Genomic DNA, 69115 nt, shown 5'->3' on the forward strand with positions numbered 1-69115 from the left:
GGGAGGCCCCGGCGAGGACGCCGGGCCAAGGCCAGCCCCACTGCGAGGGCAGCTAGTCACTGGGCTTTCTTCAGCAGGTGGGAAGGGGTGGGGCCGGGTGAGGCGTTGCCATAGTGACCGGGCACCACTTCCCAACAGCTTCAGGACAAACACCTGGTTTCATTTTCAGTCCCAGGAAGGGGTGGACCCTGACCAGTCTGGCACTCTCCCCACCAGGCTCCCCAGGCCTCGTACCCCCACATTCACCCTGGGAGGGCTGGCTGACACCCCGGTTTCACAGATGAGGGCAGTGAGGGCTCACAGGGCAGATCTGCTTAGGTCCTGGGTCAGGACCTTCCTCCTGTCTCCTTAGAGCAACCGAGGACTGACCCATTTAGGCCCAGCCAGGCTGAGGTGGGGTTATTTCAGGTGTCGAAGGGGAGAGTGTGGCTCGAGGCCTCCCCAGGGCCTGCTGTCCCCTCCCTCCCTCCCTGAACAAAGGTCCTGCTAGGACCGCTCTGGAAGGACTGTCCAGTTCCCTTACCCCAGAGCCCACTCACCGGTCCAGACCCCAGTGCCTGGCCCAGCTTGGCCCCCAGGGGACCAATAAGGCCTATGCCTGGGAGTCAGGAAGAGTTCTTCACAAAAGGTAGATTGCCAAGTGGGTCTTGAAGGATGAATAGGAGTTTTCAGCCGAGGACTCCGCCTATCAACCTACAGTTGGAGCTGCTGGGCTCTGGTCTCTCTTTGGGTATGAGTAGTGAGCACACGGTGCTGGTTCTCTGCCTATGCCCTCCTGGCCTGTGGGGTATGGTGGGGCTGAGTGGGGAACAAGGGGCCGGCCTACACATAGTGGGCCTGGGTGGTCACTTGTCTGGCAAGTGGTCTGGTCCTGCTATTCCCAATGGGGAGAGGAGGTGTTGTGGGGAGGTCACACAGCCACAGGCAGAGAGGATCTGGGTGAGCATGGGACTTAAGCTGCAGGGCCCAGGGTCCCTGTGACCGTATGAGGGCTGACCTCCATCTAGCTGCACACCCAGCCTGCTGCCCCTGACCTCAGCCTCCCTGGAGGCCTCCCGAGGATGCGGAGTTGGAGCTGGGGTACCGTGGAGGGGCAGCTGTGTCCCAAAGTTTCCTCAGACCCTCTCCTCTTTGGTCAGCATTACAGCCCGCATCCCAGGAACCCACGCGCCAGACTTGCAGCCCCGAGAGCCTCTGGGATGGCAAAGCATGTGACCACAGGAGCCAAGGGGCCGCCTGGTCAGAGGCCAGTGGGAGGGGCGTCCCCCAACCCTAAATTCCCGAGTTCTTCAGTCCTGCTCTCATAAGGCCAGGGCAGCCTCGCCTGACCTCTCATCCCCAGCCCTGGCTGCCCCCGGCTCTCATACCAGCCCAGCGGTGCCTCGGGCACCTCCTTCTCCTCCTAGAGCCTGCGTCCACATCTGTGAAATGGGCCTGAAGCCGAGGCTCAGGGTGGCCATGAGCGGAGTCTGACAGGAAGTGCTCAGTAAATGACCTGCTCTGTGAACAGAGACACGCAGTGAGCCGCCCAAGGACACACAGCCATGAGAAGCAGGGCCAGGCTTCCATGGGCCCTGGGCCTGCCGCCTGGCCACCCCCACCAGCCCTTGCACGCTCTGTTTACCAGGGGCTAGGCAGGCCAGGCCTCATTACAAGGGGCTCCTATAAACGGCGTGAGGAGGATTAATAATGTATTTATAACACATCGTCGCGGTAGCCGAAAATGATCTATAAATGTGCGGTAAATGTTTTATAATGTTTTTGTAACCCGTTATAAATGATAAATGGCAGACTATGGATGCTGGATCAAATATTTATAACGCATTGTGTGCGACGTTGGGCTGCTACAGTTCAGGAAAGCCATTAATAATAAAGTGGATGGGAATGGAGAAGTTACCGACATGCCCAGCAAAGCCATTTATAATGAAATGTAAAATTTGGCTGTCGGAAGCAACCCACGAGCCCTCGCCGAAGCACTGGCCAGGCTCTCCTGGAGCCCAGGAAAGGAGCGGGGTCATGAATTATTTGTGAGGTGTTCCGACGCGAATGTGTACCACCCATAGTACGCCATATAAATATGCTATTAATATACCCCAGGCGGCATGCATTATTCATTGGGCCTAATTAATTAATGGGTGGCCCCTGAAAATGGGGTGTCACAGCTTCCAGCTCCCTCCCCTGCCCGGGCCGCAGGCACGACATTGGTGTCCCCTGCAATCTGGGTGAAGCTCTGGCCGACCTGACTGTGGCCTTGGGAACCGGGGGACGAAGGACATCCCTGAGGTTCTGCAGCGAGGCCAGCGTGATCCCCCTCAAATGTCCTTCCTGTGCAGGCCATGTGCAAGCGGGCTGTGGTCCACTCCGGGGGCACTCTGCCCAGCTTGTCCCGCCAAGTGTCCATCTCCTACAACCATGACTGCTGTGGCCTGTGGCCCCGGGCAGGAAACCATATCTCCAGCAGTCACCCTTGGTGCCATCGTCCCTAAACGCCCGAGGATGAGAGACCGTGTCTTACCAGGAAGATGAGGAAGCCCCAGAAGTGGGGAGCCTTTCACAAGGTCCCAGGGCAAACTGGTGTTTGAGCAAGGGCGCCAACTTGGCCCACACATCTGACACCAAGCCATATCTTTGGAGAGAGCCAGGGCCCCCACTTCTGTGGAGTTCTGTGGGCACCCTTGTGCAGTGTGGCTGCTTCCATGGGCATCCTGGTGTACCGCGGGACATAAAGGCTCTGAGAAGCCCTGCAGAGAAAGCTGTAGGGCCAGGACACCTCCCTTTGATCTCAGGTCCCCCTAGGTACCCCCAGCCTTTGCTTCTCCCGGTTTCTCCTCTCTTCCTCAGAGGCTTAAAGTGCTGCTGTTCCTGCTTGGCTCATCAGTCCTGGGTCAAATTAGTTACTTGGGGTGGAATCCAGTTGACAAGTCTATGGGTCCCAGCCCACCACTGGGACTCTTGCTTGGGCCCAGTGGCCAATGCCTCCTCCAGAAACCAAACTGACACACCAGCTGCAGTTAGCTTTTGGATGGAGATTAAGAATGTCTCTGTCCCTGTCCCTCCCCTTCCTCCCAGAATAGGCCCCATCATCACTAAGAGGGGCAGAATGTTCTGGAAGCAGGAGGTAGGGGAACTGATGCTGTCTGGCCTCGAAGTCCTGCCCCCACACCAGGGTGACCACGTAGGCAGGACAGGACGCTGGCCTGTGCTGATCCAGGCTCCTCGGGTCCTCGCCCCACACTGGGACTGGGGCTTCTCCGGGCTGGGTCCTTCCTGCTAGTCAGGTAGTCATTTCTCTTCTTGGGACCTCAGTTTCTTGGGCTACAGGAAAGGGATGATCAACCCACTTATTATTATTATTATTATTATTATTATTATTATTATTTGCTTAAAAGCAGGGCTTAAACTCAACCCTGAGATCAAGACCTGAGTTGAGGAGCACTTAAAGATAAAAATCTTGAGGCGCCTGGGTGGCTCAGTGGGTTAAGCCTCTGCCTTCGGCTCGGGTCATGATCCCAGGGTCCTGGGATCGAGCCCTGCATCTGGCTCTCTGCTCAGCTCGGAGACTGCTTTCCCCGCTCTCTCTCTCTCTGCCTGCCTCTCTGCCTACTTGTGATCTCTGTCAAATAAATAAATAAAATCTTAAAAAAAAGAAAACATAAAATCTTAAAAAAAAAAAAAAAAAGTCAGACCCTTAACCACTGGAGCCACCCAGGTGCCCTGATCAACCCACTTCTAAAGGATGGCTGTGTTAAAAGGGGAAATCGGTGTGAAACTGACAGACTGGAGTAGGGGCCTGGTGGCCCTGCCCCCTTCTCCCCAGTTCCTCTGTGGAAGCTGCCCTTGCCTTCTGTTTTCCTCAGACCCATCATTCCTGCCTTAGGGCCCTTGCACACACCCTTCCTTCTGCCTGGGAAAGTGTTTCCTGCCCTCTCTCTCTGGATCCTTCAGGTCTCAGTTCCCGTGCTCCCTCATCAGGGATACCCCCTTGCCACCTTCTGAACCAAGGGTCCTTCTTCTACCATTGAGTGATTGGCACCTTGTGTGCCCTTGGGGTGCCATACCAGGGGCACTTTTTTTTAAATGATTTTATTTATTTGACAGAGAGAACTCACAAGTAGGCAGAGAGGCAGGCAGAGAGAGAGGAAGGGAAGCAGGCTCCCCGCTGATCCCAGGACCCTGGGATCATGACCTGAGCCGAAGGCAGAGGCTCTAACGCACTGAGTCACCCAGGTGTCCTGCTAGGGGCACTTTTACCTTTGCTTGTGAATGTGTCATGGGAAGGGAAAGCCAGCTGGCTGTGCCAGCAAAAGGCCCCCAACTGAGCCCAGTGCGTGTCCATGACTCACTTGCCCAGGGACAGGGGCCCACATAGCCATCTCTGGCCAGTGAGGCCGCAGCCTTCACCTGTGTGTCCTGTGCACCTGGCCGGCAAACCAGGCAAGATGGGGAGTCGAGTTCTGCAGGTGTGCCTGTCCCCTCTGTTAGCCAGAACTCAGCCCCAAGGCCCCACTGTCCTGCAGGAGATGCTAGAAGATTGAGCCCAGCAAAGGAAAGCGTGAATGTGGAGGTCCAGAGGCAGGACAGTGAGCGTGGACGGGCGGGGTGTGGGGTGGGAGAGGAGCGCAGCCATGGGAAGAAAGGCAGAGAGGCCCCTGCGGGAAGGAGGGGAGGATGGCCGCTCTGATGGCTAGAGGGACATGTCCTTCCTGGAGAGCAGAGGAGACTTTGAGCATGCTCTCACTCCCAGTGTTCCAGATTTTGGGTTGAGAATACACTCTAGGTAGCAAAGCTAATGCAGAGGCAGGGTCAGAAGTTTCCAGTGGGAATCCAAGCTCATACCAGGTGGTGGCGGTGGAGGGGGTGGCCATGGTTGGTTTTCTGCTGCACTGCATTTGGGCGTGGAACAGACCAGAAGGAGCCATTAACCACGGTGTGGCCAGCTGTGGGTAGGGCCTGGATGGGGTCCTGGAGGAGGGGCTGAGTTCAGGGAATCAGCAGGGAAGAGGCTCTGAGGCCAGAAGAGGAGGGTGAGGCCAGGGAGGGCCTGAACTTTATTCGGAGTGCTGCCGAGGCCAAGCAGAAAACTGCTTGTCCAGTTGGCTTTCTAGAAATCTCCCTTGGCTGCTGGGGAGGAGTGGGCTATGGTGGCTAGAGGGGGCAGTAGGAGGAAGTGGGCGGACTGGGAGTGTCCTGGCCTGGAGGTCCTGAAAGGGAGCAGGGCCAATGGAAGGACATGACCTGCTTATGGGGACCCCACCACAAATGCTGCTCTCTGAGTCACTGTCCCTAGAGGAAGCTGCGTGTGACCAGCAGGGGCAAGAATGTAGCTTAAACCCCTGGGACCAGAGCTCCAGCCATTCCCCACTCTTCCTTCTGAGGGAGGTGGGCCTCTAGCCCTGTGTGTCTCTTGTGAGTCCCTGTGTTCACCCCCTGCCCTCCCCCGCAGGCCTCTCCCTTCCTCCCTGGCTTTTCCAGTTCTCCTAACTGCTGCCCTGGGGGGCAGGAAAACCCAGTTGGTTCCTCGTTCCAGGACCAGCTACCAGCCTGGCTAAACTGGCATGACACTGTCCTTTGTCCTCCTACTGGGAAACCCCCAGCAGGTCAGGGCTGTGGTCATTGTCAGCCTTGATCCCATGTCTGGGGGCTCCCTGTCTAGCACCCGCTTGCATGTCCCCTGTGATGGGGAGCTCACCACCCATACACAGGCCTCACTCGCATTGCTGGGCAGCTGGATGTCCACCCGTCAGGGCCCAGCTGCTGTAAAGAGCTGGAATGCCATGTCCTGGCTCTGGCCTAGAAGACCATGGTTTTTGCTCTTTCAGGTGGGCACAGAAAAGCTACCCCTTAGCCCTGCCAGGGACCAATCATGGGAAAACACCTTCCTTCCTGTGGGCCGGGAAGGTGAGGTCATCTTCCATTTCTGGTATCAGTGTTTCTGGCTGTCCAGCGGCCTGGCCTTAGCCAGGGCTCCATGAGAATGAGAAAGGAGAATGAGGAAGCCGCCTGGGTAACTGGGAGTCCCACAGGAGGTGCGTCTCCCCCATGACTTCTGTCACAGATGCTCTGGGTGGAAAAGCAGGACACAATGGATCAGCATGACCTGCGAGGGTCGCAGAGCCCCGGGAACAGCCCTGTGGACAGGCCCATGGGGGAGACTCCTGGAGGGCTTGACCTCTCTCCCACACTGGCAGGGCCACACGGGGACCGCCTCCCCTTCCCAGCCTCAGCGCCCTGGGCTGAAACCTGAGAGGCGAGATCACCGCCTAGCCTGGCCCCCCGCCAGCGTGAGCACCGGGGAGGAAAAGCCCCTGAAAGCCCAGGAACGTGAGGGGCGTTCCCGCGCTGGGGTGCTCGGGGAGGCCTCCATGGGGTCAAGAGTGCCCAAGGTCAAAGGCAGGCCGGGGGGCTCCAAGACTTCCTAGCCTGTTTCCTGTCTGTAGATCGGATTTGTCCCCGACTTCTCCACGACTGTTGGTGGGAGAGCGGGTGGCTCAGTGGGTTAAAGCCTCTGCCTTCGGTTCAGGTCATGATCCCAGGATCCTGGGATCGAGCCCCGTATCGGGCTCTCTGCTTAGCAGGGAGCCTGCTTCCCCTCCTTCTCTCTCGGCCTGCCTCTCTGCCTACTTATAATCTCTGTCTGTCAAATTAAAAAACAAACAAACAAAAATCTTAAAAAAAAAAAAAAAAAAAAAAAAAAAAAAAGATAAGAAAGTCCGGAAGCAGCCCAAGAGCAGTGGAGGTCAGAGGGGCTCCGAGGGCAGGTGGGGTGGGCGTGGCTCCGGGCGGGGGCGGGCCCTGGAGGGGCGTGGTCGGTTTAAGCGAGCCTGGAGGGAGAGGACCCTAGGGGCCGTGGCCCTTCCCTGGAGGCGGGACGATTCGGGGGGCGGGCCCTTCAAGGGGGCGGGGACTCGGGGGCGGGGCCTCTCGGGGGCGGGCTCGGGCCGCACTCCCGCCGGCGGCGCGGCTGAGGCTCGCTGTAGTTGCGGGGCTCCGGCAGGGTTCTGGCAGGGTTCCGGCAGGGCTCCGGCTGGGCTCCGGCGGCGGTGCGCGGGCAGTCGGCGGTGGGCGCGGGCAGCGGCCCGCGGCTCCAGGAGGTGCAGTCGGAGCCCCGCCGCCGCCGGGGCGCGCGCCGCTGCCCGCATGGCCGCCACCAAGGCGCTGCAGCAGTGGTGCCGGCAACAGTGCGAGGGCTACCGGGACGTGAACATCACCAACATGACCACGTCGTTCCGCGACGGCCTGGCCTTCTGCGCCATCCTGCACCGCCACCGGCCCGACCTCCTGTGAGTGCACCGCAGGCGGGGAAACTGAGGCGGCGGGGAAACCCCGCAGGCGGGGCCTGTGGCGCCGCCGGGCGGGGTGTGTGTGCGGAACCGCGGGATGGGCGGCGCGGAGCGGGGTCCCTGCGGTCACGACCCGTCCACCGAGTGGAGCTGGGCTGGAGCCAGGCCGGCCGGCCGGCCGCCCCCACTGGCTTAGTCAGTCCGTGAGTCAGGCTGGGCTCCGGACACAGCCACTCGGCCCACCCCGCGGCTTCCCTGGGAGAGCGCCGGCAGGGCTGCCCTTCTGCACACCCCCTCACCCCAGCGCCTTGCTGCCCAGGGACTTCCCCCCAGATGGAAGGAGCTGTGTCTCTGCCCCAGGGGGTCCAGGCACCCTTAAGAATGCAGCCCAGGGACAGTGTGGGAGAGGGACAGGCACAGAGCTGAAAGCCCCAGACTTCCTAGCTCTTGTCCCAGAGGCCTGCCTGGGCGCCCTAGAGTGACAGGTATGAGGTGGAGGCTGAGCCCCTATGCTTGGGAGACAAGGAACGTGGGCAGGGGAAGGGACTAGGGCGACTGCCCCAGGAGGCTCTTGGAGTTGGTGTCTCGCAGGCTGGATCTTGTCCCCACGTCCGTCACGAACAGCAAATGCTGTTCGGCTGAATGACTGGGACCTGGCTTGCTGGGGCAGAGGTCTGTGTGTTGATGGCCTGGCCCCCGACTCATGTGAACTAGAGATGGGTAAAGCTCCAGGGGAGGGTGCCTGGACTGGGGGCACCAGGGATTAGGAAGGGGGTCCTCTGAAGGCCACCTGCCTTCCGGAAGAGGCATGATGTTCAAAAGCATTTTGAGAAGCTGTGGCTGGATTCAGGGGTAGGCTGGGGTGTGTGTTTGCCAGGGTGGTCTTGGAGCTGGGAGAGGCCAGAGACAGTACCTCCGCGAGGCCCCTGTCTGCCCAGACTGGGGAACTGTGAGGCCTAGAGGCCAAACAGCCTGCTGAGGGCACAGAGCACGTCCGTGGAGCCGGGGCTGGCCCTCGGGGCTCCTCCCTTGCACTCAGAGGTACTCTGTACTCCCAGGCACTCTACAGGGAAGCTCGTCTTGACAAAGGCCTGCACGTACTTCCTGCTCCTGCCCCAGGTTGTGAAATGCATTACTGGAGACTCCTGGGGACGCCCCATGTGGCATTTAGGCAACAGCTTCTGCCCCTTGCCCAGGGGTGCACCTCAGTCACGCCTGGAGGCAGAGGTGTTGGGCAGAGTGGGTTTCCACAGTGAAAATCCTAAGCTGAGCTTTGATGGGGAGGAGGGCTAAGGGTAGGACCCGGACAGGCCGAGCCCCCCGGGGAGCATGGAGGGTCTGAGGTGAGGCTGGCTGGGGCCTGAGCCCAGGCAGCTGGGACGGAGCAGCAGGAGAAATCCACGGTTACAGGCAAATGGGGTATGGCCGTTTCCGGGCCGGCAGCCTCAGAACGACACCGTGGGTATCACTGGAGACTTAGGGCTTTTCCAAGCCCTGGGCCTTCTGTCTGCTCCTTGCTCTGCTGGAGTAGAGGCCCCCCTGTGGGTATGTGGGTGTGTATGTGGCGCCTGAGCCTGTCCCAGCAGGCACTGCCCAAGCGTGAGCACAGGTGTGCACATATGGGTGTGTACCGTGCTGGCACAAGCAGGCGTCAAGCAACTGGTCCTTTAACCGTTAATGAGTGCCTGCTGTGTACTCAGCACTGCAAACTGAAGAAGTGAACTTGGCCCCTGCCTCCGGGAGTGACATCGAGGGCATCAGTTATCTCATTTACTGCTGACTTGGTTTTTGTCCGTCTGCCCCCACTGCCCTTTAGCTCCAAAAGGGTGGGGATGTCTTTTTTGGTCACTGCCCGCCCTCAGTGCCTGGAACTGTGTCTGGCACCTGCCAGGTGCCTGGTGGATAGGAGCACATAGCTGGAGAGCTACAGATAAGGGCGTGCACTTGGGGCTCTGTAGGGACTGTAAGGGTTTGGGAAGTGTCATTGCAAGGTTGGGGCTCTGCAGGTGCCTGTGTGCAGGGGGGAGGGGAAAGAGGCCACGTGACCATGGAGGCCAAGACCCAGTGATGGGACCGCACACCAAGCAATGCCTGGAGCCCATGGGGAGGTACAAAGAACAGATGTTCCCTTGCGAGCCTCCGGAAGGAGCACGGCCCTGCCGGTGCCTTGATGTTGGACCTCTGGCCTCCGGAACTGGGAGGGAGTGGGTTTCTGTTTGTGGTCACTGGTAGAACGTTAGTAGTTTTTGATGCTTGGCGGGCGCTGGAGGGCTGGTGGGACGCTGTGCATGTACTTGGTGCTGTGTACATGCTGACTGTGGGTACACAGGTGTCCTTTGTTGTGCCTTACGCGCCCCTCCCCCACCCTGGTCCCTGAGGGCCCCCCCCCGCCCCCGCCCCTGCCGACCCGCCGCCTAGGGGTGCGGGGAGGGGAGGAAGTACTAAGTAAGGAGTAGTCCAGGATGCAGTCTCCAGGAGGATGCCTCCAAGGCCAGACTGGACGAGACCCTCCCCCTTAGGCTCCCTGTCCTTCAGAAGCCTTCTGGCCACAGGAGAGTGGACATCCGGCTCTGTGTCCCCTGACTTGGCCACCAGGAAGTCCTTCCCTACGCCCCATCTCCAGCCTTCCTGCTACACCAGAGCCGTTTCCTCCCGTGGTTTCCCGGGGAACAGCTGTGAAGGAGCCCAGGCGCTGAGCCGGACAGGTGGTGGTCAGCTGCCCGACGCTACAGCTCCGCTCCTGTGGCCTGGCTCCGGGAGGCACGTGTGACATGCTGGTGGCCCACGGGGACCCTGGGAGGCAAGCGTACCCAAGATACCCCACCAGAGCTGGCCGGGCAGCAGCAGCCAGGGCCCCTCTCTGGTCAGCTTGCCCCAGAGTGCTAGGCTTTCTCAGGTGGGCCTCATGTCCCCAGGGATGCCACCTCAGCCAAGCAGCCAGGTACATGCCCGAGCCACCCAGAACAAACAGCCCCTTCCTGCCTCGGGCGGTAGACCTGTCAGGGCTGGAGCGGGCGGCTAGGCTCCTTCCTCTTCTGGGCTGACCAGAGGTGGCTGAGGTTTTCAAGGGAGATGCAGGAGGTAGGGTTGGCGGCTGCCACCAGGAAGAGGGGGCAGGAGACCTTCCCAGCCCCTCAGTCCTGAGGTGGGGGGACCTGATACTTCTCCAGGTCCCTCCAGCTTGGGAGGCCGATGTCAGGGCTGGGGCAGAGCCGGTGGAGGGGACGGTGACGCTGCGGCCACGGCGGGGCTCCCTGAGACGTGCATTGAGACTCACACGTAGTCTGGAGTCCGGAGAGCCCCTCACCCAGATGCTTGGAGACAGTACTGTTTCTCTTCCTGGGCCAGAGCAGAGGGTGGGCTGGGCCCAGGCAGCCGGGCTGGCCTCCCCTCCCACAGCAGCCTCTTGGCCAGCGGGAAGCTGCCTGGGGACAGAGGCCTTCTGTTCCCCGGCCTGAGGGCCTGCTGCCCAGGCCCCCGCGGGCCTCCTTCCGGCCAGACTCTCCAGGATGGACCCAGGAGGAGCTGCCAGCCCACCTCCTTGGGGCCACCTGGGGCCAGTGACCTGTGATACCCACCTCAGGCCACCACGGAAGCCCCAGGGCTGACTCTTGGCTGGGCCCTGCCCCGGGTCAGGGTCGGGGTCAGGGTCTACTCCCGCCTGGGGGAGGCCTACGGCTGGGCAGTGAGGCTGAGGGGTCTCACTTGTCCACCGGGTGCAAAGAGGTGGGGCCCTGGGCCCTGCACCGAGACCCTTCTCCCTGCCTCGGGCCTCCGGCGCCTGTCATGTCCCATTCCTCCCCGTGCCGTCCACGCTGCCGAGGTCTGTGCTAGAGTCTGCCCGGTGCCTCCCTCTCCTGCTGTGTGGCCTCGGTCTTGTCTCTGTCCCCTTCCATCTCTGTGTGTCTGTCTTTGTGTCTCCCCTTCCTCTCCGCTCCCCTTCCCTGTGGGATTAACTCCAGATGTACTGGGGGTGCCTGGAAAAGGCGCCTTCCCCTCGGCCAGCCCCTCCCAGCCCAGCGCCCACCCCCCGCGTGGCTGCGTTTTGTTCCAGGGAAATAAACAGCGTGAGGTCAGCTCTCCAGGAATTCGGAAGGGGGTACGCATTCCTAAGAGCCCCAAAAGCGTGGGGGCAGGAGGCGGGCTGGCGCAACAGTGTGAGGTCAACAGTCATGGTCAGCTGTGGCCAGCGGTGGGGGGCCGTGTCCTGGCTCTCGTGGCCAGGCCAGGGCTGGGCCCACGCCGGCACCAGCTGACGGCAGACCAGTCAGCGGCCACAGGACACACGAAGAGACCCGATGAGTCCGTTCGCTGGACCATGTCAAAAGAATAGATGGACGCCCCAGAAGTCCCCTCGCTCGGGGAGCCTGGGAACTAATTCATCAGCCAGTGTGTGCAGAGCCCCAGGCACCTGGGAGTTGTACCGGAACGGAACTGAATTTAAATGACAGGAATTCGACTAAAACACGATCTACCCGGGGTAGAAGGGGTGGGGGTGCTCTGAGCCTCAGCCGCCTCACCGAGGGGCAGCCAGCACGGCCCCTGAGGGTGCAGCTCATGCATTTTGGTCCAGCAAGGCCTTATATGCCACCTTCCCACTGAGGGTTGGCCGAAGCCGGGCTGTCTGTCTGTCAGGCCTGCTCCACGAGGCACCACACATGGGGTGGCTGGAACAGACGTGTGTCCTCTGAGTCAGGAGCCAGCAGGGGGGGCCCCTTCGGAGGCTCTGGGCCTCCCCCCTGGGCTGGTGGAGGGCTGGCTCCCCTCTGCGTCCGGGGCCTGATTTCCCTTTTTATAAGGACGCCAGTCGTTCTGGATTAGGGCCCACTGTCATGACCTCATTTGAACGGGATTCTGTCAGTAAAGAAGATCCTGTTTCCAAAGGTCACGTTTTGAGGTCCCGGGGCAGGGGTTTCTCTCCAACAGATCGTTGTGGGGGGCCCAGTTCCGCCAGTCCCCGCAAGAGTCCCTGATGGTGGAGAGCTGGTCCTGTTGGACTTCCTGGCAGGGACGGGTGTGGTCTCTCCTTGGCAGTCTCTGAAGGGTTTGCTGGGCAACTCAGTCCAGAGATTTCTGCCAGAGCGCCGGGCCAGGCGGCCCTCGGGGACAAAGGCGACGCCGACCGAGGCCCCTGCTATGGGGGTGTGAGCTCACAAGGCCACCAGCCAGAGGCAGTGAAGAGTCTGCTGGGGCCCTGTGGGGAGGTGCCTCTGGGGAGGGGCCGTGGCGGGTGCATCAGGCAGGGCCAGTGTATGCCCCACGGAGGGGGCAGCGTGGGCTGAGCTTAAGACGCTGGGAGGGCAAGACCCTGGGCAGAGAACTTGCTTCAGGAAGGGTGTGGTGGCCGTTTGAGACTGGCCTGGGGAGTCTGGGCCCACTGTGGAGGCCTTGAGGACCCAGGGTCCTGGGGGCAGGGTGGTCCTTGACCTTGAGTGGAAGGGCCACGGGGCAGGCTCCGACCTGCCCATCTTGGCGCCTGCTCAGCGGGGTCAGCACCACCATGGAGAGGTGCTCCCTTGGGGTCTGGGCGAAGCGAGGCCCCCCCTCCCCGCATTCCGCCAGGCGAGCCGCTGCGCCCCCTCCCCACGGCAGATGCAGGGATCGGGGCCTCCTTCCCCCGCGTGTTTGCAGACAAAACAGATCTTGTTATCCTGCCCTCCCGCCACCGGGGCATCTTGCTGAGGACACGGCTGTGCGGGTCAGTGACCCGGAGCAGGTCTGGAAAAGAGATTGAACTTTCAAAGGGATGGGGTGGCGGGGGGGGGGGGGGACGGTGGACGGAGGCCCCAGCTGCCGAGAGCCCCCTGGGCGACGGGTGGACGGGCCCCTCCGTGTGCTATGGACACTGGTGGGACAGACCCCGGGTGAGCTGCGTGTGGCTGCGCTGAAGAACCAGGAGGTGCCGCGCCCGCCCCTCTGTCTCCTGGAGACAGGGCTGCCTCCATCTTGTCCCATGCACAAAAGCACGGTCTGTGCTCATGGGGTGGTCTTAGCATCTGGAACACGTTACCTGGGGGGTGGTCCGAGCGGATGGCGAGTTCTCCCCGAAGCCGGGCAGGGTGATGGGCCGCGGGGCTGGAGGCTGGCGGGGGCCTCCTTGGAGGAAGCTGGGCACACGGCAGCCCCGTCCCCTCCCTGCCGCACCCGCAGCAGCCAGACCCCCCAGTTCCGGTCAGAAGCTGCCATCCTCCTCCCAGACGGGGACACTAAGGCCTTAAGAGAGAGAGGAGAGGGCTCCCCCTGGGTCCAATAGCGCATCCCGGCTGGGTCAGGACGCAGCTTCCAGCCTGAGCCCCTCCCCAGGCTGCGGGGCTTCCAGAACCGTCCAGCACATACTGAAGGGGCTGAGCTGCGGCAGAGGCCCCGCGGGTGGGTATCTGAGTGGCCTGTGTCAGGATGGGCGGCTGCCGGGCCGGCCATATTTCCTGCTTGGAGCCACCTTGCAGGGGGGCAGTGAGCTGAGGTGTGCCCATGTTGGACGGGGACCCAGAGTCCCGTCCAGGCTGGGCCTGGCACCTCGGACATTCAGCACCCCCGAGGTCAGGTTTTGGCGGTGCCCTGACTAGTGGGCAGCGTGGAGCTCCATCCCCCACTGCCTCTTACGTCCACCCCCTGCTCTCACCCCTGGGACACGGGCCTCTGGTGACCCACGAGGCCCACAGGCTTCTGGGAATTTGGAAGCAGCCCACTGGGACATGTGCTTGGCTGTGCTGCCCAGGCTGGTGCCTTTGTCTTGACCAGAGGTGGCTCTGAGAAGACAGGGCCCTGCGGTGGCTGTGGCCCTTCCCCACCCTGTGGGGACCCTCTGCCTGGAGCATGCTGGTCAGCCTGGCTGCCCAGGTGCTGACCAGCATTGCTGAGCCCGGAGCAGGGCCAGCTCTGCCCGCTTGGGGCTGGGTGACCTCGTGCCTCGGTCTCCCTCCCTGAGCTACTTCGGACACCTGTCTTTCTCTCTTCCAGAGACTTCAATGCTCTCAGGAAGGAAAACATTTATGAGAACAACAAACTGGTGAGTGCTCCCATTTCTCCAGTCTTCCCTGCACCGTCAGCCAGGTCCCAGATCCCCTTGGGCACCCCCAGGGCAGCTGTGGGAGCTCCTGGCCTAGCAGGTGAGCACCTGGTGGCCAGAGACGCACCGCTGAGCTCCGCAGCCTGTCCTGAGCCAGGTCACCCTACCCTAGGAATACAGCCTCTGGTCTAGTACCCCGGACCTCCTGGTCCCTTTCTTCCTGTGGGGGAAGGCAGGGGTTCGGAGGGGCTGGGACTCAGTTCCCACCCACAGCAGACGGGGGCCAGAGGTGGCTCTGGGGAGGACCAGCCCTGGGGTGGGTCCTGGCGGGCCGGTGGCCCTTCCCTGTCCTGTGGGGACCTGCAGTGCAAGCCTGCCAACCACCTGGCTGCTGGGTCCTGAGCACACTGCCTGCCGCACTGCCGCCAGACCCTTCCCTGCCTCAGTTTCCTCGCTGCAGAACACACCCCATTGTCGTTGGAGGCCGTTGCCTACAGACAGACTCGAGCCCTTCCTCCCAGAGCCGGCTCTCCAGTGGGGTGTCGGACTGGGCTCTGGTGGTTTGCCTTTCAATTTGACTTAATTTAGATGAACTAAAGGACAGATTCAGTTCCTTAGCCGCGCTCTCCACGTGTCGCCCTCAGGATGGACAGCTTGGACGGGAGCTCGTCCGTCGCGGCAGGAAGTCCTGTAGTGACACTGTAGCGTGCGCCAGCAGGATGAACATGCAGGGACAGTGCGGCAGAGCTGTGTGCAGCCTCATGAGGGGACAGGGCAGGTCCGGCCCCGGAAAGATGGAGCCCCCTGGCCACTTCTGGGAGGGGCGTGCCTGGTGGGGGGGTGCTCCCCGGGCCAGGGCGCTGGGCAGGCAGGGACCTGGGTAGGAGGAGAAACAGCGAGGGGGGGGTGCGGCTGGAAGAGAGTGGGGGCACGGTGGGAACAGACTTGGGGAGGCGGGGGGAACAGAGTGGGAGCAAGGCTGGAACAGAGTGAGGGAGGCAGTGGGAGCAGAGTGGGGCTGGCGGAGCATGGGAAGCGCTTGGGCTCCTCTCCTGGGCTGCTTTGTGGGAGTGCTCGGGGTGCACAGGAACTGTGTTGATAACGGGCCGGGCGGCAAGGGCATGATGATGGCCGCAGGAGGAGTCAGATTCTGAATGTATTTTGAAGGGGAGTCAAAGGAGATTTGAGGCTTTTGGCCTGAGCATGGCAGGAAGGTCACCCCTGGAGCCCTGTTTCGGATACCTGGAGACTGAGGTGTTGCCCTCAGGTGTGGTGTGGCTGTGTCAGCGGTTAGGGGAAGGGTGCATGTGGGGCTCGAGGACCATCAGGTGAGGGACGGGCATTTGTAGGCAGGAGACGGCAGGCTGGCCCTGGCAGGGACCGGCTCCTGCGTGGCCAGGATATGGTTCCTGATGGACGGACTGGTAAATTGAGGCTCAGGGAGGTCATGCAGCCTGAGCAGAGCGTGAACCTTGAACCCAGAACTATCTGGGCTCAAGTGGGTTTCTGGCCTCCTTCCTGGAGGAGCTGGGGGCTGGCAGGGAAGGAGGGGTTGTCCCCCAGCCCACTCATGCTGACCACCCCCTACCAGGCCTTCCGTGTGGCCGAGGAGGAACTGGGCATCCCAGCCCTGCTGGACGCTGAGGACATGGTGGCCCTGAAGGTGCCTGACCGGCTGAGCATCCTGACCTACGTGTCCCAGTACTACAACTACTTCCACGGACGCTCCCCCAGTGAGTCAGGAGGCCCTCTCCCACCTTGCCTCTGCACAGCCCGCACGGCCAGGCCTGCACGGCCAGGCCCACCCGCCCTCTCGGCCCCCATGACACCCCCCCACCCCAGCTCAGCACTGGCTGCCAGTGCTGCCCGGTAGGGCAGAAAGCGGGCAGGGAGGCCCTTCTGGTGCCCCATTTTGGGGCTCCCTGAGCTGTGGTCTCCTCCCCAGGGGAGCAAGGCTCTCCCATGCTCTGGAAGTAATGAGCACGGGTTCAGACCCTGCAGGCCCCCCCACACCTGTCCACCAAACGGATGCGCCCAGATCCTGCCTCTCCTCACCCCCTCGGTCTCAGCTTGCCCATCTACACGCCTGGAAACTGTGCCCACAACTCTTGCCTCAGGCAGCTTGGCAGACCCTGTGTGGGCTCCCGGGCCTGGCTCCAGAGGCCGCACCCCCTACCACGCCATTTGGTCCTGACATTTGGCCTTATAGACATCAGGCTGGCCCTGGCAAGCCAGGGCCTCTGGCAGGGCGCGTGGGTGAGGGACAGGCCTGAGGGACTTTATTCCAGCTGCTTTGTGCACCCCAAAGCTCAGCCACTTCCCCTCCCCCCACATTCCTCATCCTCAGAAATCCCCGGAATCACTCTGGGCACAGGACCAGCCCCTCCTTGATCTTTCCACTTTGTGGAGAAACAGAAAAGTTCCACTTCCCTGACCCCAGATCGGGGCTCTCAGAGCCAGAGGGGAGGGCCGTGGGAGAAGCCAGGCCCCCGCTGGGAATGTGCGCCCGGTTGCTCTTGGCCACCCCTCCCGCGCCCCTGGACAGCGGGAGCTGCCCTTCCCAGCAGCCCCGGGCTCCCACAGGAGATCTGGACCGAGGGTGGCCCCAGATGCTTTCAGAGCCTAACCCTGCTTATGTCATGGCAGTTGGGGGCATGGCTGGTATCAAGAGACCCTCATCGGAGTCCAGCGAGGAGCCATCCGGGAAGAAGGCCACATCCCAGCTGGCCAGGCCCTCACCCACTGCAGCCCAGGAGCAGCCACTGTCTCCAGCCAACAGAAACCCCACCATCCAGCGGAAGGACGGCAGCTCAGGGGGCCTCCTGCCAAAGACCGTGAGTGCCCCAGCCCCCCTCTCCCTCTGGCTCCTGGCACTGAGTGTGACCTCTACACCAGCTGGGAGTGGGGTCCTATCCTGAGGTCGGGATAGGATACTCCTTGTACCCATAGGTCACTGAGGTCCAGGGAGGTGGTGCAGGCTGAGTACAGCTGGGACCCTGAGTCCTGACCTTTGTGACTTTCTGCCCCTCTGTTGTGGGTGGGCCAGGAAAGAATCCTGGGTGTGTCCTCCTGGCCTGCCCAGGACGTTAGGGTATCCCCACTTTCAGAGGCAGGAAGGAGGCAGGGAATATGCTGTGGTTGGGCGCCCCCTGCTGTTCGAGCCTGCTGTTAGGACTGCTGCCCCTCCCGGGGCTGCAGGAGCTCGTGAACCTGTCCTCTGTGCCCCCAGACCCCCTATGCTGGGGTTGGGCTGCAGACCCTGAAGTTGAAGTCTGGCCGGCTGGGGCATGGTCCCTCCTGGCAGCATCTGGCAGGCTGCTCCCCTCGGGGCCTCAGTTCTCTGGTTTGTAAAGTGGGATCTTCTCGCCCACTGATGGGGCAGTGGTCAGGAGAGAGGCCTGGGGGGTGCTCAGAAATGACAGCTGGCACCCTTCCCACGGGCCAGGCCTCGCCGAGCAGCTCAGTCAGCAGCACCTGTGGGGTCTGCGGCAAGCACGTGCACCTTGTGCAGCGACACCTGGCTGACGGGAAACTCTACCACCGGAGCTGCTTCAGGTGGGGCCGGCGCGTGCGTGTGCTCATGTGTGTGTGCATATGCCGCGCTGATAGGCACAGGCACAAATGACCGGGAGGAGGGGTGCCTGTCGCGTGGGTCCCCGCCACACACGTGGGCATGGGGCTGCACGAACCTGTGCCCGGGCGTGTGCGTGAGTGGGGCGCGCGTGCCCGCCTGGAGTGTCCTCACGGGTCTGCCTCTGCCCCGCCTCAGGTGTAAACAGTGCTCCAACACGCTGCACTCTGGAGCCTACAGGCCCACCGGCGAGCCCGGCGTCTTCGTGTGTTCCAGCCACCACCCGGAAGCCACGTCCGCAAGCCCCACGTTGTGGACCCCGGGCCCCCGACGGCCAGGGGCTGTGCCCTCGGACTCCCAGCCGCGCAATGCCCCGTGGAAGGCCCAGGAGGCAAATGGGCTCCGAGACACAGGACCAAAAGCCAGGCCAGCGGCCCTGGAGCCGGTGGTGGGCAAATCAGCGGCCAAGGGTGTCCCCACTCCAGCTGAGCCTCCGGCCTCCGCCTCCTCCCACGTCCACGCGGGTAGTTCAGCCAAGCCCAGTTTCTCGGCGGGCCTCCAGGGTGGCAAAGCCAGCATGCGTGTGGCCAACAGCTCCCCAGCGGCGTGGTCACCGCTGGTCCAGGACAAGGCAGCTGTCAGTCCCCGTCCTGCCCTGATGCCGAGTGCCGCGGACTCTCACTTGGCCACCCCACAAGGCTCGGTGACCCCCCATGTGGCAGCCCCCCAGACCAAGGTCAGTGTGGGCCCAGCATCTCCAGTCCCAGCAGACGCCCCAGACAGCACCCCATCAGCTTCCAAGATGCAGCAGGCCCGGGAGAAATTCTTCCAGACTCCTGGGCCCACCCCTAGCCCCGGCCTGGCGGGCAGGGTCCCAGCTCCAGCAGATGTGGCTTCTGGGGACAGCAGCAGGGAGCAGGCACTCAGCTGCCTCCGGAAGGCCCTTCCCAGGCTCGGGGACACCGGGGCCCAGCTGCCTGGCAGGTGGGTGAGGGGCTGGGCAGGGTCAGGGGCAGCTGAGGAGGCTTCCAGGCCCTACCTGGGTGTGCTCTCCAGCCTCGGCTTCCTCATCTGGGAAGTGGGAATAAGACGGGACCCAGAGTGCCCAGTGGTCATCAGGAGGGGACACCATTGTCACTTAGAGCTGTGGTGGTTCGGCTTTCAGGGGCATGGATGCTGTCCCCTGGGGCCTCTACGTGGCACACGTGGAGGACACCCAATGGGGAACCAAAAGATGGGAGAGGTCCCAGTGTCCTGTCTGACCTGGGCAGAGCGCGTCCCCCCACAACTCCCCCGGTCCCCTCTGCACACTGGACACGGAACGGGCCCTGATGGATGGAGTGTCCCCGCGGTCATGTGCGGAGGCTACCGGACAGAGCACCGTACTCTGGGGGCTCAAGCGACGGAACTTTGTTCTCTCCCAGTTCTGGAGGCCAGAGGGTGGAACCCAGGGCGGGCAGGGCTGCACTCCCTCCGGGGATGCTGGGGGAGGGGCGTCCTTCCTGCCTCGTCCAGCTCCTGGTGGCCCCGCTTTCCTTGCTTGCGGCCAAACCCTCCCTCTCAGCCTCCAGGGTCACCTGAATTTCTCTGTGTCTGTGTCCTCTACTTTTCTGTCTTTTATAAGGACACCCGTCACTGGACTTAGGGCTTCCCTAATCCAGGATGACCTCATCCATACTTGGTTACGTCTGCTAACACCCTGTTTCCCAATAAGGCCATGCTCTGGGCTTCCAAGTGGATGTGAATGTTGGGGGTTGGGGAGCCGTTCACCATGCAACGGTGGCCTAGTGAGTAAGAAGGTTGTGCACGAGGATGGCTGACGATGCCATCCCTGCTACCTCGTGCGGCCCCTTATTTGGGGGCGGCATTCTGGCTTAGGGCTGCCCCGGTCACCGTGCACCCACATGGCGGGGAGAAGCAGGAGGGAGAGACTTGTTTCCTAGGGAGCATGGGGCACATGGAGGAGCTGCTCTGGTTTGGGGAGGTCCCAGCCCCCTGCCCTGGGCCCTGTTGGGAGTTGGCAGTCCTGCTTCCTGCACGCATGTGCCCCAAGAGGGTGCAGGATGGCCGCTGATGGGCCACCCATGGGGAGGCCTCACACAGGTTGCTCAGATGGGGCTAGGCGGGCCCAGTGCATCCCGGCTCTGGGCGGGGCTGTGGGTGTGGCCCCTCCCCACACCCCGTGCACAGTGTGTTTTGGGGGTGTTTTAATCTCAGCCCGTACCAGAGTAAGATGGGAAGGTAATATCCAGGGCCGTATACACCTGTGCCAGAAGTGGGTGCCCTTGGCTACTCCCTTGGAGGGGCTGTCTGTCCCCGTCAGGAGGGTGGACATTAGGAATCAGCTGCCAGGGGAGGCCAAGGGGCTTCTGCCTGGGGGTCGTGGCAGGAAGGGCTCCTGGGTCCACCTGTGCCTGATGCCTACGCTCTCACCCATAGGCCCTCCCCTGCTCTGCAATCCCATACCAGCACGGAAGGGCCACAAGCAAGTCCATCAGCCAAGCTAGCACAGCTGGCACCTCCCCGGACCCTTAGCCCCCCGGCGAGGCCTGAGCTTCCAGCCCCCCTGAAGGTGGGCACCACGTCAGGGGCAGCCACATCATCCCAGGCGGGCAGGAAGAGCCCGCCTGTGTGCTCCGGGGCCAGTCGGGCGAGTGCCGGCTCCAGGCCGAAGCCAGAGGCCCCACCGCTGAAGGGTAAGGGTTCCCCTGGAGCAGAGGTGGGGTGGGCGCTCCCTGGCCTGTGGTTCTGCAGTGATTTTCGGGTTCCTGCCTGGCACCTGGGCTCGCCAGCCCTGAGTGCCTGTCCTCTATCTCCTGGGTCACAGCCCCCACCCTGGTCCTTGCTCTCTCCCCGCTCTGCCGGACTCAAGTTTCGGGGCGGCCGATGTTCTTGGGGTGGCGTGGCTTTATGGTCACTGTTAGCCGCCCACCTGCCCCCACCGGCCCTTCTTGCTGAGGCCCTGTGGCCTCGGTCATCAGCGTCACTGTCCCTGGTGACCACGCCAGGGTGTCCGTGATTCCTCTCTTGCCTTGCCCTGGTCATGGCCTCACTCCCTCTTCCCTGGAGTTTTCCTGTGTGTGTCTGTCCTTCCTGCTCTGTCCCGACAGCAGGGCCCCGGGGCTCTTTGCGTCCTGGAGCCGCCCCTGGGCCTGGGTCCCTCCCAGAGGCCCCTCCCATCGCTTACTACCATCTTGTGGCCTCGTGTTCCTGGCGCCGTTTCATACACTTTGGGGGGTAACTGTGAAGTTACCTTGTTTCTGGGTGCCTGGGTATCTCTTACGGGTGCCCTGGCGTTATTGAGCTCGGCTCACATGACACCCCATGCTCAGTGTTTTACCAGGATCTTTCCCTCAGCCGAGTCCCCCCCATAAGAAAGCCACTCTGTTCTCAGCCGAGGAAGCCAGCAGATGGGCTGTCCCACGTTAGCCATCCGTCCCACAGACACATGGGCACTCAGCATCCATGGGGCTCACCTGGCCCCCCCCTCACCCGTTTGGCATCAGGGAAAGGCGAGGCCCAGAGAGGGGAGCGACTCCCCTGAGCGCACACAGCACAGTGTAGGCTTGAAGTCCTGAGCCCGACTCCTAGCCCGACTCTGTCCTGTGGGCCCGGCTGGCTGTGCGGGTATTCGAGAGGCACTGGCTGCAGGAAGCTGGGGTGGGGGTGGGTGAGATCCAGTCTTACCCAGCAGAACACCCCCTGTGACCTGTGTCCCTGCCCCCAACCTAGGCATGAGTGCCAGCCCCCAGGAAGACCCGGAGGACGGGCCGGCAGGATGGAGGGCCCGCCTGAAGCCCGTGAAGAAAAACCCTGCTGAGAGGTGAAGCGGCGGGGGGGCGCTCCCCTGCACCTGCGCCTGGGCCTTAGGCTTTGTGCTCATGGGGTCTGAGGGCTAACACAGGGTCAGGCACAGAGTAGGGGCTCACCAGTGCTCGTAGGTGAATAATGGTGCACAAGCGGACCGACTGACATACCCATGGGAGGGATGCGTGCACATCTGCTGGGACCTCTCAGCAGTGGTAGTAGAAGCCAGTTCACACCAGCATGAGTGATGGGGGGCAGTCACACCGGCCTAAGTCACGGCAGGGGCAGTCACACCAGCCGCCCTGAGTGCCCTGTAGCAGTGTGTGGCCCAGGGGCCCGCAGCAGGGGTGGGGGCCTGCACCAGGTGTGCAGCGGGGCTCACACCCACAGGTGAGTGCTCACGGGAATACACATCTGTGTTCTAGGAGGGTCGCAGCTGGTCACGAGCTCATCCCTACCTACCTCAGGCATGTCTGCACCTGGGTGTGGGGGCAGCCTGTCGTTCCCTCAGCTGACCTCCTGCCCTCTGTCTAGGGTCCTCCTGGCAGAGCCCCGGACTGGTGAGGCACTTGGGAAGGCCCATGAAAGCTCCAAGGGGCCTGTCCACGTTTCCCCGACCCCTCTTTTGCCTGACAAGACAGTGGATGCAGCTAGACCTCCGCCCAGCCCCTCAGGTAATGCTGGGTGCAAACCCGGGGGCTCCAGATGCCCGGCCTGGGAACACGACCCAGTGGTGTCAGAGGGGTTTCAGGTGGGGCAGGGGGCTTGGAGGACCCTGTCCCTGAGCCCTTGCCCACCAGTAGGGAGGGGAGTACCAGATAGGCCCTCCTGGCGTTGGTGGAGCATTTGCACTTGGGGTACCCGGGCTGCTGACGGGGGGGGCACAGGGGCCGGGGGGTATGATGCCTGGATCTGTCTGTGAGCTCTGGCTTTTGGGCACCAGCAGGGCACCGCTTAGGGCTGCCAGAGTGAGGGGCGAGCAGGGCTGCTGGGCAGGCAGGGTGGGGTCAACACAGCTTTGGGCCTGGTGCCGCCAGGTCCAGGAGACTTGTTTCGCCCTTAGTAGGGAAGCCCTTGGGTTCAGCTGGTGTCCCCTCTTCACCCGGCAAGGCAGTGACCAACGCCACCAGGGTGAGTAAGCCCCCGTACAGGGGGGCCAGGAATACCGCCCAGCGGGGCATGGCCCGGCGTCTCCCACAGCCCCTCACCAGCCCTCCGTCCACAGCTGCCCCCTAACTACATGCCCCCAGAGGAGATCCAGAGGCAAATGCAGGACATCGAGAGCCAGCTGGACGCCCTGGAGCTCAAGGGTGTGGAATTGGAGAAGAATCTCCGTGCTGCGGAGGGAGGTGAGCCGATACTCTGCCTGGTGCCCCAGCCTGGCCTTAGCCAGCTTTGCCCTGGAGACGCCCTGGCCCCAGCTGAGCCATCCTGGCCCCCCCACTCCCCACAGATGCCTCCGAGGACGCCCTCATGGCGGACTGGTTCCAGCTTATCCACGAGAAGCAGCTGCTGCTGCGGCAGGAGTCGGAGCTGATGTACAAGTGAGGGGTCCAGCCGCTCCTCCCCTGGAAGGGGACTTCTCCTGGACGGCCGCCTCCTCTTCCAGCCACCCCAGCTCAGGCACTGGGCGGGTGGGGGTGGCCAGCCAGGCGGGCTGGGCCTCACGCCTGTGTCCCCTCGGCAGGGCCAGGGACCAGCGGCTGGTGGAGCAGCAGATGGACCTCGAGGGGGAGCTGCGGCAGCTGATGGCCAAGCCCAGTGAGTCCTGCCTACCCCAGGGAGCCACAGCCAGCGGGGTGGGCGGGTGGGGGCGGCCTCTCCCAGGCCCCTCCTGGCTGCCTGGGCAGCCACCTTGGCAGAGGCTGATGGGTTGCCCAGGGTCAAGTCTCAGCACCTCTTCTCCTGGCTGTGTGTCCTTGGCCAGGGCACTCACCCTCTCTGTTCTCCTCACTGCAGTGATTACCACCTCCACGCCCATCAGCTGCAGTGGTTACACGAGCTGATTGTGCGTGCAGGCTGTAAGCCCTGACTAGCACGGCCTCTGGGTACTGCGGATGGTGGGGCTGAAGCCCGGCAGTCCTGCCCTGCCCTTCCTTGCTGTGGGATGGGGGCAGCGGCACTTGGGTCTGATCTGGCCGTTCTTCCACGGATTAATTCATTCGTTCACTCACCCACCTGTCCAGCTGTCCACCCGTCCATCCGTTTATCTGTCCGTCTGGCGTAGCCAAGAGCTCACCGCAGAAGGGCAGACTCTGTCCCCATTGCTCCCAAGACCCTTCCCCCACCTCCGGGGGTGGAGCCTGACCCTCGAGGATGGGGACGCTGTGTCCCTGAGCAGGGTGGGGATAGCAGGGCTGCCACTGAAGGCAGGCTGTCCCTGCAGAGTATCTGAAGTCCCTCCAGGACCAGCAGCGTGAGGAAGAGCTGCTGAGCCAGTACATCAGCACGGTGGATGACCGCAGCAACATTGTGGACTTCCTGGAGGAGGACCGGCTCCGGTGAGGGCGGGGCTTGGGGCCCAGGTGAGGGGCAGCCAGAACCCCAGCTCCTCCCTGCCAGGCCTTGACTGGTCACCTTCTGCACAGAACCTCTCCCTGCCATCAGCAGGGAGGCTGCCCCCCGACACTGTGTCCTGCAGGAGTGGGGACCTGAGACCGAGGGCAGACCCAGGCTGCCTGTCTTAGAGGTTGTCCCCCAACCAAGCCCCATGTTCCCTGACCCTCAGGGGTTAGCACCTGCTACTGGAACATTCCACAATGTGAACGGCTCCCTGGGACCCATTCAACAGGGGAATGGAACTTTAGGTTTTATTTTTATTTAAATACACACAGCCACCCATGTTTCCTGGTGCTGCACTGGTGCTGCTGGCTTCCTGACCAGCCCTGGGGGTGGCCTCTGGCTTCCAACCAGCCCTGGGGGCAGCTGCCGGCTTCCTGACCATTCCTAGGGGCACATCTGTCCCTATGCATAAAGGAGGGACCTGCCAAGGTCACAGAGTCAGTGGCCAAATTTAAATGTGTTCCCATCTGAGCTGAGGGAGCCCTGGTCCAGGTCCTTCCAGGGCCCTCCTGTCCCTGTGCCACCGATGAGGGTCCGGGCCCAGAGGGGGCAGGCGCTGCCTTATTGGCCAATGGGAGACAGCTGACCCAGGTGTCCCATGGGCTGGGGGCTCGGCTATGAGTCTGACTGGGAGCCCTACGCCCCTCGCCCCTGAGGGCAGCCCCTCACTGCTGTGCTTCTCCTGTTTCAGGGAGCTAGAGGAGGACGAGATGCTACAGAACATGATCCAGAGGCTGGGTAACGGGGGGCCAGGGCAGAGGTGGGGGGGTCCGGGCTGGGTCTCCCGTGGGGGTGGGGGCCAGGACCCATGGACAGATATAGCCCGAGGACAGGAAGGCTCACCCCAAGGGAGCTAGCTTCCCATCATTCAGCAGGGCCGAGAGGCAGCTGCTGACCATGTGGTCAGGGTAGGAGGGTGCCCAGGCCAGCGGGAGCTCTAACAGCAGGCACAGAGGCAGTTCCCAAAGGGAGGGCTGAGGCTCAGGGCTCCTGTCGGGGGCTGGCTTCCTCCAGGCTCTGGGAGCCCAGGGAGGGCTCCCAGGGCTGGGCGGGAGGGACAAATGTGGCAGGGGTGGTGGCCAAGAGGTGGTGAGTATCCTCAGTGTCGATCCCCTTCCCCCACTAGACCTCCAGAGAAACAGTGGAGACCAGAAGAAGAAGTCCAAGTTCAGCTTGTCCAGGGTCTTGTCCCTGAGGAGCAAAAGCAGGACCCCTGAGTGAGCTGCCTGGCCGGCTAGAACACCCTTGCCCCTAGTCTGGGCAGGGCGGGCACCGTGGGGGTGGGGAACTGCACCCTCCTCCCCGTGGGTTCTGAGCCGCCACAATAAAGAAAGTGACCACATGGCCTGGGCTCGCTCTCTTACTCGCCACGTGTTCCCAGGCGGCCTGGCACCTGGCCCGAGGTCTTGGCCAGCGTCTACTTATGCATCGGTGGGGATGTGTCCATGGCTTTGAGCAGGCGCTGACCCTCTCTGAACTGGTCTGGATGCTCCTAGATGGGCATTGGGGCTGCTTCCTGACCTGGCTGCATGGATTGAGCCAGGGACAGGACAGGTCTGTGCCAACTGCACTCAGGGACTGGCCCCAAGTGGGGATCTCCAAAGCTTGAGATCTGTGACCTTGCCTGGGGGCAGAGGGGAGAGGGGACAGAAGAATCCAAGCCCGGGCCTGGTGTCCCACAGGGAGGGGGGCTCACTGCCCTTCCCCATGTCTGGTGGAGAGGGCACAGTCGGGTCAGTGAAGGCCAAAGAGGAGCAGACCCCCTGCAGCTCACCCTAAGTCCCTGCCCCATGTTGCCTTCACTCGGGTACCCCAGGAGAGGAACTTCTCCATGGGCCTGTCTCCCTGTTTGTCTGTGCTGTCTCCAGCCACTGTGGGAGCCCATTGTGGTGGTCCTGGTGGACCGTCCCCAGGGGCTCAACACCAGCACTCCCCAGGCTGGTGGCAGACGGGGTCCCCGGCTGAGTATGTTGGGGACCCACAGAGCTCCCACTGCATTCTGTTGCCCTTAAGGGGTGCTGGAGTCTCAGCCGGGCACTCTGGGGACTTGAGGCCAGGGTGTGACATGAGACAGGGAGGGCCGCTGCCTGGTGCAGAGGTGGGTTTGCAGTGCCCGCTCTGCTGCCTGGCTCGGTGGTCTTGGGCCGGGGCCCTGCCCTCTCTGAGCCTTTGGTGACTGACAGAGGGGCTGCGTGTGGGTCATGTGGGTGTATCTGGACCAGCGGCAGTGGCGGGGGTGGTGGGGGGTGGTTCTTGAGGCCTTCTGCTGGCCAGCCCATCATAGCACAGGACCCCCACTGGAGAGGCAGGAGGGCCCACAGTGGAGGGGTCGGCCGCCAGATCGGTCAGCGGACAGTGGGCCACGCAGGCTCGGCATCGTTCCTGGGTTCTGGGCACAATGGGCTCTTCTCAGCAGACGCCCCAGGGTGAGATGCATGGTGGAGGGCAGCCTGGAGGGGTCTGCTCCACCGTCCGGTGGAGACCCGGGCCCACGGCAGTGTGGGCTCTTCACCACCAGGGGGAGGCAGAGGGTCACCCAACAGGGACCGGGCTCCAGAGACCCCGGGAAGCTGGGGTTCTCAGACAAGGAAAGGGGCGCAGAGAGGCCACGGGATCCCTGAAGCTACACAGCAAGCTAGGTGGGGCCTGAGCTTGGTCCTTGGGCCACCCCCGCCGAGGCCCTGGGGGCCCTGTGGCCTGGGACCATTGGTCGGGGGGTCTCTGAGACGGGGCTAGGCATGTTGTCCGCCCTGGTCCAGCCAGGGATACGTGTCCCTCAACACGGCTACTACCTGGGGTGCTGGGTGGGTTCAGGATGGTGCTGGTGGTGGAGGCCTGAGCAGGACGTCATGCTCTCCACCAGGGGCCCCTGTGGACACTATCAGAGCAAGACAAGCACGGGTGTGGACTTGGTGGAGTCCCAGGACAAGCACGGGGCTCCCAGGTCCTTGCATTATCCATTCAGCAGGGGCAGAGCAGGAGCGGATCCACAGGTGTGACCGCTTGTGGGGTGCAGGTGGGGCCTGGCTTCTCCGCTGCCTCCCCAACTTGGAGGATTCGCCCAGTTCCTACCCATAGCAAAGAGGCCAGGGGGGCTCACACCCCAGTGAGAGAGGGCTCGGCAGGTTCCAGAAGGCACAGCGAATGAGCAGGAGGCCCAGCCAGATACATGTCTGTGTGCTTCCCAGGGCTGCACTGTCTGTGCATACAGGAGGCCCTTAGTACGTGTCTGGGCTTTTCTCTTCCCACATGAGGCCCGGAAAGACCTGGGGTGGGGTGTAAAAGGTTGAGCTGTTCCCTGGATGAACCCCCTCCCACTCATGGCACACACATCCTTGAAGCGCCCCGCTGCCCCATGGGTCTAGGGCTCATGGCTGCAACTTCTGGAGGACATTCAGGGCAGAGGGAAACCATGGACTAAGGGCAGACGGGGTAGAAGTTTTGGGGGAATCTCAGGGTGGGTGTAGCCGGAGGTGGGGAGGGAGGGGCTCATCCAGGCCAGGGATGGGGTGCTGGTATGTGTGTGAGGGGCACATGGGCTCCTGCACCCCTCACTCCCAGGAAGGCAGGGTTTGAGTTAGCTTCCTGCCGCCCCCTCCTCTGTTCACTCTGCCACAGCTCACTGGCCTCCAAGCAGATATACCGCAGGGCCTTTGCACATGCTCATGCCTCTGTCTAGAATCCATCCTCCAGCAAGCTGGCTCCTTAGCTGTGCCCTCCTCAGGGAGCTTTCCTGATGCCCCTGGCTCTCCGCTCGCCACCCCAGCAGATTTTCTCATTTGGAAGTCACCTTCTGGATTCAGGTATTGGTTTTGTCCTAAGACAGACATCCCCTGAGTCAGGGAGCTCATTGGTCCATGATATCACTATGTCCCTGGCGCCCAGAACATGGTGGGTGTGTGGAGGGAGTGAATGACATGCATATGTTGAGCTGTGACACTGGACCCGCCAGGGGCCTTCCCAGGCCTCCGTTTCCCCTCCCGTGAGAATGGGCGGCCATGGGCAATGTCTGGACGCCCGCACAGTCACAGATGCGCTCCCAGGGCCTGGGAGAATCAGGACCTCACCCCGGCAGAGCACCCCCCTGCAGGCGCCAGGGACAAGGAGGGATGCAGGCAGGGGTTCAAGGTCTCTGGGGGACATTCTGGGGCATCTTAGCCCCCTGCCCACGTTGGCAGCATGTTCTGGGGGCCCAAGGACGTCATAGAGAGCAGCTCACTCTGGCCACACCTCACCCCTGCAACCTCCACTGACTTGGCCCAACCCCCCTCCCTCAGTCCCTGCCCTGGGTGGAACCCCCAAGATGGGGGTCTCAGGCTCTGACGGGTGAAGCTGGCTTGGATCTCCCATGGATGGTGCCTCAGCCCCTGCAACCCCCTCTCATTCTAGAGAAAGGGATCAAGGCCCAGAGAGGGAAGGGCTTTCCCCCGGGTCATACAGCAGGGACAGGCGGGAGGAAGAGGGGGCAGGGCTGGGCAGTGCTAACAGAGGTGACCCTGGGGGGCACCTAGTTTTTCCACAGAAACTGAGGAGTATTAGGCGGCACTCTGTCCCTTTGACAAGAGGGGAAACCGAGCCATGGAGGAGCACCCAGGGTCACATGTCAGGAGTGATGGGTTCTGGGTTTGGCTGCCCTTGGCCTTGACCTGGGAGGATACAGACTACAAAGCTTGGACTCCCTAATGACTCAGAGACCCGGTGTGGCTGGGCCCACACAGAAGCCCCGGTCACCCTGCACATGAAATCTCTGCGTGGACTTATCTCCACACCCATGTGTCTGGGGTCCGGGAAGAAAGGGCGGGCGGTGTCCTGGGCCTGAGCTGGGTTCTTCCCACGCACCCCATCCCTCCTGCCCCTCGCAAACCTCAGGGCCGTCTGCCCCTTCATCATGGCCACGGACAGGTCCTGGGGCCGGGGCCGGGTCTGCTCACCCAGCAGGCTGCCTCGCTTCCTGCCCAGGACTGTGCACGCTGCTGGCTGGGGGAGCTCTTCAACCCCTCAAAGAGGGTTTCAGGGCATCCTGGAGCCCCGGGTACCCAGAACACTCTCCCGGCCGTGGATGTGCGTTCAGGTCATGTTCCTGGGGCCCAGCAGGCTCCTGACCCACCGGCAGGGCTGCAGCCAGACCACAGGGGCCTCAGCCCCCCTCTTCCCTTGCCCATCGTGTGCTGCCTCGTGCCGGCGGGGACCTCCCTCCCCTGCCCCCTGGGACCCTGCCTGTGCACTGGTCCACCTGGGGGTCTCCTCCTAGCCTCCCGCCCCAAGCCCCGGGGTTTGGATTCCACACTAACGAGGTCTCCCAGGTGGGCCGGAAACGCTGATGAAGACGGATAGAGTGAACGTGGCCCATTACATTGTTAATAAAGAATATCACACACACACCTTAATCTGCAGCCGGCCTGACACTTTACAAAGTACATTAGGATGTAATCCAATTGAAGCCGCAATATCGAGAACATCTTATCTTATCACAAATTGAAATTATATCATATTCCTCTTTTCTTAAATTAAAAAGCTAAAACCTTTTCGTTTGCTTTCACACGGTTGTGTAAAACTTAATCAGTGGTTTTAACAACATTATATTTCCATATGGGCCATTTCTATCCTCATTTATTTACAAGGGAGAACTTTCTGGAAGGGGTGACTGCATCTGTGGGTGGAGGCCTTGGGCGCTGGGGGCTGGTACCTCGCATGGTGGCTGGGGTCAGGGCCTGAGGCTCTGTAAGGACAGGGTGGGCTCTGGTGTCTGCATCGCACGAGGCAAGGAGAGCGGGCTTGGGGGGTCCCAGTGTCTTGGGGCGGCTGGAACAGAGTGCTAGGCCAAGGTCTCCAGACAAGCACACTCAATCATCTCCCCGTCCTGGAGTCCAGAAGCGTGAGCTCAGGGGTCAGGGCTGTGCTCCCTCCAAGGGCTCTAGGGGAGGCTTCCTCCTGCTTTGTCCAGCTCCTGGTCGTGATGCTGGGCTGGTGGCTGCGTCTCTGCCCCCGTGGCCACGTGGTCTCCTCCCTGCGTGCGTGTCTGCACTCCCCTCTTCAGTTGCTCCTGTGTGACCTCCCCTTAACCATCACACCCGCAGAGTCCCTGCTTCCCAGGAAGCTCACGGAGACCAGGGCTAGAACTCGCACAGAACTTTTGGGGGCACAGTGCACCCCATAATGGATGGCACAATCAGCATGCTCGCCAAGGCCAAACACCTGTTCTGTCAGGTGTGGGGTCCACTGGGGCTGAGGCCTGTGATTTGGGGTGGCTGTGGGTGGGGGTGCTGGGAGCCCAGGGGCTGAGCTGTCCCATGGTGAGGGCATCTGGACCCGGAGCATGGATGGCTGAGGATCACCCTGCAGATCTGTTTCTACCTCATGCTCCACTCCCGGCCCCCACTACACTCACTTCTGTCTACTCTTCTTGCAATCTGTCTGCCACTCACTCCCAGGGCCCTGGACACTCTTCCCCACAGACCACTGCTTTTCCCTATTTTGTTCAGACGTGCCCCCCTCCCAGCCCAGAGAATGAATCATCCTTAGTATAAGCCAATCATGGCCATCCACACCCCTGATATAGGAGGCACCAGGAAGGCACATGCTCTTCTTGGCTGACCATGCCTGCCTGGGATGCATGGTGCTGCAGCAGCCACTTTGTGACCATGAGGGGGGATATGACTGATGTGCTAAAGATGGCAAGACAGAAACATGAAGACACCTGGGTCTTTCATGACATCAGTGAGTGACCCACTGAATTAACCAGTCCTAAAACCTCCTTATCTCTGGATTTCTTGTCTTAAGGCATATAAATCTCCTAGGGTTGTCATAACAAAGTAAGACAATCTTGGTAGCTTAACACAACAGAAGTGTACTTGCTCACAGTTTGGAGGCTAGAAGTCTGAAATCAAGGTGTCAGCAAGTCTGCCTGTGGGGACAAGTGTTGCAGCCTCTCTCCTGGCGTCTGGTGGCCACTGGCAATCCTGGGCCATTCTGGGCTTGGGACCACATCACTCCCCTCTCTGCCTCCATGGGCATGTGGCCTTCCCCTTGCATGCATGTCTGTGTCCAAATGACCCTTTTTTATAAGGACACCAGGCACAGTGGGTTAGGACCCACTCTAATGACCTCATCTCAACTTGATCATCCACAAAGACCCTATTTCCAAATACAAGGCTCTGGCAACTCTGAGGTTCTGGGTGGACACAATGTTTTCCGGGGCAGCATTCAATCCACTACATATGGGGTAACAACCCCTTTTGTGCTTAACCTTTTCCTCGGTTTTTCTGGTATGTGTGGATGAAAGAGCCCTAGCCCATAGGGAATTTGATTCCAGGACTGGGGGCGTGATAATTTACCGGAACCATGGCCGGGCACTGGGCAGTGAGATCCTGCTCTTCGGGTTGGGAAGCAGGTCACTGGGAGGCACCCACGTCAAAGGAGACCCAGCTGACCCCAAGGGGCCCGGGGTCCAAGACCACAACTCAGTAAGGCTGGGAAAACAGTAGGGAAACAGTATATCAGGATTAGTGGACTGCTTTTGCAGCTCTTGGTGTCATACAGGAGAGGAGTGGAGGGTCTCATTGAAGGGACTAGTGGGAAAGCTACAGGAGGAGACTTTGGGATCTGCTAAGAGGCCACTTTTGGCTGAAGCCAGACTGATCAAGCATTCCCTGAGTTGGAGACTTACCATATGACAAGCCAACCTTGTGGTTGAAACGGAAGTGCTTGCCAGAGTTGGAAAAGGAAGTAGGAGGCCTAGCAGGAGAAAACCTTGAGGTCCCAGGCCTCCCCACAAACCACCCATGAAGACAGTAACATGATTGCGTGCGACCCCACCACCGCCGTTTTGCTGGGGGCACCATGGCAAGGAGAAAGGGTCGCACCGTTGGATAGTCAACCGTTAGGATGCTCAGCTTGGCTTTCAAAACATTCAAGTCAAAGAAACCCAAACAGTCCTGGCTTATTATCGGCTAGAACAAGAGGTCTACATGAAGGAAGGTTCTAGACTGACTGAATCGGGGCTCATTGACATCAACAGGACGTCAACAGAGACCCAGGCACCTTTCCTGCTTCTGCCCTGCCAGTCTCTGCATGGCGGCTTTATCTTCCCTGATGGTCCCAAGACGGTTGCTGTGGCACCGGGAGTCCCAAGTCCCACCTGGGACTGGGAGCTCCTTGGAGGCAGAGACCTGATGCTGACCATGTCACTCCACCTACCAGCGTGTCCAGGAGGGAGTGGCCCCTGGGCAGTCCTGATGCTTCCCTGCCCTCCCACAGGGTCTGCCGTGGCTCCGTCCTGTGGCTGCCCGCAGGGCCCTGGTGTCCTCGCCAGAAAGGTGGGGACAGAGTGCTGTGCAGTGTGCAGGGCTGGCTTTGTGGGCGGGAGATGCCACTGGTGGTGGCCAAGGCTGGTCGTAGGGGCGGTGGCCGCTTCACCAGACAGGTGCGGGGGGGGCTCAGCAGCTCCTGGTCCTCCAGGCTCAGGTCTGCCTGACACCGGGGGCAGGGTTGGGACAGTGTGTGTGCAGCATGTGGCCTGGGGAGCGCTGGCCAGCGGGGGCACAACACAGAGAACTTCTCCCGGCACAGCTTCTGCTCCTCGGACCTCAGAGGTCTGGGGAAGCAGGGTCCCTACCTCACCCCACCCTCTCCCTGCGCTCCTGGACCTTGTCCGTGATGAGGGATCATCGAGCCGGCCCAGGAAGTCCACCTCCCATCTGACCGCTGCAGAAGCCTGGAGTTTGCCAGAGCCTCTTCACCCTCAGGATGCGGAGGCTGGGAGGAGTGTCTCCTCAGCAGATTGTTCAGGCTGACCTTTGTGTGACCCTGGGCCGAGCTCTCAGGCAGGGGCTCCGTGGGGGGGGGGGGAGAGGGAGGGGGGAGGCTGGGAAGGAGGAAGGGGAGGAGGAGGAGGGGGAGGAGGAAAGGGGAGGAGGGGGAGGGGGGAAGGAAGAAGGGGAGGGGGAGGGGGAGCAGAGGCTGTGGGGCTGGGCCCGCCAGGAGCGCCTGGCTCTTGGCGGGGCTCCAGACAGCAGCCAGGTAGCCGGCTGCACTCCTCCCTCCCTGGAAGTGGGGGACCCCAGGGGACCCCCGTGTCACATGACCCGTCAGCTGACAAAACAGGATGACTCAGCCGGCAGCTGTCGGCCCCCTGAAATAATGACAAAAACAATTAGCAATCCAAGCAGTAGCCTTTCCTTAATTATCTCCTCCGAGTTTAATTAACTAGCTAAATTATCAGCAGTAATGTAGGCATTAATTATGTCAAATTACAGTGTAAAACTCACAAAGTGTGGAAAATGTCAATTCAGCTTGGCTCACCTGCCAAGCGGGGGTGGCGACGGCGGGCGCGTACCTGTGCTGGAAACTCCAGGCGCCGCGGGCGGCGTGGGGCCCGCTGGGGCCAGCGGGCCTGGGGCAGGGGCCACGTGCACCGGGTGGGACGGTGGGAAGGTGAGGGGACAGGGTGGGCCAGGCCCTGGGGACCCTGGCACGGGGTGGTGGGGCTGCTCGGGCTGGGACCAGAGGAGGGAAAGGAGCCTGCTCCCGGACCAGATGGCCAGGATGCTGAATTATTAAATTATGAATATTAATACAAATCAGACACAAAAGAGGTAATAATTTTGCTGCCCTACAGAAATAATTAACATAATTTTGATAAATTACATGATAAGAGAATCTCAAAATTGAGGTAGATTTATCTTAATTAATATCTTGGACCGGCTCGGAAAGGTAAATTGTTCCTCAGGGGTTGGGGCGGGCTCAGTCCAGGGTGGGTTGCAGCCCCCCACCCCTGCCCAGATTTCTTTCTGTCATGTGACTGGGGGGGACAGGGTGGGAAGGTGCGGGGACCCAGTCTAGCCCAGGTGCACTACAGCATCTTAGTGGAGGGGCAGGCCCTCTCTGGGCCCCCGTTTCCCTTTCTGGAAGCCCAGCGGGTCTCACAGGACCTTCAGTTCCAACTGGTGCTTTCCCCAAGTTTTCCCATCAGAATACACTTCTGCACCCTGGGACACCTGCCCACCAGGTGAGGCCCACACCTGTCCATACCTGGTCGAGGAGGCGGGGACCCAACAGGTAGTCCCAATAGCTTATCCCGAGGTTCTGGAGGATCGGAGGCCTCTGGGCCTCAGTTTCCCTTTGGTACACTGGGAGTTGAGCTGCATAGACTTTGAAGACAATTGACTGTCCCTTCTGCCTTACACCTTGCCTGTCCCCCATTTCCCTGCTCATCCTGTGGTGACAGGGAGGGGGAGGACATTCACCAAGCTAGAAGGGCCTCTGAAGCTGGTTCAGGACATCTAGGATCTGCCTGCCCGGTTAGCCCTCAGACTCCAACAGCCTGGCCTTTTGTGGCCTAGGACAGAGGCTGTCCTGTTAGAGGGCTTGTCATCCAGGAGGCCATGGGGTTAGTAGACCCCCTCACCAGTCTCCTGGTTCCCCTCATTCTGCTCCAGCAATGCCAGCTTCTCTACTGTTATCAAACATGGCATTTGTGCCCGTGTCTCAGGGCCTTTGCACCTGCTACTCCTTGCCTGGGACGTTGCTTTCCTGGAGTACTTGCTTGGCTCCCTCAGCTACTTGAGGTCTCCCATACTCCCCACAGGTCTTCCCATCCCCTCTCCCCGTTGCATTCCTATTGCTATTTCTTTTCTTTTTTTTTCTTTTTTTTAAGCTTTTATTTATTTATTTGACAGAGAGAGATCACAAGTAGGCAGAGAGGCAGGCAGAGAGAGGGAGGGAAGCAGGCTCCCCACTGAGCAGAGAGCCCGATGTGGGGCTCGATCCCAGGACCCAGAGATCATGACCTGAGCTGAAGGTAGAGGCTTTAACCCACTGAGCCACCCAGGTGCCCCCCTATTGCTATTTCTATGGCTACCTCCAGTAAGGGCATCATATGTTTGCTTGTCTGTTGTCAGGGCTCCCCCACCCCAAACACACAGAATGAAAGTCACAATGGCAGGACTGGCTCCGTTCACTGCTATATCCCCGGACCAGCACATACTGGGGCTCAACACAATTGTGCTGAATGAATCAACTGACTGATCCATCGACTGATTGATTACCATGGTGTCCTTGATGCTATGTATTGATTGCACTGGAGACATACAGACACAGTGCTTGTCACAAACTGTGCGCAGCAGTCAGCCTACAGTCCACGTGCGGGCACCACCCGCCCTGAGTGTGGTGCGCCCACAACAGCCAGCCTGCCTTTGTACACGTGTGTGCATCCACATGAGGAAAAAACACTTTGCCCATCCACATGCTGCCTGGCAGGGAGTACGTCGCGCACACGCATCACCGTGCGTTAGGCTGTGACTCCTGGCACGTCACACATGTACACTGTGAGGCATGCAGACCGGGGCCAGCAGCCCACCACAGACCTCCAGCCCTGGCGTGTGCTCACTCGTGATTACATGCATGTGCATGTGCACACAGGTGGGCGTTTCTAGGAAACCTGAGCTTTACAAGACAAACTGGGAACAAATGACAATTGAGCTGTCCCTGAACCCCTGTTTGAGAGCCTCCTTCTGTCCTCAGCCTCGGTTTCCTTGCTGGCGTGGAAGCGAGCACTGAGTATGGGTCGCACCCAGCAGCAGCCAGCCAAGTGGGGATGGCGCAGGGACCTCTGGTGAGGTGAACCCACAGGTGCGGAACCCGGGACCCTCCCTTCCAGCATTGGACTCACTAGAGCTGCAGCCTGGGATCTGGTCCAGGGGCCAGAGCAGGGTGATGGGAAGGCACCAGCCCTGAGTGGTGCCTGGGGTGGCATGCCAGCGGGAGGGTCCCCGTTCACCTTGTGGGCTTGGTTAAGGATTTGGGACTTGACGCTCAGGGCTCCAGGGAGAATCTGGAGGGCATCAGGCCAGGGTGATGCGCTAGTTTTTTCTTACGTGTTTAATTATGAAACATTTCCTACGCACAGAGGAGTGCAAAAACCAATATAACAGATCCCCATTAACCCGCCACCACGATGAAACAGATGTCAACGATTCTCTGTATTTCAAGCAGATCTCTTGTACGTGCTCCCTCTCTCTTTTTAAAATACATTTTTTATTTTAGGATAGTGCGGGTTTACGGAAAAGTTGCAGAGACAGCATGGAGGTGACCCACGCGCCCCACCGCGTCCCCCTCCCTCTGGTCCGCGGGTCACCGCTGGGGAAGCAGGGCAGGTGCGTGCCCAGGAAGTACAGCCCGCATGTTACTCAGAGTTCCTGGTTCCCTCAGCCCCTTTCCTGCTCGAGGACCCCACACAGGACCCCCATGACATGGTATCATGGAGCCCTGGGTTCCCGTTTCCTGACTTTCCTTGCTTTGATGACGCTGGCAGTTTGGGGCCATTTTGCAGAATGCCCCTCGATCTGGATTTGTCGGGGGTTGTCCTCATGGCTCTGGGTTTTGGGAGGAAGATTCCCATCATCAGATCTGGGATTTGAGACTAGGAGTCTGGCTGCCCAAACAGGTACAGCCGCAGACCCATAGGTGGGCAGGGGTGGCCACATCTGGGCACTTCGGGGTGGGATGGGCAGGCCTTGGGGACAGGAGGGCAGCAGGAGAGGGGCTGGAGGGGCCAAGAACAATGAGCGCAGGGCCAGGTGGGGGTTCAGGTGTGGAAAGCATGGAGGTCGGGGTGATGAGGAGTGGGCCAGGAAGACCCCCATTTCTGTTCCAAATGTCTGGGTGGGTGGGAGGCTGTGACAGAGTTGGAGGGGGGCCTGCAGAGGGTGAGAGCTGGGTCTGCCCCTGTCATACCCTGCCCCCTACAACATTTCCCCCCCACAGAAGGCTCAGGACCAACACTCCACACTCAGGAGTGAGGATGCAAAGCCGGGGGTCTGGCGTCCTCCTGATGAATTCCTCAGACACCGTGCTGGGAAGTCTGATGTTTAATTACAAACTTCTGGGTAACACTGAACTTGAAGAGCCTTGGGTGGGGGGATTTGGGGGCCCATCCCACCATGCCTTGCTTCTGAGAGCCTTGTGTCCCGCCCCGGGTGGTAAGGGGTCTCGGGAGAGCTGGTGGAACGGGTGGGGGGGGGTCCCCAGGCCCTAGAGTCCTGGCATGCAGGCCCAGAGGAGGATGTGCATGGCCCTGGACCAGACCACGGGACGTGTAGGGGCGGGTGCCCATCTGGGGGTCTCGGAGGGTCTGCGAGGCTGGACTATGCCGACACCACCTGTGCCACCTGTGTCGGGCAGGTGCTTCTGTGAGGATGGGCCCTGAGCGTGGCTGAGAGCCTGTGGGCGGCCCATCATCCCTGCCTCCCACTTGGTGTCCTTACCGTCAAAGGCAGTTCGTGGCAGGTCTTAGAGGAACCCACCTCCAGGACCCAGCCATGGGAGCATTAGCCTTGCACTTCTTCCTTGGTTCCTCTAACCAGCCCCCCACGACCCGTGTCCATCTATCCCTCCCTCTCCGTCCACCCCCTCATGCCTCCAACAACTGCAGTCGACACTGGGAGGTTGTACTGGCTGCCTAGCATCTGACACACCTGTACAAAAGACACACCTGTGGTACGTGGGTGGGCAGGTGTGAGCCTGTGCATACCTGTGTGTGTGTGTGTGCATGTGTGTGCACATGTGAGTTGGGAGGGAACCAGCAAGTGCTAACAGCCTGGAGAGACATCATGGTCGGGTCTGAACCATCTTGGTCTTAGGCCTCTTGCCCAGAGCGGGGCCTGGGATCGAACTGAGGGGGCTCTGGCCCTCCTCCCCACCCACAGCTGGTGGAAAGCAGGACCCTAACCCCCGCTCTTGCTACTTATTAGCCAGGACCCCAGGGGGGCATCTGTGTGCCTCCATGTGGGAGTGTCGCTGTGGACAAAGGGGCTGTAGTGGGACTGGCCTGCTGGTCTTTGGAGACGAACATATTCTTGGCTTCCGGCCGCTATGCCCCGGCCTTGGGCTGTCTGCTGTAAAACAGATCGTGAAGGCCCGGCTGTGCCTCTCAGGGAGGAGGAGCCAATTCCCAGCATCTGTGAAGTATCTGGACTTCCTTCTTCCCAGGGTCCCAGAGTCCAGGCAGGACAGATGGAGCCTGGGGGACCCATGGGCCCGAGGCTATGGTACACTGGCCCATGATGGGCTCTGCTTACAGCTGACTCATGGATCGGAAACCTGTTCCCCTCACCTCCTTGGGAAAACCACACAGCCTCTCTGAGCCTCCATGTTCCCACCTGTAAATGGGGCAGACCACGGCACTCCAGCCTGGCTGGCAGGCTAGTTTCGGAAGCAGTGGGCAGCAGCAACATTGAGTCTGATGTTGGCACACAAGAGGGCCTCCTGAGACTTTCTGTGGTCCAGCCAGGGCGTGCAGACCTGCCCTCTTCTGCTCCAGGCTCCGGTTCTAGCCGCACACTGGGGCTAGAACGAGCCCAGGATGTCAGCCCACTTTCCCCATGAGGACGTTAAGGCCCAGAGAAGTGAAGTGACTTGCCCAAGGCTGCACCACTGGCCAGTGTCCCAGCTGGGGTGTGCCTGGAGCTGCGTGTCACTGGGTCACCAGTGACATGGGGGTGGATGGGAGAGTTGGGACAGCAGAGGCCTGGGGACTGTGGGAGGAGGCTGGGCAGAGGGACTTGCCCAAGGTCATGCTTATCTGGGGCACTGCTAAGCCAGCTGCTGTCCTCCCCTGCCCCCTCAGGTCTCCCTCTGCACAGCCTCCCCCACCCCCACATGCCGCCAAGTGCAGGGCCTGCCTTGCACTTGGCCGATGCTCTCCACGGCAGCAGGCTCTGTGGTACCCAGGCTGGTACCATCTGCCCCTGGCAGCCCCTAATCCCCGGAGATGCCTCCCCTCGGGATGGGCCACTACTACAGATGGGGGTGGGGCAGGCCGGAGCTGTGGTGGACAGAGGCCCTCAGATTCCCCCTCAGGGATAGCCACAGGCGCTGGGAGAGGTCCGTGGGGGGCTGGCAGGAGGAGAGAGCAGGTGGACTCCAAATCTTTGTACCAGCACAGTCCTGCTGGATTCCTGGAGCAGCGCTGTCTGCGGAGGGCAGGGGTCGGGGGCAGGCCCTGCACTTGGCGGATGTCAGTTCCCACCCCACACTGCAGGGATGGGGAGACTGAGGCCACTTGGAGAAGAGCAGCTGCAACCAGGGGACCTGCCTCTCAGTCCTGCCCAGGATGTCACCCTGAGCCCGCCCCACTCCTGACTTCCTACTCTGACATCCTGAGAGTCCTTGACCTCTGCCCCCATCTGCCCCTGTTCCTGCTGGAGTGGGGTCCTGGTGACAGCTCAGCAGAGGTGCAACCTGCCCAACGCTTTCCCATACTGGTACATCTGTGCGCCTTGCTTGTGAAGCCGGTGTCAGCATGCCTATTGCAATGCGGTGAGAGGGTCACAATGGCTCACAGCTGTAAACAACTTAATTACCAGGTAACAAACCCATCTCAGTGTACCGGTCCTTGCTGAGTGCGTGCTGTGCCCCTGGGCTGCGGGACGCAAAGCCCACTCCTCCGTCTCCACCCTGGTCTCCCCATCCTCATCCGTAAGATGATGGGACGCGGTGAGCGCGCGGATTGGACTCCTGGTATGCGTTTGTGCCCACTTCAGACTGAACCCCAAAGCGGAGACCCCGCTGCCTGCTTCTCGTGGGACCCATAGGATCAGGGTTACCGGAGCCTGCCTCCAGGGGTGCTCCCCAACAGAACGGGGTTGGGGCCTGGGTCCCACCCGCAAGCCTGGCGGAGGGCGGAGCATCGGACAGATGGGCGGGCCTGGTGGAGGGTGGGGCGGGGCCTCGGGGAACTGGGCGGTGCCGGCAGGGGGCGTTGCCTCGGGCAGGAGGGCGGGGTTTCGAGGAGGGGCGGGGCAGGGCCTCGGGGCGGGGGCGGGGTGTGCGGGGGGGGAGGCGGCCGGGTATTTGGGGCCGGGCCTGCGACGGATAGGCAGGCCTGGTGGAGAAGCGGGCCCGGGTGGGGCGGGGCCTGAAGCAGGTAGGCGGGCCTGGTGGAGCCTCGGGGCGGGGCCCGGGCGAGGGGCGGGGCCTGACGCTAGCCTCGCGCCCTCCTTGTGTCCCGAGCGCGGTCGGTAGGTGGCGCTGCGGCGTTTCCTAAGCCTCGCGGGGCAGGTACCGAATACAGGTACCCCGTGCACATATTCCCTGTGCTCCGGGTTGCATGTACACGTAAGCCGTGTGCCTGCGCACCCACTACACACATGCGTACACGGGGGTAGACCTTCGCTGCCCGCTGGTCACGCTCTGCGCCTTACGCAAACCCGTGCTCCTCCCTGAATTGCTGGTGCATTCGTCCGCAAGCCTCCTGCCGCCTCCGCAAGCCATTGCACCCTGCAAATCTAGGCTGGAAAGCCTTCCCCTACCTGTGTCTCACCCGACCTGGCCTCCAGCCTTCTCTATTCAGGGCACTCAGAGTCTGGGGGACATCAAGGCCAGGGGCAAGTCCTCTCCCCAACTTGCAGGTGGGCAGTGTGGAGCCTAGAGACATCCCTCCAACAGGGAGTGAGCAGCTCTATTTGGCCGCCCTGGGGGCAGGCAGGCCCTGAGCAGGGGTGGAGGCTGGAGTGGGAACTGTCCCGCAGGCACACTGCAGAGCCCAGCCATCCGCAGGCAGCGGGGTTGCTGACCACAGCAGCAATGATAGTAGCAGCTTGGATGGAGCTGTACCTACTGGGAGCCTGCACAGGGCAGGAGCTGAAGGGCAGAGCTTGCTACCACAAGGTTCTCACCAGCCTGCCTGCTGGGTCCTGTTATCCCCCAGGGGAGTAAGTGAGTGTGCAGAGGGGCAGACCTTGCCAAGGTCACTGGCCGATGGGGCCAGAACTCGAGGTCTGAGGGTCCCAAAGCTGCCCTCGGACTAAAGGACATGTATGCCCGCCCTTGGCCTCCTGGTCCTGTCTGAGCTTAAGTGAACTCCTTAAAAGGGAGCCCAGCGGTGGCCTGCAGGGTCAGGAAGGCCCAGTGCTGCCGCCAGCCCATTGTGTGTCTTGGACAAGGCCCCAACGTCTCTGGACTCCAGTTTTCCCATCTGTCGGGGAGGTGAGAGTTTTCACCTGGGCTGGTCCTGGAGGCCACAATGCAGATCTGTGTGTCATCTGACTGCCTGAGTCCAGGTCCTGCCCTTCCAAACGTGGCTTTCTCTGGTGCCTGGCAGCTCCTTAAAGGCCACTGTGGGGTCCCACCTGAAGGCACACGCCCTCAGGGAGCACCAAGGCCTCAGTTCCCTCAGCTATGCACGGGGCACTCACAGGGGAGACACAACACTGCTGAGACCGGTCTCTGGCCCTGGGAGGCATAGAACACGGGTGTGGTGCACGCGTGTGCACACACATGTTTACACAGAAGCACACAGAGAAAACGACTATGGTCAGCACCCCACAGAGGGTGCCAGGGCGCCTGCACACAGGGGCAAGTGGCGGGCGGCAGGGCCCGGAGCCCCGGCAGAAAAGCACAACCAAGCAGCCCCGCCCGCAGCCCCCCGATCCACACGAGCACAGTTTATCTGTGCAGGTCAACAGCTTGCGTCGTCCGCTCCGCGGAGTTGTTTGAACACCCCAGATACGCCGAGAACACGCCTTAATTAGATTCTGCAGAACCCTGACACACAAACAAAAGATATTAATATCAAGCCGCGCGGTATCCAGCAGCTTACACAGATCAGGGAACGTTTTGGGTGCAAAGAGGTTGTGCGTGTGACAGGTTGTTACTTCACAAGTTGGGGAGGTGGACACGTGACAGGCGTGGCCGGGGGGAGGTGGGGGAAAGGGGATACTGGGGGACCCTAGCCAGGAGCGGGGACCCCTGGGGAGGGTGGGTGCTTGGGGGGCACATGCCAGGGCCATCACTGTTATCATCGCCCTTCTCAGGAGCTCCCGGTGCCTGCTGCCCAGAGCTGATCAGGCTGCCACTCCCTACCATGGCCCTTGTTCCTTCTCTCACTCTTTGTACTTTATAGCTTAAAACTTTCGAGAAAAATAACAGCTTTATTGAGATAAAAGTCACATAAACTGGGTTGAACTGTGCCTCCAAAGAGAGACGCTGAGCTGCTAACCTCTGGTCCCTGTGAATGGGGCCTTCTTGGAAACGGGGTCTGTGCGGAGGTGCAGAGGAGGTCATTGGGATGACCGGTGTCCTTGTAAGAAGAGGAGAAGGTCACATGCAGATGGCGGAGGAAGGAGGGACAGGGCAACAAGCCAAGGATCACCCTGCGTTGCCAGGGCCCCAGGAGCGAATCCAGAAGGCTCCTCCCCTATAGCATTTGGAGGGAGAACACCTGCCGCCACCCAGATCTCAGACTTGGGACCCCCAGGGCTGCAAGACCATACATCCCTGCTGTTCCATGTCCCCTGGCTTGTGGGGTTTTGTCACCGCAGCCCTAGGAAATCCAGACCACACAGCACTCGGTTCTTGTGTCCAAAGCTCACTCACATGTTCTCGGTGTGTTCACAGAATGGCACAGCCACCCCTGCGCCCACCGTCTGATTTGAGAGCACTTTCATCACTCCAGAAGAAACCCCGAGCCCATTAGCAGCTGTTCCTGGCTTGCTCCCAGGCCACCGCCCTGTCTCCAAAGTTCCCCCGTGTGGTACATCTCAAGTAAAGGACTTGTGGGATGAGGTGCGTTCTCTGTGACTGGCTTCCGTTTCTGGGCAGAAGGTCTTCAAGGGTCGCCCATGTTGGGGTGGGCATCAGGGCTTCATTCCCTTTGTGGACAGACCACAGCACATGTATCCATCCGTCCATCAGAGGACATCTGGGTGGGTTCCACTTTTGGGGCTACGGTGAGTCACGCTGCTATGAACACTTGTGTACTAATTTTTGCGCAGATGTACATTTTCCATTTTTTGGAATATATACCCAGAAGTGCTTAAAGCTTCTCTAAAATAATACAGGTAGCTGGTGTAAAAAACAATTATAGGCAGTATGAAGGGATGAGCTACAAATGCTTTGATTCCACCACGGACCCCAGACCGCCAGTTGCTCGGCTGCTGGTCTCGGTGTCCCATGTATCCAGAAGTGCTTCACAGTTGTATAAGGACTCGGGGAAGCTGTGTCCCCTGAGTGTGCTTCCCTGCATGGTCCCTTTTGCCAGCCACTAGGTATGCCGATAGAGGATGTGACCACAGTGTCATCCACCTGCTCTCATGTGATTTGTTGCCAGGTGTTTGCTGCCTTACACGGGGTGTGGGGAACTGCTTGGGCCTCCCACCACCACCCCTGGCTCCTGACTATGAGAGTATAGATGGGGTAGGTTCCCAGAGTGAGGGTGCCAGGGTGGACGGTGTGTGCCATCTTCCAGCCTGAGCCCCGGGTCTGACCACTGCGTTCCTCCAGGGATAGACAGGGAAACAGAGGCGTGGGGAGGGGCTGGATCTTGTCCAAGCTCATCAAGAGAGTGCTTACCAGGCACCTGCTAGGCAACACAGATAGGGCCTCACTGGACCCAGACACAGACCAGAAGCCTGGCGTGCAACTCCACATGCAACCCACCACTGGCGAGCTCCTTCCTTTCTCTGCCAACCCTAAGGACACTGAGGTCACCCTGGCCCAGCCTCATTCCCTGGGTGACCTCAAGCAAGTGGCTTCCATCGCTGGGCCTCAGTATTCTCAGCTACATGCTGGGGTCAGCACTTCTAGGCTCTAACTGTGGTATCCACAAAGTCAGGGGAGAGAGCTGAGCACCCCTCCAGCAGGACGCGAACATTCCGTGCACTGCTGGGATTTCCTTGGTATTAGCTGTGCTTTCTTATTGCCTCCATGTTGGATGTTCTGACACCTAGGCCTTGCTGACCCTGGACGGACTGCCCCCTCAATTAGCAGAGTCCCAGAGATGAGGACACACTTTCTAAATGCAAACCAGCCCACACAGCCCTCATCTGTGGGGCTCTCATCTCCCAGGCCCTATCTGCCTTCTCTAATCACCCCAGACCAGGGATGGCCCCTTTGCCCCAGAGCCCCATGAGATCATTCACACTAGTCAGTCCCAGACCTGCCCACCCTGCCCCATGTTCCCCACCCCTGCCTCCTGCCCTGAGTGTGTGTGGCCTGCTTTTTCCAGAGGACTGTGAGGATGACACAGATCCTTCCTTCGTGACACTCCTGTCTGTGTCCATGTGTCTTTCTGCACCTGATTAAAGCCAACCCCCCACATACTAGGTGCTCGTGCTTCGGGCCCAGAGGACACACCAGTGTGTCTGGACACCGAGCTCTCTGAGCGTGACACTCTGAGTGTGCAGCACTGAGAACCTTCTAGGCCTTGTTCTCTAAACCTCACACCAGCACATTGACAGCAAGAAAACAGAGGCTCAGAGAGGTTAGGACACTTGTAGTGGGTCACACAGCAAGCCAGTGGTGCAGTGGCAGGTGGACCCCACGAAGGGTAGATTCCAAGGCTCCCATCTCCCACAGGTAAGGTGGGCTGGGTAGTGTGGGGACCCCCCTCCTCCTTCTAGGGGCACTGAGGTGAGTTCTGAGGAGTGGGTGGCCCAGTTATTGGGAAAGGGAAAACATGATTGTTTAAGAGAAACTGCCTCTGATGGATTCAATTATATGTAATTTATATAATGGCCGCCGGAGTTTCCAGCCAAAAAAATAATAATAATAATCGCATGACTTTGCTTCCAGGGCCCCAGAGACAAATTAAAATAATGTAAAGTGAGTTGCTAATTGGTGTGGGCTGCGGGGCCTGGGCAGCCTCCAGGTGTACGCCTGACACGGCACCAGCCTGTTCCCCCGGCCGCACCGTGCACATGCACCTGTCTGTGAGCACGCGGGTGTGCACGGAAGCCCCCAGCACACACACTGGCCCCTCCAGGAGTCAGAGGATGGAGACCGAGGGAGGCTGCTGAGGGAGAGCAGGTCCAGGACGCCCTTCCCACACCGCTATCCCCGCCCCCAGCAGGCCTCTGGGACTCACCCCTGCTCAGGGACTGGAAAACTCATTGGAGCACTTGCCTGAGCAAAACAATCCTTTTCTCCTGCTGGGAGAAAAAATCCTGTAACAACATCCAGAGGAGATGGCCTGGCCGGGCACGGAGGAGAGCAAGCAGAGCACCCCTGTGACCCTGACCGATGACCCTCAGCCTCACTCTCGCACCTGTAACAGGAAGCAGGCCCCCCAGCCTGGGAACTGGGATCTGTTTTGAGAGCTGCATGGGGCCACATCCGTGGGCCTGTGGTTTCGGTGGCCTAGAACACCCTGAGCCTTTTCCTTAAAAGCACACTTGCAATTCCCTTTCTGTGGGTTTGAAATCACAGGACTGGGGGGGTTGAGGACTGACCATTTGGGATTCGGGGGTGGAGTTGGGGGCGGGTTTCCTGTAACTACAGGCAGGGGTCTGATCAACGGGCCACCACCTCCCTGCAGGATTACCTGCTTACATACGTTCACAGGCATGGGAGAGAGCCATGCCCTTTAGGGTCCCCCACCCCCAAATGTCTCTTCTCAAGCAGCAGCCCCTAGCTTTCAGGCCACAGAATACACCCCCAACTCCCCTCCCCGGCCTGTCCATTAGTCTACACCCCACTCCCTCCAAAGCTACCGCCCTGGGACTCTCCTGTACCCCAGTGCCCTGTGCTTACACCATCAGTGCACTTGTGGGGAGCTGTGACTGCTTCTTCTGTCCCAGCGCCTAGGAGCTCTGCAAGGTCAGGGATGGCCATGTGCGGGTGCTGGGGACGTGGTGCCCACCACGAGGGGCACAGCTTACAGCCACGGGTTAATGACGCTGTTCTGCCTTGTTTCCAGTGGGGAGCAAGGGCGGAAATGGATATATTTTATATGAATCAATCAGTTGAAAAACAGACCAGCGGACAAATGAAGAGGGAAGGACAAAGAGGGAGAGGAGGCCTGTGCCCCCTGCCCTCAACCCCCATCTGTGGTTCTACGAGGGACCCCCACCCCCTGCCCTGCTCTGGGGAGAGCCATTCTAAACAGGGGCTGGGCGCCCCAGGAGGCTGGCCGCCCCAGGAGGCTGGCCTGGAGGGGCCAGATCGATCAGCTCCTTCCTTCTCTCCCCGAATCAATCATCCTGATCTGAAATGAACAAAAAGCATCCTTGACTTAGGAGACTAAACTCATTGCTCTCAAAGGTGGGAGGGTGAGAGCTGGGCAGGGGTCCAGGTCCACTGCCTACTGGCCCCTTGCGTGCCCGGGGCTGCTGGCCTCGACTGTGTCCAGCTCTGGGACTGTTCCTTACACTGGGCCTCTGGGTCATGGACCTGGCCATCATGCAAGGCCCGGCTAGGCCCTCCGTGCCCCTGTGTTAGAGAGGGGCCAGCAGAAGGGCAGGCCTCCTCTGGGATGACATGGCCTGGGAGTCATGCTGGGGATCCTGCCACTCCTGGATCATGGATCCCAGATGGGCACATGGGGGGCGGGGGGGCTGGTCCTACGAGAGCCCGCTGTGAGAGCCAGCCCCCACCCAGATCACCTCTGTTTCCTGCCTCACCTCTTCTGGTCACTGGTCCCTCCTCCCCTGCACCTGTCTGGGGCCCTCCACGCCTGGGACCCCGCCATCCATCTGGCCCGGGTCTCCCCCTTCCTCTCCACTTCTGTCCTCACCCCTCTCCTGTCTCTAGCTGCAATTACAGCTAATCAGATACCTGAGCCGCTTGCGAAGCTATTAGCAGCTCTCCCTGCCCGGTGGGAAATCAGCCGGCTGGACAATTAGCTTTTTAGTTGCAACTCAGATTCTGATGCAAGCAATAAACAAGTCAGGCTGGGCTCCTCCCTCCCCCTGTTCCTCTTCCTCCCCGCTCCGTCTTCCAGCGGTCCGGGGGCCCTGCAGGAGCACTCCAGCCGCACCTCCTCCCCCCTAGCCCGCTCCAGCCACCTGACCTGGCCGGAAACAGGCAGATCCCACAAGGGAAGGCCCCTCTGAGCCAGGCCCCTGTGCCTGCCCTCTGTGGGTTTCAGATCAGGGGTGGAGGGCAGATGGCCTTGTGCTAGTGATGGGTGCGCTATTGGGGGTATCACGGCCTCACCCCCCACCCCAGGCTGGCCCCTCCCTGCCAGGCTGAATTTCCTGAAGGCGTGTTCGCGTGTGTGTGCGTGCGCGCGTGTGTGTGCGCGCGCGCGCCTGTTTGTAATTAAGCAGTTAATTGCGCCGGGTTCTTGATTAGCTTTGGGGGATGGTGATGTTCTAGCGAGATGAGGTGTTGTGTACAGTTCAGAGTCATTCAGAGAAATCGGAGCTAATTTTGCTGTCTGTGCTTATTGCCGCATTAATTTAATTTGGGTTGCTTTTAGCTCATTAACACATCTAATTAATTCGTTGACATCACTATTAAGATGTCTCTTTGAAATTGGCGTCTCCAGATAATCAGGATGGAGAGGCTGACACATCAGGCGCGGAGCTGCCTGGGAACGCGGGAAGGGGAGGGAGAGACTAATGAATTTTCCATCAGAATCGCAGGGTTTGTTAGAGGAGGTGCGAGGGGCGAGGGGCGGAGGGGAGCGGTGGAGACAAAGGAAGGGGGAGCCCGAGAGCTCCGCGGCGGCTGGCCGCGTCTTAAATATTGAATTGCTTATGAAAACAAACAACCTGCGGTGGGGCCCGACTGTGCGCGGGGCAAGGCTGCGGCCTCCCGCCCTCCAGGACAGCCCGGCCCCGCCCCGCCCCGCCGGGCCCCACCCCACTCCACCCCGCCCTACCCGGTCCCTTAGTTCTTGGCCGGTACCCTGGACAGAGGCGCTGGCCAGGCCAGTGTCAGGGTCAGCCTGACGGAGGGCCGCCACAGTGGGCTTGAACTGGAGGGGAGTCCCCAGGGCATGGTGTGACCCCTTATTGAACAGATGGGGAGCTGAGGCCAGCAGGGTGCATGGTTGTCCAAGGTCGCAGGGGAGTTTGGGGACATCCATAGGAAAAGCAGGGGCAGCCCACATCCTGGGTGACTAGAGTCTACCCACCGCCCACACTCATACCTTCTGTTTCCCAGAGAACCCCCCATTCGATGCACATGCCAGCAGGGGCCCGTTAACCCTCCAGGGCAGCAAGGATGGGAGACTGTGGGAAGCAGGGACTGCAGTGTGGGGTGGGGCCTGCTGGGGACTCTGGGCAGCCCCTCATCGCCCAACCAGTCTTGTACCCCACCACCTCACTTGCTTCCAGAGTCCTTTTCCTTCCTCATCCCCAGGGTAAACCAATTTGTGCTTCAAAGAGTGTTCTCAGATGTCCCCTCCTTCACGAAGACCTCCTAGATTTCCCCTTAGACTCTGGTGTCCAAGTGGCACCCCCGGTAGGGCACCAACAGGCCACACTCTCCTTGTATTTAGCAAAATCAGGTTTTATTCGTCTCCTTAAGGGCAAACCCAGAGACTCAGCTCGATTCCACTGGGCCAAATCCATAAGACCAAACTTTGGTTTGTTGTTCACTTAACACACATTTATTAAGAACCCACTGCACATTGGATCCTGTGTTGCGTGCTAGGCCACAGAGACAAACAGGATTCCCAGGTGCTCACAGTTCTGTCCCTTTTATTTAGGGCCCCACAGTGAAAGTAAGAGGATGCTAAGGACACAGGTCACATAGGGTGTGGATCTTCTCCCTTCTCTTTGGAAGTTGCTAAAGGGACACCTTCAAAAAGAAGGCAACCTCTGAGCTGGGCTTTGGGGGACAAATAGAAGTTTGTGTGTTGTCATAGTTGAAGCATGTGTGAAGCAGACAGCAGGTGCTCAATGTTTGTCTCTAGAAACTGTTGGTTCTCAGTGGTGCAGACATGAATGCTGGCCGATATGCCCACCCAGTGGGTGGGCAGTGAGGATCCTGCTTGGACACACAGCTGTGCCCCTGTCTAAAGCCCTGAGGCAGGGCTCCCCACCCCACCTGCCTCCACTGGGGCAGAACTCGGCCGCCCAGTCCATCTGAGTAGCTTCCGCTAGGCGGCTCCCCCAATGGGCAGCTGGAGACTGAGGCCTAGGTCAGTTACCTGGGGGGCTGTCTTCACAAAGAGCCATAAACCGGGCGACTTCAACAGTGTCCCTGCTCTGGAGGCCAGACATCTGAGATGGAGGTGTGGCAGGGCTAGTTCCTCCCGGGGGCTCTGGCGAGAGCCTGCCACAGGCTATCCCTGAGCTGCAGGTATTTGCCGGGAATCTTGGGGTTCCTTGGTTGGTAGAAGCACCCCTTGACCTCTGCCATCAGCCTCCTGTGGTTTCTCACTGTGTGTTGTGTCCAAATGTCCCCCTTTCATAAGGCCCTATTGCACAAGCTCATCATAACTAACGACATCTACAATGATGCTCTTTACAAATAGGGTCAGACCCTGAGGTTCTGGGGGAGGGGGACACAATTCAGCCTCTAAGAGCTTGGAATGGGCAGGACCTTGCCCACACACATGGCTGGTTTCCCTGCTTGCAACTTGACCACACACTCTAGACCCAGAACCCAACTCGCTGCTCCCCAGGGTTTCCCAAAGTGAATCCCAGACACACCCTTCCCTGCTTGGTCCTTTTCCAGAATGCCGCAGCTCAGCCTGTAGCCCTGCCATCCCCATGACACACAGCCTTCCTGGTCTGTTGCCTGTCCTATCTCATCCATTCTGGCACACAGTTATGGCTGCAGTGCTAGAGGGCACCAGGGTCCAGCCTTCTATGTACTAGTTATCAACTGCTATGTAACAATACCTCCCCCAAACCTACTGGCTTCCAACAACAACGGATACTTATTCTGCCCTCCAGTGTGCGATGTGGACCGAGCTCTGTAGGACGCCCCACGTTCAGGTCAGCTTGGCCACAGTGGCTGGGAGTCCAGCTGGACGTGGCTCTGTTTTGGTTCTTCTCCATGTTAGGCTTCCTCAAAGCATGGTGACTGGGTTCTAAGAGCAAGTGTTCCAAGAGAACAAGCAGGGGGCCTGGCTGGCATTTTTATTACCTACCCTTGGAAGTCGCTTCTGCTCGTGGTCAGACAGTCACTGATGTCCACCCAGGTTCAAAGGGAGAGGGGGACATGGAAACTACTTCTTTATAAGGAAGGTTCTGGAAGATCATGTGGGATGGCAGCCATCCACGGGAAATGTAGCCCACTGTTCCAGTAAGAAGGAAACACACCTGATGTACCAGCTAGGAAATACGAATTATGGAACTTGGTGGTTCTGGTTTGAGCTAAATATCCACATACTGGTATTTAACACTGACATGGCACAATATCGGGGGAACAGAAAGATTAGTACTTATAATTTGAATTTAAAAATTGTTTTTACTGGGGCGCCTGGGTGGCTCAGTGGGTTAAGCTTCTGCCTTCGGCTCAGGTCATGATCCCAGGGTCCTGGCATCGAGTCCCGCATCGGGCTCTCTGCTCAGCAGGGAGCCTGCTTCCCTCTCTCTCTCTACCTACCTCTCCATCTACTTGTGATTTCTCTCTGTCAAATAAATAAATAAAAAAACCTTTAAAAAATTGTTTTTACTGAGAATAACAACTAAATAGCAACTAAATACCACTAGGGTGCCAAGACCAGTCAACAGGGAAAGGACAGTCTTTTCAACAGTGATGCTGGGACAACGGGGCATTCTCATGCGAATGAGTAAAGCTGGACCCTCACCTCACACCATATACAAAAATTAACTCAAAATGGATGGGAGGCGTATACATACAGGGAAGCTATAAAGCTCTTTAGAAGAAAACATCGGGGCAAACTTTTGTGATGTTGGATCTGGCAATGATTTTTTGGCAATGACCCCAAAAGCACACGCGACAAAGGAAAAAATAGATACACTGGTCTTGATCAAAATGAAAAGCTCTGATGCAATAGGATGCAGTCAGCAGAGTAGAAGACGACCCAGAGAGAGGGAAGGAGCATCTGGGAGTCATGTATCCCTTAAGAGGCTAACATCCAGAAGGCATCAAGGGCTGCCATGTAACAGCAAAACACTAGCCAATTCAAACATAAGCCAGGACCAGACCAGACATGTCTCTAGGGGAGAACACGAAGGTCCAGTGAGTGCTTGGAGCGATGCTCAGCATCACCGATCATGAAGGAGATGCAGATCATGACCACAGTGGGTTCCTGCCTCCTCACGCCCACTAGGATGACTCCTATCACAAAGAAGACTGAGGAGAACCGAGGACCCGGGGCGCTTGCTGGTGAGGCTGCAAACTGGGGCGGTCGTGCAGAAAAGACCATGGCGGCTCCTTTAAAAGATGGATGTGGCATCAGCACGTGGTCAGCAGTCCCACTGCTGGTCTATCCTGCCAAAGAACTGGGAGCAAAGACCTGAAGAGAGGCTTGTACCCACGTTCACAGCAGCACGATTCACGACAGCCCACAGGTCTGGAGATGAGTGAATGGATGGACACGGTGTGGTCCGTCCACACGACGGGCATCACTTGGCCTGAGAAAGGAGCCCTGCCTCCACAGGGACAAGCCCCAAGGATGGGAGGCAGAGGGACATGAGTCACACAGAACGATGTGCTTTGGGATCCCACTCACATGAGGTCCCAGAGTCATCAGACTCACAGACACAGAGAACAGACAGTGGGGCCGGGGCTGGAGGAGCAGGTGGGAGTCCGTGCATCACGGGGGCAGGGTCTGGGGGGGGGGGGGGGGCGGAACATTCTGGACCCGGATGGGGAGGAGGGGCATCTGCACAGCAGCGTGGATGTACTCAGTGTCTCTCAATTGGATGTTGAGAAATGGTTAAAATGATCCCTTTAATGTTATATCTGTTTTTCCACAATAAAACATGTAAAATCTCTTCGTATTGTAGTGAGTTTCCAACCAGCCAAGAGGGGAGGCCGTGGAAGGCATGGAAAAAGTTTCTATTTTAGCACCTGCGGTAGCAGCTTTTACTGCCTTCCGAACAAGGGACCCACGGTTTCATTTTGCAGGTGACGCGGCAGCCCTAGGTCCTGGCAGGCGTTTCGGGACATGGCCTGTCAGGCGTGATCCACAGTGGAACTTTCAAGACTTTCTGGAAAATCCATGAGTCATGAAAAATGATGGTTTGTTGGCCAGCTGCGACTGACCGACCTCCTGCTAGCTGCCAGTTGCCGCCAGACAGTGGGAAACGTGCTGCTCCCTTCTGTCCTGCCTTGCTTATAATCTCGTTTGTGCTGCTGTTTTTGACTCAGTTTACCATCTGACTCCCTCTTATGAGCTGTCCTTTCACACGCTCTGGGTTTAGCCATCTGGAGACAGGCAGAGGAGCAGAGAGTTTTGGGGCAGTGGTGGCTGTTCCGGGCTCCCAGCTCGTGTGGCCCCAGACCCCTCTGCAGTGGCATCTGTCCCCCTCACTGTCTCCCACAGGACCTGCCTCCCGGGCTGTTTGTCGCAGGGACTCGAGTAGGCTGTCCCAGCGCTGGTTATCACCAAGGCTCCAATCCTTCCTCCTCTTCTTTGCAGGCTTGTTGGGATGTAATTCACATGCCGTGCCACTCACCCTGGAAAGTGTGCACTTCAGTGCTTTTTAGTAGGTTCACAGAGTTGTGCAAACATCCCACCCACCTCCCCAGTGCCAGGCAACCTCGCATCTGCTCTCTTTCTGTGGACTGGCATCTTCTGGACCTCTCCTATCCACGGAGCCACGCGATGACCACCTTCTGTGTCTGCCTTCTTTCGTGGCGCGTGTTTCCGAGATCCGCCTGTGTCGAACCCCGCGGCGGTGCCATGTTCCTTGTTAGGGCCGAGTAGTGTTCCAGTGTCTGGACAGCTGACATCATGTCCATCCCCTTGCCCGCTGGTGGACATCCGGGTCATTACCGCCTTGTGGCTGTCGTGAATGATGCTGCCGTGAGCACCTACCTATGATTTTTGTGTGGATGTATGGTTTCAATTCAGTTCAAATCCAGCCTTGGAAGTGCTGGGTTGTAGAATAATGGCAAGTCTGCCGTTTTGAGGGATGGCCAGACTGTGTCCCCCAAGAGCTGTGCTGTTTCACACGCCCACCAGCGGCAGGGGAGGGCCCCGGGGGCCTCTGCGTCCTTGTCAATGCCTATTAGGACCTTTTTTATGTTCTCCATCTATGTATTGGGGAAAGTGGCATCTCAGTGTGGTTTTGATTTGTGTTTTCAAGTCCTTTAACTGATGGCTGCTGTCTCCACGTGGGGCCATGCCAGATTAGTGTGGGCTGATTTTGACAACATGCAAGCGTCTGCTCAACGTGACGCTTTTGTTCCAGAAATGAATCATGCTCGTACGTATTTGCGTGTGTTTTCCCAAGAGGCCCCTAATGAAGACAGCCCCTGAGTCACAAACCGTGTAAGCTGAGGGGCCTCGGGTGCATACCAAACCCTTCTCTACTTTACAATTCTTAAACATTGGGGACACGTTAGCTGTGCAACAAATAGATGGACGGAGAAATGTGACCGTGGAGGCTAGGTTCCTCGGCCTGGAGGATGAGATCGCTCAGGTCTGGAAGGTGGACCCTGGGTTGGGTTTCCACGGTGGTCAGTCTGGGAAGCTGGTGCTGGAGGCCCATCCCTGTGCAGATGTGGCCCAGAGGGCAGTGTGAGGATGGAGCCAGAGGCAGCCAAGTGCAAAAGGGCACATTCCTCTCTGGTCCCACCCACCTAGGCTGGGGTCCTCAACATCTTCCTGTGGCCAGTGCCCCCCAAGCAAGACCTCGCCTACGACCCAGACCTGGGGAGTAGAGGCCCGGGAGGGGGGACCCCCTGAGGGCCGGGGCCTCAGCAGGCTGGTGCTGGTCAGCAGGGGTGACCAGTCAGAGCCCTGGGCTCCTCCACCTTCTTCCCGGGGTTGGGGGGTATCCCACAACTCGGGGAGGAGCACTCTCTTCCCGTTAATCGGATTCTGGGAGCGCTCATTGGAAACGGGCTCCTTAGCACTTCATTAAACACTTTAGTTTAATAACAACCTCAGGGGATTCCCAGGAAGCCGAGTGGGCGTGGAGCAAACAGCTGCATCCATTAACCCTAGTTCTCTGGGGTGCACTTGGGAGGCAGAGCCCCTCACGAGGGCCCGAGCGGGCATCCTGCAATCAGACGCCGAACACAGCGAGGTTGGTCACCAGCGCTCACAGGAGCCCCATCGATTGGGACCAGCAGGCGCTGGCTGCCACAGCCTTCCTGTCCTCATTAATAAATTAGGCCACGCTTAGAACTGGTCTCCTCGAGGACACGTGAACGAGGGTGCTCCACCGGACGCCAGGTCTGCGGTCCTGGTCCCTCCCACCCTGCTTCTGTCCCTGTGATTTCCCTCTCTTCTCCCGGACCCTTCCTGGCCTCTCCCTTCACCCATTTCTACCTTTCGAGCATCTCTGCTCTTGGGCCTGAGCTGCCTTCCCTACTCGCCCGACCAGACGCACCACCTGGGGAGGAAAGAGGAAGGCTCGGGGTGGACAGAGGGGGCTGGAGGGCTCCTTCCCTCACTCGTGGGATGACCTGGGGCCAGCCCCGTGCGGCAAGGACCCCTACGACACCCTCCTGTTGAGTGAGGGGTGGGGTGGGGGTGTGACTTGACCGTAAATGGCAGCATTCAGCAAAGGTGAAAGCACCAGCCCCGAGGTTAGGCTCTGTCACATAAAAACCAGCCAAGCTAGCGAAGGGCTGTACAGATTCCCTCCTACTGAGTTTGAAGGAGCAGGCTACGGTGCTGAGAGGGGCCAGGTGGCCGGGAACCGCGGGCGGCCCCTGGGGCCTGAGCATGGCACCCGCAAAGCCATGGGGCCCTCAGCCCTGTGCCCGCAAGACCGTGTCTGCTGCCCGGAATCCGAGCAGGCCAGAAACAGTCTGCATGGGGTGGGGAACCTGCTGATGGAGCTGCTGCCCTTTGACCCTGAGCTGGGCACCCAGGTGAGCTGTGGCCGACCCTGGGCCCCCTGGATTCGCGAGACCACAGGTGTCCCCTGTCAAGTCTTCATGCGACAGCAGAAGGCAAATGGACTCTGACGACACACACACCTGTCACCAGTCCTCTCTCCCTAGAGCCAGCTCATTCGGCACCTCCTGGAGGAAGGCTTCCTGGGTAGGCCTTTGGTCTGAAGGGCCTTCCCTGGAGCCCCGCGGGCAAACCGGGAGTGGGGGGGTGCTGAGTGGGGCCAATGTGGGGCTCTGTGCAGGCCCTACCTGCCCACAGCCTGGGAGCCCCTTCCCTGCGACCTGCTGCGGGGAGTCCAAACCCGGCTCTGGCCTCGAGCCCCAGGCGGTTCTGGGGGCCACGCGGAAGGGGGATGCGGCTTCGGACCCTCCCATGTTGGAGGCTTCTCATCTGCTCCTCCCTCCCTCCCAACCGCCTCTGACCTGTCTCCCACCACAAAGCTTGGCTCAGAGACGGATACCAGCCCCTCCTGGGGGACCCCAAGCCCTGGACGGCCCAGGAGGGAATGGTCATGTTGAGAACTCACTCTGGGCTCCGGGGGACTGCTTCCACACAGGGTGAGGCCAGCCTGTCACCCGGCCCACCTCACGCAGCTTCTCCTCAGTCCCTCCACAGACCATCAGTTGCAGGGACCAGACTCCTGCCCCGAATTCGGGCCCTGACTCTTCACTGCCTCCGGGAGAAGGAACCAGTAGTCTAGCTGCTGACAGTAGCTCAGAGGGGCTGGTTTCGATGCCGTCGGATAGAAGTACCCCTGGCTTTCCTTTGCATGACCATGGAGACAGCTGAGTTCCTCTCCACACTGCAGAGCGGTGCGCGTCTGCACTGGGGCAATGTGACGTTTGGACGGTGGAGAGCATGGCTGGTGGGTTAGCATGGCAGCCAAGCCCCAAGTCCCACTCTCAGCCACGGAGCACCATGTATCCTGTGGGTCCTGGCTCCACCCTCTGGGGCTCCTGCATCTGCCCCAGGATGACCAAAGCGGGGTACCCCATTTGGGCCCAGACCTGGCTCGCTCACATGACCCACTCTCGCTGGATACCCCTGAGCCCCTGCCAACAAGAATAGCACCAAGACCAGCGGGCTGGGGCTCAGGAGGGCTGGTGGCACGTTTGGTCTTCGAGTTCCTTTTACCATTTCCAGGGTCTGCTCAATTCCTCATGATCTTGGGAAGTCAGAGAAACGCTAAGAGAAGACCCCAGTCCCTGGACCTGCTGGCCATCCTCACCAGTTCTGGGGTGGTTGGTGGGCATGTGACTGACTGGGTGGCACCTGCGTGGGGCCTAGACCCCAGCCAGCCCAGCTGCCTGTCCCCCAGGTTCTGGCTTGCCTGGTGCAGGCTGGCCCATCCCCACATGGAAGGCACACTGGGTCTTCCCAGAGATGCTGGCCCCACAGAGTGTGTGAAGGCCCTGTTATAACGGCCGTGCTCCGGAGAGATGCATACAGCTGGTCACTCTGGCAACACAGGAACAGAAAGAAAGCACAGGTTTCATCCTCATCCCCCTCCCTGGGGCTCCCCGATTCTGGGTCCTGCAGACAGGGCCATGGGAGCTCACCGCCCGAGCTCACTCTTGGGATCACACACCTTGGTACATTGGGGACCTGCACCGTGGGATCCCAGCAGACAGAAGACAGCTTCGAGTGACCCCGGCCTCTGGGTCTTCACCCCTTGGTGAAGCCCCTCCCAACACAGACTAGGGTTGGCCCATGTGTCCTGACCCCACAGGCCACTGGTGGGGATGGTGGGGTCCTCCACCCCAGAAGAGCCTTCAGAGAGGCAGCCCCCTGAAAGACCCCAAGAGAGAACCTCTAACGGAGACTTTCCCAAACTCCAACCACCAGAAACTGCTAGGGCTGACTGACAGGTCCAAGTTTGGGAGCTGTCTGCTGTGCAGGAACAGGTTCCTGCCACGTCAACCCTCATAGAGCGGCCAAAATGGGCTCACTTCGGCTTCCTACAATGCCGCTGGGTTTCTGGCAGGATTGTTCTTAAGAGCTAAGGGAAACCTGGGCCCAGAAAAGCTATGTCGCTTTATTGAAGACACACAGCACCGTCAAGACCTGAACTCTGATCTGCCTGACCCTACAGCCCAGGCCCTCACCTGGTCCACTCTAGAGCCCCAGGGGACTCAGGGCCACCAGCCAAGGTCCCACTCTCCCCTAATAGCCTTGAGTAGAGGAGAATTTCAATCCAATAATAGGAACCTGCAATAAGTCTTATAATTAATTTATACAAAAGACATTATAAAATTACACTCTGTGCATTCCAATCCCATCCATGAGGTACGCCCGCTCCCCAGTTAAGCTATGGGGCCTCATGAAGACAGACGGGGAAGAGGTATTTCAATATTTCTTATAATTTTATATTCTCTCTAATATCCCTCATGCTAATTTCATTATGCAACACAGTCGGCATGGTGATGTAATTATTGAAAAGTAATTTTGCAATAAATGGATTTAAATGTGTTGGAGTCCGTTGTAAATTCAATCTCGTGGTGAGGGTGGCGGGTGCAGGCGGGCGGCGGCGAGGAGGCCGGGCCCTGGGTGGAATCGGAGAAGTCCTGCGTGATCCCGGCTGGGAATCTCCTTACACCTGCTAGCGACATGCAGGGGCTACTCCCCAACCTGCCACGGCCTGGGACTCACCTGCGCCGGAGCTGCCCTCCCATTCCCCCAACCTGTGGCTCTCAGACCCACTCCACGTCCCTGCCCATGTCCCCTCCCAAGTAGCCTCTCATGGCAGACGTGGAGGCCACATCCTCCATCCCTTGCTGGAGACCCCAGAATAAAATCCAGACTCCCATCTCAGCTGGCCTCCTCCACCTCCCCTCTCCACAAAGAGCCCTCCACGTTGATGCCTGAGCCCCCGGGCCTTATGACCGCTCCGGTTGCACCTCAGGGCCTTTGCATGGGCTGTGCCCTCTGCCAGTGTTCACCTGAGGGTGTATTGTTGTCTTCTGTCCCTATTTCCAGAGCACCCACGACAGGTCAGCTCAGAGGCTGTCTCTGGGGTGCTCCCCAGCCAGTGAGAAGGGTACTCTGTGCACCAGATACATGATGATGGGTGAGGAGGCGGTGGGCTGGGGGCACCCCGGCTGGCGGGGCACAGTGTCAAAGGTCTGCTCTGGGGGGAGGAAGAAGGTAAAAGCACTCCTTTGAATTGGCCCCTCCTTCTCCAGGGAGCCCTCCTTGACTGACTGAGACCACAGGATAGGGGTTCTTAAGCAGAGATCTCACAGAGGTGTGAAGACAAAGAGCGAGGGCTGTCGTGTGTGTGCGGGACCTTTGGGTCTCTGTGTGTGGAGCCTGGGGGCCAATCTCAGGCCCCCCTGCCCTCTCTGTCTGGTGTCCTTGCCTGCAAAATGGGCTGGGAAGTGAGGCACAGCGTGTACACAGTAGGTACCCTGTGAAGGCATGTATACACTGGGTGCTCAGCAGAAGCCCCGATTTCCCCATGAGAGCCAAGGGACAAACAATAGGTCCCGTTTCCTCCGCCAACCTGCACAGAACAGCCCCCATAAACACTTGGAAGGAGTGAGTCACCGGGCTGGACCTCCATGTGCCGCCGTGGCTGGGGCAGCCACGCCACCCACTTTCCAGCCACAGCGGGCGCTGGGCTCCTGCGCCTGTGCCTTCCTGCCTCTGTGGGGGCAGAGGCGAGTAGGGAAGGGGCCCCAGCTGCCCCTCCCTGTCACTTCTGGAAGTCTCTGCCAGGCCTGGCACCACAGCCCTGCCTGTCACCGGCCAAGCCGAATTTGTAATTTGTTCTTGGACGATGTGTAAATTGGCACCTCATTGATTATTAATGAAGTGCTAATTGCTCTTTGCAACCAATTTTGATGCAAATGCAGCTGGGGCTGTTTGTACAGTTTTGCAGGTTGGGATTTACCACGACTTCCACCGTGGCCGGATGGGGCCAGGACCCCGGGCACCAGAGAGGGGCAGGAACACAGGGCTCTTGACAGTTTGCAAAGTTCCATCCCCTGTCCCACACCAAGGAGGGCAGGCTGGGTGCCACGGGTCCCCTGGCTGGGGTGGCTCACGCACTTGGGGCCGGATGTTCGCGCCACAGCCTGAGGGGAGTGTGTGACGGGGCAGGAGGCTGGCGCTGCCCCGGGTTGCTCCGGCCCAGCTCCCGGGACCCAGGGGCTGACGCAGTGGAAACACAGGCCTTTGCCGAGACCCTGTGGCGGCGGTTGCCCAGGGTTGCGCCAGGCGGTTGCCGAGCAACGGGGCCCAGGGCCGTCCCTGCGGTGAGAGGGCTGCTCTGGGGACTGGCTCCCCAGGTACCCAAGCGCGCCATCCGGGAAGGCTGGAGGAGGAGAGAAGGCTCCACAGGGCAAGGGGGCGCAGGGATGGGAGGGTAATGCCTGGGGGGGTGGGCCACAGGCCCCTAGGACCCCCCAGCTTCTGGCCAGTGCCTGAGGTCTCAGCACCTGAGCCAGTGCAGCACCATTAACCCAGAGAAAGAGGTGTCACTGTGCCCCGTCCCAGGCAGTGAGGGGGGAGCAAATGTCAGAGGGCTTCCAAGGGAGGGTCTGAGCACAGACTGCAGGGCCTCAAGCACGAGCCTGGAGGTGGGTCATTGACACAATGCCACTGGGTCTGGGCTGGACCCCTGGGCAGTCCCTCTCTGGCATGGGGGTTGTCCAAGGGTCCTGTGGCTCTGGCTGTTTCACGCACTCACATCTGCGCAAGGAGCAGCTGCCCACCGAGCGGCGCGGAGAGGAGGAGCGGTATATGGTGGGCAGAACCTGGGGCTCTGCACTGACTAGCTACAGCCCTGGGCTGGGGTAGGGGGAAGCTGCATGGGAAAATCTCCAGCTGGGTTTCCATCCTGAGTTCTCATCCCCTGTGAGGAGGGGTGTGGGCAGGCCCTGGTACTGCAGCTCCCAGCCTGACCCCTCCCACAACAGGCCAGGAACGTGCCCACGCACCCCACAAATGAGGCCTCACAGCTGAATTTCCAACTCCAACCAAGCAGCTCGGCTTAGCAGTCCAACCTCGGAGTCCAGGGGTGGGGGGAGAGGAAGGAGCCCCTGGCCTGGCTGGGGTTGCCACGCCCTGCCGGCTGTCCCGTCTGTGGGGCCTGCAGCTGGTGGCCTTGGAGGTGGGTCTGTAATGCGGGGGCTGGGGCCGGGCCTCCCTCACCGTCCTTGGTGAGACACGCTCTGCCTTGCCTGCCTGGCTGTGACCTCCCTGCACCTGAGCCACCCCCATCTTGACCTCCCACTAGTGACCATCCATGAACGTCCACGAGCAAGCTCAATGGGGTGGGATCGACAAGACCAAGGGTGCCGGGGCCCCAGCTGTGGGGCCACCCACCTCCCACCTGTTCGTGGGTGGTCTGATGCACGGGGTCTCCTAGGGACCCTCAGTTTCCCTGTCTGCCAAGGGGATGGAGCCGCAGACTGAAGAGAAGGAGGTGCTGCTGGCCCTGCAAGCTGGGGCGCTGGTTAGGGATGGAGCTGGGGCTGCCTGTGAACCCAGAGGAACCCCATCTTCTATGCATTTAATTCATAGGGGCTCAGCTACAAACATGGGTGGGGGAGGGGGAGACAAAGAGATGGGAAAGAATCCACGGTTTCCCACCGTCCCGCTGGGTGTCAGGTGCCCCTTAGAACCTTGCATATTTGTCACATAATCAGTCCTGACATGCCCGGCCCTGCTGAGTGGACACAGGGGGCAGGGCCTCTGATGGGCACCCTCCACAGGATGCGGGGGCTCCGGGATGTGATCCACGTTCAGTATTTGAGATACTCCAGATGAACAAAACACAGACTCCAGGATGAACAAAATATCAAGATGCTACGTCAAGTCAGGGGCAAGTTACTGATCTTCCCTTGAGCCGCAGGCAGCAACGTGGCCTGGTGTGCACGGGGTGAGCCGCTAGCCTGGGAGCATTTGGGGTCCAGCACTGGAGGGAGCAAGAGGCCCCCAGCTTAGCAGGCCGGGTGTGGCCAAGGCCCCAGGTGGGGTACCTGATCAGCAGCAGGCTCCAGCCAGCCAGTGAGGGGATGGCGATGGGGCATTGGGGGCAGGTGATGGGACCAGTGTCCTGGTAGGGGTGGGCATGGGGCAGGGGTTGGGGGATTAGCAGAGCTGAGGACCCTTCTCTGCAAGGGTGTCCCAAAGTGGGGCCCCCTGCTCTCCAGGCCAACCCTGCCTGGGTGGGGGCAGGCAGGTGTGTCTGGGGCTTGCAGAGGGAGCTGGGGGATGCCTTCGGGTTGCCTTCCTGAAGGGAGCTTCCAGCCATGCCCTTTCTGTCAGCTCATCAGAAGAGCCTGGAAGGATTCCCACCTGCCTTCCCACCGGTGGCATCTGCCTGACCTAGAACGTCTTATAAGCCGGTCCTACAGGAGTGTCAGGCTCCTTTCAGTTCACACTGAGTAGGTCTGCAGGGGGAGCTTTTTCCTTGCTGTGCTATACTCTACTCCTGACGCCGGGCATCTGGGCCTTTCCAGCTGGCCTCATTGCGGGTGCACAGGTTCCGAGAACGGTCACTATCCCTTGAACGTGTGTTCCACAGAGAGCCCCGTACTAAGCTCCCAGGATAGCGCCTGGGGTGCTGGGCCCCTGGGGTCTGAAGCATCCTGGCTGGGGGCACAGATCCAGGACTCCCTGCAGCGGGTCCTGGGGACCACTCCGGGTCTCACGCGGCCCCCTGCACCTGCTAACAGCTTCCCCTGTCCACCAGGTGTGCCTTTCCCTCCCCTTCATTTCAAACCCCTCCCCGTTATGCTTTTATCAGAAAGAATATTTTTGGGACGCCTGGGTGGCTCAGTTGGTTAAGCAGCTGCCTTCGGCTCAGGTCATGATCCCAGCGTCCTGGGATCGAGTCCCCCATCGGGCTCCTTGCTCAGCGGGGAGCCTGCTTCTCCCTCTGCCTCTGCTTGCCATTCTGTCTGCCTGTGCTCGCTCTCTCCCCCCCCCACCGATAAATAAATATTTAAAAAAAAAAAGAATATTTTTATGGCAGTTGTGTTTAGGGGGCGGGAGTACCGGTAGGAAGGCAGGGAAACCAGGCTTCGGCTCAGGAGAGAAGCTGGGGTGCTGGGTTGCGGGGAGACTCGTGACCTATCCAGCACTCGTGGCACATGCAGTGACTCCAACTCCTCAGACCCAGCCCACTCCTCAGGATGGGCCCACTTTGGGGGTGTCGTAGCTGCTAGGGGGGTCTCGGAGATGTTCCAAGCCTGGGGTCTCTGCCGCCAACCCCTCCATGGCCTCACCCCGCCTCCAACGCATCTGCCCGTTCCTCCAGGAGAACCCACAGGGGCCTCAGTGACTGTTTTGGGGGGAAGGTTGGGCAGGACAGACGTGCTTTGGAGAGGTCCTGGCCCAGAATGAAAGCAGAGCAGGAGAGACGAAGGTCTTCAAACTTTTGGAGGCGACTCGGGGCCCCTCCGTTGCTTCCCCTCACCTGGGGGGGCTCCCGTCTTCCCTCCACACCTCTCCCTGGGGCCTCCCCGTGCCCCCACGGCCTCACACGCCCCATTACCAGCCTCGTACCCTGCCACGTGCTGGTTCCTGAGAGGTGGGAACAGGGTGTCCTTGGGATTAAAACCTTAGGGGGCTAGGAAGGGGAGGTGACTGGGGGGGGGTCAAATGGGTTTTAAATATAATGCATACAAAAATGCAATAAATATTTAATTTTATTTTATTAAATACCAAATTGGTGATGGCTGACACTTTATTAAAGTGTCAAAGTGAGTGTTCGTACACTCTAATTACTTATTCTAACGAGGCGGGGAGGCCGGTGCGGCGGGCTGTCTGGGGGTGCGGGAGGTGCGTGGTGGCGAGGGGAGGGCGCCCCCCGGTAAGTCACACCTATTAAACTATTATTTGCACCTAGAGGCATCTCATTAATACCTCGACTAGAGCCTTCGCGCCGCCTCTGCGGGCTGACCCTGAGCTCCAAGGGAAGAGGCAGCCCCTGATTTCGCCCCCGGCGCAGCCTCCAGACCAGCAAAGCCTGTAAAATTAATAAGGACTCGCCCACCTAATTGAATTCCTGACAAATGGGGAATCCTGCAGCCTCCGGCTCTGGGCAGCTGGGATTCTGGGATTCTGGGGCTGGTCCTGGACCCCATGCGCTGCCCTCCATGGGGAGGGGAGGCTCACCCCCTGGGGCCACCCCTAAAATACCTTTGGCCCTGTTTGAGATGTGTCTGCCTCCACCCAGTGCCACCAGTCTTGGGAAAGACCTGTCCCAGCCGGGCCCCGGGGCCCCTGCCTTGCGTGAGCTCACACTGTCTGCTGGGCATGGGCCGGTCTCAGCTCCACTCTGGGCCTCTGGGGAGGCCCCACCAAGGACTCCTGCAGATGCTTCGGGTGTTAGGATGGCAGAGATGAGGAAGACCCCACCCCGGGCTGCAGTTGGAGTTCCGGCTCTGCTCAAATCCCACCCTGGCCTGGCTCCGTGCTCCCTCCAGCTCTGGGCCTCTGCAGCACGGACCTCTCTACTCTCCGTCCGCTGCTGCCTGGGGGCCCGCTGGGGGCACAGCACGGGCCCCATGCTCACCTTCCGGTTCCGCCCACACCACTGGTCATCCGAACGCGCCGACCAGCCACCGTAGCCAGTGCTTCAGCGCAGTCGGGAGGAAACCCACCGGCTCTCTGGGCCGACCTGCTGCGTGTTGATCCGTGTGTTATCTGCCCTTGACCAGCTATCACGCGATCGTCCCCCTTGCTGATGGCAAGCGTAGCACATGCTCATTGCAGATGCTACAAAACACCAAAGTATGCGGGCACCTGGGTGGCTTAGTCTGTCCGGCATCTGACTCTTGGTTTCGGCTCAGGTCATTACCTCGTGCGATCAAGCCCCGCGTCAGGCTCCACACTCAGCACAGAGTCTGTTTGGGATTCTCCCTCCTCTGCTCTCCCCACTCATGGGTTCTCTATCTGTCTCTCTCTCATATAAGTAAACAAGTCTTCAAAAAAAAAAAAAAAAAAAAAAACCAAAGCACTAGAGTACGCAGGAGAAAACAAGGGTCCACCTGCAGACCCGTGCCCCAAGGCTAGCTCCTGGTCGCGTCCGACTGGACATGGAGGATGGGTGTGCAGTGAAGTGGTCTCGGCACCAGGGCCAACCCTGGCCATGGGTGACTTTCCCGCCAAGGTAAGAAAGTTTCTGAGGGCGCCTGGGTGGCTCAGTGGGTTAAGCCGCTGCCTTCGGCTCAGGTCATGATCTCAGGGTCCTGGGATCGAGTCCCACATCGAGCTCTCTGCTCAGCGGGGAGCCTGCTTCCCTCCCTCTCTCTGCCTGCCTCTCTGCCTACTTGTGATCTCTCTCTCTCTCTGACAAATAAATAAAATCTTAAAAAAAAGAAAGAAAGAAAGAAAGAAAGTTTCTGAGACCCAGCTGCCGTGGTGGAATAATGGCCCCCAAAGATGTCCACATCTTAGCTCCCAGAACCCGTGGCTAGGAGTTCTTACATGGCAATGGCGACTTAGCGACCATGAGTCAAGGCTGTCGGGGTTCTCCAGGGGTGGGGACTGACGCATCAGAAGGTTCCTTGCAAGACAGGGACAGGCAGGCAGGGAGGCAAGAGGACCCTGGGCTGCTGGCCTTGGGGATGGAGGAAGGCCCGGAGCCAGGGAAGGCAGGTGGCCTGCAGAGGCTAGAAGGGGTCAGGACAGCCTCCAGAAGGAGGCTCCCTGTTAGACTGCTAACCCCAGACCTGGAAGCGAATAGTTGTGCGGTTTGGAGTTGACTGAGTTTGGGGTAATTCCTTACAGCAGCAGAGGGGGGCTGCTACCCAGGCTTGTCTGAGAAGGGTGTGTGGGTAGGCACGATTTCTGCTATGGCCACAGGACCAGCAGGAAGCCCGTCGCCTGCCCCTGGCCACCCCAGTAGAGACGTATGTATTTAAGGGCACAGTTCAGTGGCATTGGGCTTGCTTACACTGCTGAACCACCATCCCCACCGGCCATCTCCAGAACCTTCCATCTCCCCACACAGAGACCCTGTTCCCACCCAACATTAGTCCCCGTCCCCCGTCCTCCTGTGTCTGTGGTCTTAGGGGCCCGAGGCCTGCACATTTCGAAATCTGGGGTGCACATCCACCCAATGCCTGTCCTCCAGGACGGCTGCGCCCACTTGCCTCCCATCGGCCGTGAGAACAGCCAGTGAGGCGATCTCCCCAACATGTGATCTGTCATTTTATTTTTCTTTTAAAGATTTTATTTATTTATTTATTTTGGGGGGGCAGAGGAAGAATCCTCAAGCAGGCTCCCTGCTGAGCACAGACCTGGACGCGGGGGTCCATTCTACCACCCTGAGATCATGGCCAAATTTAAGAGTCACACGCTTAACGGACTGAGCCCCCCCACCCAGGCGCCCTGCAATCTGTCATTTTAAACCATTCCCACAAGGACAGGTAACACTGGTGTGCGATTGGCACTTCTGTGCAGGCTTCTTACTCCAAAATTAGGGCCCTGAGGAATATGGAGGTGGGGGTGCAGGAAACCCGGAGACACAGGATCCAGGAGGTGTCCTGGCTGACCTCAGGCTGAGCAGGAGATGGGGAGCAGGATAGCTGGGTTCAGAATCCCACTGTCTCCGACGCAGCAGCCTGGAGACACCAGCCTCACTCCTCTGGGGGGCCAGGGTCTCCTGAAGACCCCTGCAGGCCCTGAGGGGAGGGGCAAGGAGTGGCAGGCCTGAGCTGGGCCCCCACCCTGCCCCGCAAGCTGTGCCACGTCAACACGGGACTGACTCTGCACGGACTGTCGCTGAATTCAGGGACACGTCCTTCTCCAACATGTCCACTTTCCTGCATTCCCACTGTGCGCCAGGCCCATGCTGGGCACAACTCCTGCCCTCACGGAGCACCTGGTACCGTTGGGAGCAGACAGGAGCCAAGCACACAAGTCGCTACCCCTGGTCCTGTGGCTGTGGTCTGTGCATTCCCTCCCCTAGCGATGCAGAATCCCACCCTGCCGCCCCACTTGGAGAACAGATTGTCCTAGAGAGGAGGCAACATCCTACCCTGTCATTATACCTCTTAAAGCCAGCACCTCTGGTCCAGGAAGTCACCTACAGATAAGGGGCACCAGGTGGAGGGCCAGAGAGGGTCAGCGATGGCCCCACCTGGAGATGGAGGGGGTTGGCTTCTCCTGATGGCATGGGTTGGCAGTGCTAGCCTTCCTACCCCAAACAGGGTCCAACCAGGAGACACCAAGGATGAGGAGGTAAGCTACCCAAAAGCACATGTCTCCCCCAACCCCCAATTTCTTTTCTTGGGGTAAAATATACATAACATAAAATTGACCATCTTAACCAATTTCAGCATATAATTCAGAGGCACCGAGCATATCCACGCTGCTGTGCAGCCATCCCCAAGTCCAGCTCCAGAATGTTCCATGCGCTCACATGGAGACCCTGTCCCTGTGATACACGGACCCCCACCTGCTCCCCCAGCCCCAGCCCCGCCATCTACTCTCTGTGTCTATAAGACTGACGACTCTGGGTCTTCGTGTGAGTGGGATCCCCGCGCGTGTCCTTCTGTGTCTGGCTTGTGTCCTCAGGGCTCGTCCCTGTGGTTGCAGGAGTCCAATTCCTCTAAGGCCATTGCGTGGATGGACCACGTTTTGCTTGACTATTTGTCTGCCTGTGGACCCTTGGGCTGTTCCATGTTTTAGCTCTCATGGACAGTGCTGCTGTGAAATGCGGGTGTATAAACATCTCTTCAAGACCTTATTTTCAGTTCTCACAAGTGCATATGAAGGAGTGGAGCTGCTGGATCATACAGGGCCTGTGGCCAGAATCAGGTCCACGCCTGTTCTCTACAGCAATGGTGCCTTCCCACACGCCCACCAGCATGGCCACTGCCTGGGCCTTTGGTAGCTGCCATCCTAATGGGGGTGAGGTGGGAGTTCGCGGTTCTGGTTAGGAACACCCGATTTGGGTCCTGGGTATGTCGCTTCCTGTCTGGTGTGACTTAGAACATCACTCATTGACCTCCCAAAGCAAAGCTGGACTTTTCCCTTTCCTGCCTGGGCGCCCAGTGAGACCAGATGGGGCCATGAGCCCAAGCAGTGGCCGGCGAGACGTGGGCAGAAGTCCTGCGAGCCTCTTGGCCTGGCTCATAGACTCTTCTGAGGGAGCTCCTTCTCTCTCTCTCTCTCTCTTTCCCCCATCATGGGCTAGCCAGGCAGATCCAGAACATTCCGAGGCCTTAAGGGATGGCAGAACACCCACATGGAGGGAGCCCAGCTCCCTGGATCACCACATGTGCACGAATTGCCAAATATGTCCCAGGACTTGATATGACAAGTCATAAACTTTGACTTCAAGTGTTTGACGTTTTGTGGGGGCTGTTTCAGCAACCAGCTTTATTTACCTAATGAACACACTAGATGGGATGGAATCCAGGTCATGGGGTTGCTATAAAGATTCAGCAAGCTAACCCACCCACAGCCCTTCACTTGGTCCGGTCGTAGCGCTGGGTAAATGTTAGCTGCTGTTGTAACAGTGTGAGGCCCTTCCTTTCTTTCTCCAGTCCCCTGACCCCAACACGCACACATTTATATTTAGGAATGCTTCTTATGGACAGCAAACCCTTTGCATTTAGGGTTCTTTATGTGGTTGGTGACAGAAAGTTCAATTCAAACTGGCTTAAGCCAAAGAAGGAAGCAGTGATTTCACTGAAGTGAAAATTTGAGGGTCTAGCTTCAGGCATAGTTTGATCCAGAAGTTCAAAGTCATTAAGACCCAGTCTCTGCCTGTCTCTTGGTTCTCATGTTTTCTGTGTTGGCATCTCTTTCGGCCTCCTTTGATGGCAAATGATTTGCTACAGTTTCAGGTCAGAACCAGGTCATAGCATCCCCAGACACATCATACAGGCAAGGCAGAGTCCAGCCTATCCCAACCTGCCTCGTCCCAGCACAGGGCCCCTAAACTACTCTGAACCTCAGTTTCCTTGTCTGTGAAGTGGGGAGGCCTGAGGTCTGGCACACAGGAGATAAAGGAATCAATGCTTGTTCCCTACCATCTCTGGTTTGGCCTTGTGGGGCTGGCATGGGCCTGTGGTGTCCTTTGTCCCACAATGCCTCCTAGGTCCTAAAGAATGGCTCCAGCACAACAGTTCCTAACACATAGTAGGTACACAGCACATGGTTGTCAGATCAATGTATGTGGTTTGTGTGATTCTGGAGGTTACTGCTGGAGATTCTCGGTTAGAGGCTGATTGGGAGAAAGGATCCACTCAGAATAAGAATTTTCTAACTTTTTCAGAGGCCCAGAGGCAAGGTGAGCTGCTTCCAGAAGATAGTGAGCTCCCCAACAGTATGGGGCATCCAAGAAGAAGCCAATCTCCTCTTCAGGGTCCTTTCTATAACTCCAAATCTCTGCATCTCCACAGCTGTGTAGGGTGAGTTTGGGAAGCTCTGGCCCAGATCAGGTGTCACAGGCTGGGCCCCCACAAATGGGCTGGAGCTGAGTGAGTCTTGCACAGGACAGAAATATCCATATCTTTTTTTCCACATCCATACAGGGGCTGAGAGGCAAGGTTGGGTCTGCTGACCCTTCTGGGTAACATGGGGGTCACCCCTGGGTGTAATGGGTGGAACCATAGGTGGGCTCACACAAAGACCGTGGAAATCCTTTCTGCAAATTCTTCAGGGAAGACTCTTCAGACATCGCTTGGAAACACCTCTGTCTGCTGACTCCTTCTGTCCCTCTCTGTCCACTCCATCTGTGTCTCTCAGTCTGTTTCCAGAACCCTGTGTATGGCATCTCTCTAACTCTCCATCTCTGTCCCTAGGAGGAGGGGGAGGGAATGGCATGTGCCGGGCAGTGAGCTAAAAGCCAGGGTGTTCCCTATTTCCCATCTCTGAGTCTATGTCTATGCAGGAAGGGCCTCAGCCATGAAGGTGGATGGGAGCCCCCCCAGGACCCCTCTTCCCCCACTGGGGAGCAGGTGCAACGGGGAGGGTCTAGGAACTCATGCAGTGTCTGCGCCTGACCTGAGGGGTCATGAACCCCCTTGGAGTCTCCATCCCCACCTCCACCTCCCCATTCCCTCTGTGGTGCCCTCCACACTCCTCCTGGGGCGATCCCTGCACCAGGCCTGCTGGTGGACCGGTGACCAGACTGAGGCTCAGAGAGGGGAAGCCTGGGAGGGATCGGTACCCCCTCCAGCCCGTGACCCCCCGCCCCG

The 69115-nt window shown here is 59.6% G+C and overlaps 1 protein-coding gene across 4 annotated transcripts; it reads left to right on the plus strand.

The window, feature by feature from the left end:
- The first annotated feature begins 6928 nt into the window (after positions 1–6928).
- Positions 6929–25571, plus strand: MICALL2 (MICAL like 2). Of its 4 annotated transcripts, none has more exons than XM_013047795.2 (16): positions 6929–7280; positions 14241–14289; positions 15881–16022; positions 16936–17123; positions 17735–17844; positions 18059–18844; positions 20300–20556; positions 21593–21683; positions 22202–22341; positions 22731–22798; positions 22893–23016; positions 23121–23211; positions 23355–23428; positions 24054–24168; positions 24921–24967; positions 25356–25571. In XM_013047795.2, exons 1-16 carry the CDS (start codon positions 7138–7140, stop codon positions 25448–25450), a joined length of 2520 nt encoding a protein of 839 aa, XP_012903249.2. In that variant the 5' UTR covers positions 6929–7137; the 3' UTR covers positions 25451–25571. The 4 variants fall into 4 exon arrangements, 3 of the variants coding, with proteins under 3 accessions (XP_012903249.2, XP_044931120.1, XP_044931119.1); XR_006605286.1 differs by lacking the exon at positions 6929–7280 and adding an exon at positions 9992–10221 and having other exon boundaries at positions 24054–24192; positions 25356–25447; XM_045075185.1 differs by lacking the exon at positions 6929–7280 and adding an exon at positions 9996–10221 and having other exon boundaries at positions 22734–22798.
- Positions 25572–69115: the final 43544 nt, after the last annotated feature.

The sequence above is a fragment of the Mustela putorius genome, unplaced genomic scaffold (assembly GCF_011764305.1).
Source record: "Mustela putorius furo isolate JIRA1106 unplaced genomic scaffold, ASM1176430v1.1 tig00000139_pilon_pilon_pilon, whole genome shotgun sequence".
Taxonomy (NCBI): Eukaryota; Metazoa; Chordata; class Mammalia; order Carnivora; family Mustelidae; genus Mustela; species Mustela putorius.

Coding starts and splice junctions, on each gene's coding strand:
- MICALL2 (XM_045075184.1), top strand. CDS start 10,052: ATGCTGGTGGCCCACGGGGACCCTGGGAGGCAAGCGTACCCAAGATAC. Junction 10,222..14,240: donor CACCTCAGCCAAGCAGCCAG/GTACATGCCCGA, acceptor TCTCTCTTCCAG/AGACTTCAATGCTCTCAGGA. Junction 22,799..22,892: donor CAGTGACCAACGCCACCAGG/GTGAGTAAGCCC, acceptor CTCCGTCCACAG/CTGCCCCCTAACTACATGCC.